The sequence below is a fragment of the Brachionichthys hirsutus genome, chromosome 22 (genome assembly GCF_040956055.1).
Source record: "Brachionichthys hirsutus isolate HB-005 chromosome 22, CSIRO-AGI_Bhir_v1, whole genome shotgun sequence".
NCBI lineage: Eukaryota > Metazoa > Chordata > Actinopteri > Lophiiformes > Brachionichthyidae > Brachionichthys > Brachionichthys hirsutus.
In genome coordinates this window covers 5,045,126-5,113,378 of record NC_090918.1, presented here as the reverse complement: position 1 = coordinate 5,113,378, position 68,253 = coordinate 5,045,126, and the positions used below count along the sequence as shown (strand labels likewise).

General features: G+C 53.0%; 5 protein-coding genes across 5 annotated transcripts in view; all 5 read left to right on the top strand.

Moving 5' to 3' along the window:
* celf2 (cugbp, Elav-like family member 2) overlaps positions 1–2,762 on the top strand; it is a 9,360-nt gene extending 6,598 nt beyond the window's left edge. Inside the window, exons 6-9 of the mRNA XM_068755400.1 lie at positions 1–2; positions 286–429; positions 933–1,109; positions 2,673–2,762. The exon at positions 1–2 is cut by the window's left edge and continues 178 nt beyond it. Of these exons, the coding sequence (XP_068611501.1) occupies positions 1–2; positions 286–429; positions 933–1,060 (274 nt within the window). The 3' untranslated portion in view covers positions 1,061–1,109; positions 2,673–2,762. The remainder of the gene's footprint in view (positions 3–285; positions 430–932; positions 1,110–2,672) is intronic.
* An 11,331-nt stretch (positions 2,763–14,093) lies between these two features.
* Positions 14,094–24,210, top strand: usp6nl (USP6 N-terminal like). Its single transcript, XM_068755201.1, is given in 15 exon segments — positions 14,094–14,163; positions 17,217–17,300; positions 17,870–17,939; positions 18,559–18,598; positions 18,929–19,009; positions 19,978–20,085; positions 20,208–20,317; positions 20,417–20,465; positions 20,562–20,682; positions 20,864–20,958; positions 21,094–21,159; positions 21,247–21,346; positions 21,419–21,585; positions 22,550–23,695; positions 23,697–24,210. Coding segments are annotated over 15 exon segments (2,625 nt in total). The 3' UTR covers positions 24,015–24,210.
* A 4,245-nt stretch (positions 24,211–28,455) lies between these two features.
* On the top strand, positions 28,456–44,756 carry abcc9 (ATP-binding cassette, sub-family C (CFTR/MRP), member 9). Its single transcript, XM_068754989.1, is given in 40 exon segments — positions 28,456–28,608; positions 28,682–28,823; positions 28,910–29,034; positions 29,219–29,385; positions 29,477–29,578; positions 29,671–29,811; positions 29,958–30,140; positions 30,379–30,543; positions 30,622–30,777; positions 30,847–30,981; positions 31,055–31,217; positions 31,319–31,359; positions 31,450–31,592; positions 31,668–31,776; positions 31,908–32,015; positions 33,355–33,427; positions 33,780–33,885; positions 36,169–36,270; positions 36,364–36,448; positions 36,526–36,606; positions 36,837–36,974; positions 37,048–37,173; positions 37,263–37,362; positions 37,447–37,517; positions 37,589–37,786; positions 37,977–38,131; positions 38,218–38,297; positions 38,362–38,518; positions 38,586–38,678; positions 38,984–39,086; positions 39,160–39,213; positions 39,216–39,260; positions 39,347–39,467; positions 40,425–40,555; positions 40,744–40,822; positions 41,752–41,860; positions 42,414–42,517; positions 42,603–42,736; positions 42,818–42,880; positions 43,566–44,756. Coding segments are annotated over 40 exon segments (4,674 nt in total). The 5' UTR covers positions 28,456–28,460; the 3' UTR covers positions 43,704–44,756.
* A 593-nt stretch (positions 44,757–45,349) lies between these two features.
* LOC137911022 (ATP-sensitive inward rectifier potassium channel 8-like) lies at positions 45,350–48,247 on the top strand. Its single transcript, XM_068755445.1, has 6 exons — positions 45,350–45,858; positions 46,173–46,321; positions 46,844–47,004; positions 47,079–47,218; positions 47,282–47,498; positions 47,627–48,247. Exons 1-6 carry the CDS (start codon positions 45,350–45,352, stop codon positions 47,879–47,881), a joined length of 1,431 nt encoding a protein of 476 aa, XP_068611546.1. The 3' UTR covers positions 47,882–48,247.
* Positions 48,248–48,601: 354 nt separating this feature from the next.
* On the top strand, positions 48,602–50,636 carry echdc3 (enoyl CoA hydratase domain containing 3). The gene is made up of 6 exons (XM_068755447.1): positions 48,602–48,768; positions 49,061–49,182; positions 49,348–49,445; positions 49,518–49,718; positions 49,867–50,045; positions 50,170–50,636. Exons 1-6 carry the CDS (start codon positions 48,626–48,628, stop codon positions 50,321–50,323), a joined length of 897 nt encoding a protein of 298 aa, XP_068611548.1. The 5' UTR covers positions 48,602–48,625; the 3' UTR covers positions 50,324–50,636.
* Positions 50,637–68,253: the final 17,617 nt, after the last annotated feature.

Genomic DNA, 68,253 nt, shown 5'->3' with positions numbered 1-68,253 from the left:
GGGTGAGCATCCCGGGAACGTCGCCGCGGGAACCGGACCCGTTTTAGTGAGACTCATCCAGGAGTTCACACAACGGCGGGGGCGTCCTCAGAGAGCGTGTTTAGATGGGGAGGGGTCTGACCCAGGACCCCCTTTAAGAGGAAGATCCTGCGGCTGAAAGAGGAAATGAATGGAACAGGAAGCCAGACTGCCCCCCCCCCGAGCTCGTCTCATGATCTGTCTCCTGCGGTTCTGCTTAATTCAATCCGATGCTGATCTAATCCCCTCTGCACCCCCCCCCCCCAGGTCCAGAAGGTGCCAACCTGTTCATCTACCACCTGCCCCAGGAGTTCGGCGACCAGGACATACTCCAGATGTTCATGCCTTTTGGAAACGTGGTCTCTGCCAAAGTCTTCATCGACAAACAGACGAACCTGAGCAAGTGCTTCGGTAGGACGGCGGGGGAGCCGGAATGTCTCCGTGGCGCTGTCCCAGTTCAGGTTGCGTCCCCCATAGGCTCCATTGGATCTCACGGTCCTGTCGGGTGGGAATTCTGTGTCCTCTTTCCTGGCCTTAACTCCGGCTGGAAGCAGGACACGGCCCCCCCGTTCCCTTCCTGATCCGAGTAGGAGCCAAAAGCATTTGGGTTTGTCTTCCACGTCAATGGAAGCCATTAAAGCAGGATCCGTCCTGAACTGGGACAGCGAGGGAACGCGTCCCTTAACGTCAGACAGGGAAGCGGGAACGGATCAGGCATTGATCGGGAGCTCGCCCGTGTGCTAGCGTCCTTCCATTTCTTCTGCTGCGTAGCATTAGCTTGATTCTAGACCTCTGATTGGTTCCTGAAGGGTGAGGACAAGCTACACGTTAGCGCTGTGTCCATGCTAATGTTAAGAAGCTCAATCCCTGTCCGGTCCTGTCCCTCGTCTGTCCCCCCCCGCCCCCCCCTGCAGGCTTCGTCAGCTACGACAACCCCGTGTCGGCGCAGGCGGCCATCCAGGCCATGAACGGCTTCCAGATCGGCATGAAGCGGCTGAAGGTGCAGCTGAAGCGCTCCAAGAACGACAGCAAACCGTACTGATCTTAGCTTAGCGCTAGGGTCTATCTGCTCCCATGTTAGCACTGCTAGGGTAAGTCCCCCCCCCCACCCACACAGCAAACAGAGCCACGACCGCCACACTGGGGCCCGGGGGGGGAGGGAGGGGAGACGACCTACAACCACCCTGGGGAGACACGCCCGGTTTCCTCTCATTTTTCCGCTTCGCCTTTCTTTCGGTTTCCTCTTTTGACACACGTGAACGCTTCCATCGCCGCCGTTACTTTGTGACCTTCGCTTTGTTCCGATGGAAGCGGCTTCGCCAAAAGGAGCCGCGATGATTTCGCTGCTTCGTTCATCGGCGAAGCTTTTTGTTTTTGTTTTTGTTTTTGGGGGGGTTTTTTTCCGACGCGCTCACAGACATGCACATTCGACCTTTGACCTCCGGTGTTGGTTGCAGGCCGCCGCCGCTTCTCCAAAGCCTGTCTCAGCCTGCTGCCCCCCCCCCGGGAGCGAAGGCTGCAAAGTATTAGTGGCCTCTTTACGTTACCGTCCACAAGAGGAAAAACACGCTCCAGCTATGTCGCATTATTTGTGTGAAAATATCAACGTTTTTTTTTATTTCTCAGAAGATGACAAAATAATTTTCTGGGTCAGATCACATTGGTCTGGAAAGGAATCTTACTGCATGTCGAATATTTTCAAAAACCACGTCCAAAATTTGCTGAAGGCGATAATAACAATTCTAGTTGGGGACAGAGTTGATGGTTTTAGGCGGTAACTGACAATACTTGATGCTTGTTGAAAGATTAAAAATAATAATTCAAAGTGCAGAAAGCCACAGGCCTGTAAATTTTATTTGTAAAAAAAGCAGTTCTATTTTTCTACAACATTTTTACTGCCTCAGATTAAAAAAAAAAGGATTTTATTTATTGCCTATCGTTAAGTTATTGGACTCCTATAAAGTACACCGCTTCGTTAAAGTAGACCCTCGTGGGTGTTTTTCATGCCATGTGAAGCCCCGCCCACTCCGCCCTCCCTGTCATTTATTCGTTCACTCACTGTGCTGTTCATCCATTCATTCTGTCACCCTCTCTCTCTCTCTCTCTCGCTCTCTCCATCCGTAGTGGGCTCGTCGACTTTCTACCTTTTATGCTCGCGTTTTTATTATTTCTTTCTTTCGTTTTGAGTATTTGTTTTCGTTTGTTCGTAGCCCCTCCTATCCCCGCCCTTCAATATTTTTTCGAAATGATTTGTATTTATTTTTTCTGAAACAAATAGCCCCGCCCCCTCCCCAATTGTATCCCAAATGACAAAATCCATCTGGGATGGATCAAGATTTGGGTGCTCTGTGTGTGTAGGTGTGTGTGTGTGTGTGTGTGTGTGTGTGCGTGCGTGCGTGCATGTGTGTGTGTACGTGTGTGATTATAACCCTATAACAAGATATCTTTAAAGAAAAAACAAGAACAAAATCAAAGCTAAAAAATAGCCAACGCCATCAGTGTTGCTGTTCTTTGCCTCGTCGTCGTCGGTGTTGTTTGTTTGTTGTTGTTGTTGTTGTTTTGCCTGATTCTTTTATAAATTGCTGTCGTGTTGTTGCTCTTGCTCTCCGTGTGTAACTCTCTCCTCTCCCTTGTTTTTTCTTTCCCTCTTTTAGAACAACCCATCTCCATCGTTAGCTCATCGTTTGCCTAGCATGTCTCCGTGGCGTCCCAAACGTAAAAAACAGAAGTGTCATCGTCCTCCTCCTCCTCCCCCCCCCCCCTCCGTCATTGTTTTTTCTGATGTCTTTTCCAAGCTCACCTGATCATAAGCTGGTCCTCCTCCTCCTCCTCCTCCTCCTCCTCCTCCTCCTCTGCCGCCACCTACTGAACCTTTGAGCTTTCTTTTCTTCGTTATTTTTGTGTTTTCTTTGTTGTTGTTGTTTTTGCATGTGACCTCATTTGGATCTGTTTTCAGGGAGGGAGGGAGGCGACAAGGGGGAGGGGGGGCTGGGTCAGACGATGAATCAATGTGAAAAAGATATAAAGCTGCATTCATATGAAAAAAGACTGAGATTTTTAAAACCTAAATGTTCTTCTTCTCTTCTTTTTCTTTGTGTTTTTGTGATTTTTCTTTTTCTTTGAGTTTTTGTTTTCCTTCTTCATTTAAAGTAAACTTGAACGTTCACCGCAGGAATTGGCGCCGTTTCGCTTCTGGCGCGGGGGGGGGGGGGGGGGGGGACAAAGCCGAGCCCGGCGGGGGGGGGGGGGTCGTGGGCCAGAAGCGGTCCGCTCCAGTTCCTCTGAGAAATAAGACTACTTCCAAACAGTTTTGAGTAGAAACTGTCTGATCAATATTAGACTCTCAGAGCTCTCAATGGTTTTTACATTTTTCAGGCAGTGTAAAGTTTTTTGATAAAGGCCATTTGAAGTGGCTCCGTTTCTCATTCAAAGTCTATATATAGAACCACTTTTTTCTAGAGTAGTAAAGGTAAAAAAAGACATTTTCCCCGTCTGGGTGGGAGCAGCGCTACCTACTTGTGTCACCTTTTTGCTGAACTGACTCACAGATAGACAATCCGTGGTTTAAATGCACATGATGATGAAATGACCTATATTTTCTACTGTTTAAAATGTATAGAGGAGAAGAACCGTCCTACGACACCTGTACCCCGCGTTAACGTCGGTGCTTCTCGTGAGCTTAGCTGTGGTTCCATCACAAGTCCAACGGTCTTAAATGTCCTCGTGTTGTTTAAGAGACGAAACAATCAGTTTACTTGAACCGGAGACGAAGCCTTTCACTGCGATGACGGTCCATTTGTTGGCTTGAGTTCTTTTTCCTTTTTATTTTAAGGAGTCCCTATTTGCTACATTTATTGTTGGTAAATTAGCTATATAAAATTCCTTAAAAATATATATAAATATAAATATATCTATATATATATATATAAAATGTCGGCTTGTGAAGCATCAATGTCATTATGATTTGGTTTCTCTGGTGGGAAACAATATTTAGATGTGTTTTGTTGTTCAGCAAAATGTCTTATAAAGAAAAAAGATGAGTGGAGTTCAGTGCCCGGTTCCGACGGTACTTCCTGCCTCGGTGTACTTCTTGTGAAATTATTTGATAACATGGGTATTTTATTATAAGTGTTTTGTATGGATCCCTCATATTTAAAATATAGATTTAAAAAAGAGTTTGTTAACTTGCTATTCTGTGGTCTTGTTGCCTGAAAATGTCACGTTTGCTTTTTTTTTTTCTTTGTAAAGATGTAAAAAAACAGAAAAAAGAAAAGTGCCCATGTGTCATATATCTCTAAACACACGCACACGCATTCTGGTGCAGACCTCACTTTACTTTATTGTTGTGCGTGGAAGCCCCCCGAGCGTGAAAACCTCCACAGCGACCGCCGGCGTGACACACACACACACACACCCGCACGCACACACACGCGCACAGACGTCAGGGTTCAGTGTGTCTTCTCTTCGTCCCCAGCGCGAGTCAAACGCCAAGCCTTATTTTGTCCAAATGCTCTTTCGTTGAAAACGTTTCAGTTGTATCCGCCGCCGCCGCCACGCCCAGACGGCGAGCATCAGACAAGCTCGCTGGCGCTCGTGATGGAAGCACGGGGCGAGACGGGCCGCCATCTTTTGAGGAATTAAAGCACACGTGTAAAAAGAGGCGGGACATTTGAGTTTCCTCCATGTGTGAGTCTCGTGGGCCAAAAATCGTGTTTAGATGCCAAAGTGCGTTCCGTGGCGTTCGCCTCGTCTCGCCGTTCACACGGAACTCGAAGCCCCTCCCCCAAAGCCACGTTTGCGCTCTGCAAAAACAAACCCGTTATTTTCTACCGGTCTCACCAGTCGCCTTAACCGGGGAGCGTTGGACCAGCAGGAGGCTGGAGGATGCTGCCGCGCCCTCAGTGGGGTCGGGTGGGTCAGAGGTCAGAGGTCAGGTCTTACCCTCCTCACAGCACTTTACATGGATGTCTGCATCCCAGAAGCTCGTCGTGATTCGCCAAAACCTCCCACGGCCTACAGCACCAAGCGTCGAACGTGGAAGCACAAGGGGGCGGGGTGGGGGCGGGGGCGGGGTTCCTGTGGGGGGGCTCACCTCGGGGGCTGCCATCGCCGATGCTCGTTGTGATCTTTCTATCTCGTCGCTGTTCACTTCTCTGTTCTCCTTTCTTAATTATCTTAAGTGCTATTTATCAAACAATGAAATCTGAAAGGAAAAAAAAAAACTTGTCGTTTCTTTGCGTTTTGGCTTCTGTCGGAGTTTTTTGAGGATAAAGATGTTTAATGTGTTCTCTCTCTCTCTCTCTCTCTCTCTCTCTCTCTGCCGTAAAACAGAAGATCTTGTCTAGAAATGATCCGGATGCCCGTTTTCTTTTTCGGTTCTCCGTGGGTTTGTGTTGAGCGAAGCCAAAGCGGATCCCGTTGGCGTGACGACACGGAATCTGTCACCGGACGGGATTTGAAAAGTACAACAAATGCAGGCGTTCCTATTTCTACAACTGATTGTACTTATGCATTTTGTACCGGTGGAGTTTTTTATACTGGAGATTAAAGGATACAACACGGACCCCCCCCCCCCCCCGGTGGTGCGGCCGAGCCGGCGGCGCCACGACTTTCATTTCCAGCTGGCATCCAGAACGGAAGCTTTTGATATCAGGTTTTCTAGGAGATCTTTGGCTTTCTTTCTTTCTTCCTTTCTTCCTTCCTTTCTTCCTCCGTCGGTTGTTTTCCCAGGATCGGAGCGTCGGGCCGTCCTTCTCTGTCGTTTCTCGGTATTTCTCGCGTTCGTCGATGCAGCAGCGCTAAGCTTCATTTGACTTCTGTATTGTGTCGTCTACACGATAAGACAATTCTAGAACAAGAAGGAATAGAAATATTTAGTCGCCTTCAGTGGATCAATGTATTAGTTTAATGACGAGATCAACGAATTAGAACCTTTTTGCTTTTCGCTGTTTAGATTTTCCGGGTTCTGTCCTTCTCTGTGAACTAACCGTGTAGCTGAAGCAGTCAGAGTTATTTTGTAAACGTATGTTCTTGTGTGATGCAGTTTTTGCTTCTGTCTCCTATATTAAACCATTTTTTCCTAATCCTCTCTCTCTCCGTGTCGTACTCTTCCACCGCTCCCTCTCTCCTCCGTCCTCTCTCGTTGCTATTGGGCTAGCTCGTTAGCTGCTACGGTAACTAGCCGGAATCTGTCCAGATGTTGATTGGCTGGTTCTTCCAGTAAAAGGGGCCAATTGATTAGGGAACAGCTGCTGATTGGCCAGTGGTGTGCTTTCTGTTGTCCTGGGCGGGGCCTGTCCATCGCGTGTCCACTTTATGTCCGATCCACTCCCGTCCTGTCTCACCGTCACAGCTGCATCCCCAGTAGAGAGAGACGGGAAACATCCCTTCGCCTCCGAGGCTCTTATTAAAATATTGATTGAGGTTCAGACACGTCAAACAATAAACTGCCCTCAGCCGGTGGAACCGATCGGTGGTCCGGCTCTATCGTCGACGTCTGGGCGCTAATTCAAGGACGTGTCTGCTGCTCAGGGTTCCATTCGTTCCTCAGACGGCTCTGTGGGTTCTATTCCCTCTTCAATAAAGACTTTAAAAGCTGGAGGAAGAGGAGACGTGATTTATTTACACACGGCAGGTAGCACCGAAAGGTCCGGGGGGTCAAGCCCGGGGTCAGATCGACCCGGCCTTCTGCACAAACACGTCAGCCACGATGTCTGGTGTGGAGTCAACGATGCAACGCCGCCATCTTGTGCAGGTGGGGGGAAGTAAAGTAAACATAATGTCTTTATGTTTTAAATGTCTCCATCGTGGGTCAGAGCCAGAACCAAACCCAGATCCAGACCCAGACCCCCCCCTCCACCTGCCCCTTCCCAGTGGAACTCCAACACATCCTCTTTGCCTGCAGAGGTCAGTGTGGACGTTCAGATCAGGTCAGCGCGCTACCTGACGGGTGACGTCAGAGCTGTGGTCACGTGATCTGTGAGCAGCGGAATGGGAATCTGGAAATAAACTAAAGATTATCGATTATCAACAGGTCATCACTTTCATTTTATCCTGTTATATGAGACCTGCAATGAAAACATATTATTTACAAAGAAATTTGCATAATTTATTCATTTATTGAATTTATTTATTTTTAAAAATAAGAATATTTCCTTAACATCACAACCAAGTTGCAATTTCTTTTAAAATGTGCAATTTCTATCCAATAACGGATCATTTATACACTTATCCATATATGATTACATTGATTTACCCGGAATTAATTAATAGATGCACGATATTATGTTTGTTCCGTGATAATCAGCACCGTAATAATGTTCCGTCTCGGTGTGATTACCGGGACACGGGCGGGGGGGGGGGTTAATGAATGAAAACGCCGTGTCCCCGCCGCCGCGTCCTGCCGGTGGGGCCGGGCCAGCCCGGCGGGCGGCGCTTTCTACCTGGACGGGATCCGGCGCGGAGTTTCAGAAGCGCTCTGGACTTCCTGGTGCGGAACCATGGACGCGTTCGGCTCCGGTTCGGTCGGGGAGCTACCTGCAGCGGCATGAGCCGGGAGGAGCCGCCGAGGTGACAGCGAGGTGAGGTTCCGTCAGTTTGTTTGATGTTTGTTTGATGTTTGTTGTGTCGCAGCAGGCCGGAACTCTGCCGGTGAGCACGGCGGCACTGCGGGCTGAATGATGGTAGCACGTTAATGGTAGCTTTTCAAAGTGAACGGAAACATGGCGCCCGCGCTTTTCGGGACTTCGTTCGGTGCCCGTGTGAAATTATTCACGCTGTTTCACGTTTCCGAAGGAAGGTACGTTGTGTTTTATCACCGTAAACTTTGTGCTTATTTGTATTCACCGAGGCCTACCTAGCCAAACCCACCAGTGTGGAGCTAGCATAACAGAGCAAGGTGGCTTCCGGTATCGGGTTACAAAATAAATACCTATTTACTTTACGAAGTCATTTAGGGACGTTGTAGCTTTCGGGCTTTTATTTTGAATTGTCAGTTTGCCTCATTTCCGGACGCATGCTAGCGTATTGGTTAAAACTTCCATGGCCGAAACCCTGAAGGCTGCCTCCCGCAAAGGAATCAATACTGCCAGGCCGCCAATCACGACCTCTCATTGGCTGTTGCCGCGAGCCTCGAGTTCCCTGATTGGCTGTTCGGGCCTGTCACTCACGTTTGTTACGTTTAAATGAATCGAGCTGTTTCCGCGGTGAAATGAGAGAATAAACCGGAAGCCGGTTCTCTGGTTGATTGATCGAGTTGATGCTTGTTTATTGTTTATGCCTCATACGGGAGTGTTACGTTCGTAGCAGCTAAACTACACCGGATGTAATACGAAGCCATTACCAAAATAAAAGCGTGAAACATGTCACTTCAGAATGTATATGCAGGAAAGCCATTTATTTAACCTTGCCATATTATTAACTCGTAGTAGAAAAGTATATAACAGTTACACCACACCTTATAAACACTAATAGTAAATTGTATATATATTTGTATGTATGTCACAGTGCTTGCATGGATTGATTCGTCAAGCCTCCAGATGCTCCAAAGTATTTAAAATATTTTATGACTTGTAAAATATCTGTGACACATATTGACTGCCACATAAAGTACGCCTACGTCGTCGTCTTTACCGAGTACAAGCGTTCCTATTTCAAATTGTTTTATTTTGAAAGTCTTGACCGACTATAATGCGTTTTAAAGTTGCTGACTTAACAGAAGTGTCTCTTCCAGCCTCCCGTCCCGTTCCCGGATCATGCGGCTTAGCACAGAGAGGCTTTGCAGGTTGAATGTGCTGCTGCAGGGCTGGCCTGGAAATGTTGGCTTCCCAGTAGCTAAAGTACCACCAAGTGGGGGAATGTATTGGATCATTCAGAGTGATTGGAAACATCTTCCCTTTCTGTACAGATATGATTGAAACATTAGCACGGCTGCTGGTTTTTCCTCGTCGAGCTGCGATGCGGAGAGCGGCGCGCCGGCATACGTCGGGATGCGTCGGGAGGAGGGTCTGCTTTATCAGCTTTCACTCGGAGCCATTGTCTCATGTCGGAATCGCTTTCCTGGGATCGGCCCTTTCCCGGCTCCGATAGGAAAGGAAGTCGTTGCAGCAGCATTTCTTGAAAGGACGGGATGTGTCACATGAAAAGCAGAACCACGCAGCAGGGGGACGTCCCTGAACGGTGGCGTTAAAGCTCTTCACGCACCAACCCACTGACTTCCCCCTGTTGATGATGTTTAACAACGAGTTTCCTCTTTTCCTTTGTTAAAGTTAGTTATACGACATTGAGACGTCACCTAAACGCCAGCGTGACCACAGCGCCGTTGAACGTTCCTTCCTCTGTGGCGCTGGCCGACGGCACATGTTGGATGCTAATCCCGCCGTGTGACGGATGTCGACGCTGCTGGATGAGAGGCGCAGTGACGGACAGGAAATGGAAACGCTCCGCAGTCTTCAGGGTCAAGCCCCCCCCCCGTTGCCTTCCTGTCTCTGATGCAGCGCCGGCAGCGGCTCGGTTTCGCGTCGATAAGTCAGCGTTTGTGTCTGAGTGCTTTCTTGTTGAAAGGACAGTTAATTTGCGGCCTTCCCACAACCAGAAGCAGGTTTTCTGTGGCTGTAACTTAGCAACAGAGGGCGCTTGTCGTTCTCGGTGTGACGCCTGCAGACAGTCTCAGCATCTTTGCTTTGTTTACTTTTATTGCGTTCGTTTTTGAGCATTGCGCGAGGCCTGCTTTTTTTTTTTTTGTGTAAAATATTTGACGGATTCTGGGAAACTCGATGGGCGGGTGGATCACGTGCCATAAAGAGGACCGGATCCACGGAGCCGTGGACCGGGAGCAGAGTGCCAAACCGAACCATGACTGCTAATACTCGGCGCCGGCTAGCATTTTATTTTCAGGAACAGAGAGCCTATGTTGATGAGCTAGGCTAGGCTAGGCTAGTTGGCTGCAGCGTTGCGTGTGCGGACATTGGATTGGCGTTTCCGTTCTATTGGCGAGGGGCGTGGGCATTAGAATGTTTCTGAACACGCAGAAATGGCCGCCGGCTCCTCACCTGGATGGAGCCGACGTCCTCTCCACGGCTGTTTGGCCTAACCGGGTTTCCGTGGTTACTCTTTAACGCTCCGTAACAGCTAACCCTAACCCCAACCCCCCCACGGCGGCCGGCCTGCTGAGTTCACGGGGAAGAACAAAAGAGGTTCTGTTCCTCCTGCAGCTCGGGTCCGCAGAAATGAAAGCTCCGTTTTTAGAGTCCAGATTGAAGCAGACAATAAAGAGGCTTCTGTACTTTGTTGTTGCTCCTGCATGGCGAGATCAGTTTTTATAGCGGGGATCATAAAGTGTGCAGTTAAACGGACGGGCCTTCTTTCACAGCTGGAAGCTAACAGCTAGCTGCTAGCTATCCTGATGATCAGAGCCTGAACCACAGACGGTTTGAGAGACATGTTGAAATTACCTGCGATGAGAACACTTCTTAATATGCTAAGATGGTTGCAGGAAACATGCTCCGCCCCCTCGCCAGCCTGATCCCCGCCCACCTTCTAGCAGCAGGTGGGCGAGCGGATCTGTTAGCGGACCTGACGGCTGGGCGGCGCTCCAGCTCAGAGCGGGGTTGAACATATGGTGTGATCTAATCCCAGGTCCAGCCTCGGAGCTAATGGGTGGTGGTGGGGGGGGGGGGGGGGGGGGGGGGGGGGGGGCTAGTCTGTGATTGGCCTTAAGAACTCACGATGACATTTCTGTTTATTCTTCTACGTTTACTGTCGTTTTTTTAACATTTACAGCATTTTTGAGAGGGGGGGTATAATTTCAACCCCCCCCCCCACCCCCCTTCCTGCTCAGCCAGCAGCATCTGCAGGGTGTTCAGACCCATTATTACCGCAGGCTGTTATTTAGTTCAATGAAGGGGCCCATTTGGTTTGATGAGCACGTGTGCTGTGACACAAACACAGCTGCCCCCCCCCCCCCGCAGATGTGGACCTCACGCTTGTCTCTTCATCCTCAGGTCATGAGTTCCTCTAAGAAAGACCCAGCGGAGAAAAACCTCGCCCGCCCGACTTGGGCCGCACCCTGCCCCCCTCCCTTGGCCTCCCACCATGAGTAAGTTTTTTCAGCCCTTTGTGAAATGTCTGTATGTTTGTCTTGGTGGGGGGGGGGGGGGGCGTTGCGGTTTACCGCTCTGTCCTCCCACCGCTTGCTTTGAGTCGGCCACCTCTCCTCTTTATACCAGGGGGCTGGGTTACCGGGGCAACCGGAGGGCGGCTGGTTAAACGGCAGCTGAAGAAGAGGAGCGTTGAGGGTTAACCTGATCCTCTTCTCTGAACACTCTCTCTCTCTGAGCGTCAGTCCTGCGTGTCGGAGTCGTTTGGAAAGCCCCCCCGGGGCGTGTTGTGTTAAACATTTACTCCCGATCCGAGCGCACACACCTGGGGCTGACGGCGCCGTGCGGCCGCGGCGTCTGGGTGTGTCGCACGATAATTTATGTCCCGTTTAAACCCTCATCTGCTGGCTAGCGCCGTTAGCTTAGCCGCAGAACACACATGCTGCCCAACACAAACACGGCTCCTGGTCGGCCGCAGAGATTCTCTGAAGGAAGCCGACGTCTGAGCTTCCAGGAAACCTCCGACGGCTTCCTTGATCCCGGCGGGAATCACGGGGGGAGGATGGACCGCTAGCCCTGCAGTCGCTCGCCGCCCGGGGCGTTTCTCCTCAGCCCACCCGGGGGGGGGGGGGGGGGGGGGGGGTGTGATTCCAACACAAATAAGAACTCCAGTATTCCGAATTGAAAGCGGTTTGACTGCAGGAATAGCATGCAGCTGTTAGCTGTTAGCTTTTAGCGGGACGAGAGTCCAGCTTCACGCTTCAGGAGCAGGGGCGTGTTTATTCTGTACTTATCTGTTCATGTATTTGGTTGTTTGTTTACCAAATGAACGGATCCTTTGATGGGACGCCGGCCTCCGGGTCACGGCCGACTCACCTGAGCCTCGGCACAAGCCGGGACACGATTCATTCTCAGCAGTCACTGAAGCGACGTTTACCTCGGCAAGGCTTAACGCCTAATTCATCGATAACCACGGAGGCGTGTCTGCTCGCCGGTAAGCCCTTAAGTGATGGTGACACGTCCGGGGGCGGGATGCGTGTCTCCAGCTATGGCTGCCGGCGGATCACTGGAGAGGCTGCTATTTGGTTTGTTCGGAGAGCACCTGAGGAAAGAGGAGCGCTTGTTTGCTCCACAGGTCGGGCAGGTTTACGGGCCCGGCCCACGTTCTCCACGGCGCCGGCGTGAAGCCGATTAAAGCTGCGTGGCACGCTGTTTCCGCCTGCGGCCTCCCGCAGGAAGGTCAGGAAGCAGGAGGTCGTCTCAACACGGTTCCCCCCAGAATGGCGCTCGGATCCTGATCCACAATGCATTTGTTCTGTTGGTTGGCGTCACGCGGAGGGGTTGAACGCTGCAAAGCTGTGCAGCGGTGCGTGTGTGTGTGTGTGTGTGTGTGTGTGTGTGTGTGTGTGTGTGTGTGTGTGTGTGTGTGTGTGTGTGTGTGTGTGTGTGTGTGTGTGTGTGTGTGTGTGCGTGTGTGTGTGTGTGTTTAGCGGTGTCCTGTGGAATGTAATTTGTGATGCGATGCCGGTTGTGTGTTGGAATGCCGTCCTGCCTCTCAGCGCTTTCTGTCCTTCCCTTGCTGTGTGTGTGTGTGCGTGTGCGTGTGTGTGTGCGTGTGTGTGTGTTGAGTTATGGGGGTGGAAAGGAGGGGTGAGGGTTACAGGAAGGAAGCCTTACTGGAACACGATTACATCTCCCGGTAAACGGGGCGTCGGCTTCTGAGAGATTTAAGAGCTAAATGTCGTGAGTCCCACCGGAGCTCGCCGTCGGGTCTCCTGAGGTGGGATGTTCACTGAAAGACCTGCGAGTGGCAGGTGGATATTCTGACATCACAGGAGGTCGGAACCTCCCGCCGTGGGAGAGGTCGGCTCCGAGGAGTCTCGCTCCACGCTGCTTCCGGGAGCGGTCGGAACGCCTCGGAGGCTGCGGCGTTTTTCCTGGATAAACACTGAAGCCCAAACGGTCCTGAAACATCCCAGTCATCTCTCCTCCTCCAGGAGGAGCGCCAGCGAGAGAAGATAAGGATGAGGGAAAACTCCGAGCCGGACCCGGGGAGGAGGGAACGTCGTCGTCGTTTGTAGAGAAGGCGAAGAGGAGCGATGAAGGAAGTCTGAACGGAAGCATCGCCGTGGCTCGCCGCTAACCTCCAACCGCGGTTTGAGTTTTACGAGCCCCGAAGGTCGCTGGAACTGTAGCTCGAGTGGGATTGGTCAGAAAGCTGCGCACTTCAAACAGGAAGTGACACGGCGCGGCCAAACAGGAAGCACGAGGCAACGTTCTACTGTGTTTTCCTTCCCGCTTGTTCCCATTCCCTCGTTCGTTGTGGCTCGTGCTAGCATTAGCATAGCCTCAAACAAGGTGAGGTAATCCTCCATGTCTTAGAGGGCGTTACCTGAGGCTGGTCCTGATGCTGCCGGTCGCTAAGCATCACACATTTACATCCCGTCTCCACAAACAAAGGTCTGTGGCGACTGAGACCGAAAGCAACACGACGAGAAGTGGCGAGGAGGAGGAGGAGGGGGAGGAGGAGGAGGGAAAGCAGAGCGAGAGAGGGAGGGAGGGAGGGAGGGAGGCAGTCATTAATACAAATGAGAGAGGAGCAGGGAGTCAGGGGAAGCGCGTCGTCACCGGTCAGCTGTGTGTGTTTCTCTCCCGCACGCCACAACAAAACGGAAGAAGAAGAAGAAGCGGCGGCGGCTGCTGCCGGCGACCGAACGCGGCGTGTGAGAGCGCTCCGGCTGAGCGCCGCATCGCACGCCACGAACTGTTGGCAAAGACTCCGCTCCTCTCAGCGGGCGAGTTCGGGCGTCGTGTCGCCGTTCAGAGCAAGCGATCGGGAGGCGTTTCAATCGACGAGGACGATCTGAAGTCCCGGCGCTCCTCTCGGGTCCGGACTCCCTGCAGGATGAGCCCCGGTGAGGTCCTGAGGGGGGAGAAGGCAGGACGGTGCCGCCCCTGCCCCGCGGCACGGAGGTGAGCATGCAGGTGCTGCAGATGGTCAAGGAGCTGGTGTCGCCGTCCAGACGCCGGGCAGCCGCCAGCCTCGGAGGTGCGTGGAGGTCGAGCGTCCGTCTTTAGAGCGGTTTAAATGTCTGATGGAGAAACTTCAGGAGAAATCAACAGGATGAAACTGGGAGGAAAGCTGCTCCTGCTGCTCCTCCTGCTGCTGCTCCTGCTGCTCCTGCTGCTGCTCCTGCTTCTCCTGCTGCTGCTTCTCCTGCTGCTGCTGCTCCTGCTGCTGCTCCTGCTTCTCCTGCTGCTGCTCCTCCTGCTGCTGCTGCTCCTCCTGCTTCTCCTGCTGCTCCTTCTGCTGCTGCTTCTCCTGCTGCTCCTGCTGCTCCTCCTGCTGCCGCTCCTGCTGCTCCGAAACGATGCCAGCTGTTCTAATCTGGTCCTTTGATCCGAGGAGCGAGTTCAAAATGCGTTAATACAAACGTACACCTCACTTCCTGTCCAGGGAACGTGGTTGAAGGGAAGTCCCGCCCCCAACAGATCCAGGCCTGTTACTTCCTCTGTGGAAATTTAAATTCTGTAGAAATGATGTCATAAATTACCGTGCTAGCCACTTAGCTTAGCAATAGCACATTTGTTCTACGGTTTGTTTGAGGATCGTCGTCGGGTGGAAAGTGAGTTCTGTCCTGTGGATGGATGGATGGATGGGGGGGGGGCTGTCATGGCTCTGCTGCTGTGGGAGGGGCTGTATCGGGGTGTGTGTGGATAATGCAGTGACCCTTCACCCTGTTATCGGGCCTAAATTCGGGCTCGTTTTTGGGTTTGTCCCGTGAAACAATCCAACGTTGCGGCTGTTGCAGCACAGGAGGACTCCGTTACCGGCGGTTACTCGGGTAGGAGGAGCCCCCTCCCTCCTGCCCGCTCCCTTTGACAGCTTTAATTCATCAACTCGCCCCACAGAGCGCTCGATTGAACCACACGAGGCGCTGACGCAGCTCGGGGATCCGTCCGGATGGAAATTGCCTTTTGATAGTCGGACGCAGTCTGGAGCTGTCTGTCTTGTTTAATGCCAGCGATCTATTGATCGGGGCCTTTAGCCTTTAGCCTTTAGCCTTTAGCGTTGCTGCGTTATTCAGCGGCGCTCTCTGATGCGCCGCGACGGACGCTTCCAACAAAGACCCGCTTCCCGTGTTCTGCAGGCTTCACGCCTGCCCGTTGTCGTGGCTGCTGGGTGGGGCTGAACTTGAAAGGGAAGCCGCATGCTGGTCGGCTGGGCGGGGCCGCCGCCCTCGGAGCGGCAGCCCGGCTAATTGCCTCCCTAAAGGCCAGAACGCCGTCGGCCTCCGCGGCGGCATGTCTGAGTCCGATCCGCAGCCGCTCAGCTTTATTTGTCTCCATCGTTCGGCAGACGCTATTGATCCCTGCTTGTCCTCGCGCCTCGTCCTATTAAAGTAACGTCTCTGTAGCCTCCGGACGCCATCGAGCCGAAGCGGAGAAGCTGGATGACGGTGTAACGGAGTCCTCTGTAGAACCGGGACGGTCCACGTCTCAGAACTCCGGGGCCTCTAAACGCATCCGTCGACTCGCCCATCCTCACAAACGGACACTTCCTGTCCCGATGAAAGCCCCGCCCTCCCTCTCGTCCCTCGTGGAACCGGTCGTCTGTTTGATAATGAAGCTTTAATGGAGGCTGTTTATCACCAGGCCGTCAGGTCCTCCCTTTGTATCGGTTCTGTGATTGATCGGGTCGATTACATCCCCGTCTGATCTGATGTCTTCGTTTCTGTGACACTTCTCACCACTTGTCCCGGGACAGGCCTGGTCTCTGTCCTGTCCCGCTGGGCTGTGCTGAATGGCGCTGGTTGTTGCGTTTGGGAGGAGAATGTTGCGAGTGGGACTTCAGCTCGGCGTTCTGGGCTTCCCTAACAAGCGGCGCCATTGTGAGCTCACTTCTCTCTTCCTGTGGGCCGGTCGGCGTGCAGCAGAGCTGGGGGGCGCTGGGACGAGGTAGTTCAGTTGGACCCGGGTGAACCGATGCGGACTAAGACTCCGACCCGCTTGGACGTCCCGCAGGATCGCTGGCGTGGAGGTAAAAGATCAGAAGATTGGTTTTAGCGTTAAAACCTGTTTTGACTCATCTGGTTTTAGTGCAGCAAATGAGGAAGATGAAGAAGAGTAACTCTTCGTTCTCTTTTCTGTGCTTTCAACAGATGATTTTTTTAATCTCTATCTGTAAATATTTATTCACTCCTCCACTATTTCTAGCAGGTGTGACAGTTTTAACTACTAATTCTGACAAATAATAAAATAAAATTCAGTTCACCTTAGCTTAGCTTAGCTTAGCTTAACTTAGCAACGGTTGTGCAGAATGAGGTCGTGGCGGTCCGGCTGGAGCGGCAGGTGATGGTTTTGGAGGCGTAGTAAAACCATAATGAGGTGCTGCTCAGAGGATGACATCATCGATGGGTCTCCTCGGGAACAAACGGAACCGTCCTCGGGTCTCCGGGACGGACGCCGCTGTGGTGGACCCGGGGAATACCAAGCGCTCTGTGAAGGGGTTCAGATTGAAAGCTAAAAGCCCGGATCTCATTTCCTCCCTGTGTCGCCATGGGAACCGCTGAGCCTCCTGGGGTGGATGTCCTGGTAGCAAACAGACCGTACTGTATTTATTTACGCGGCCCAGTCTACAAACACAGCATCGCCCGCGGCGACGCCCCTTTCCCCGACACACGCCATCCTGTCATAAAACTGCCAACCGGATCAATAAGGAATTCCCGTTGAGCCTTTCCGCGGCGACGCCCCTTTCCCCGACACACGCCATCCTGTCATAAAACTGCCAACCGGATCAATAAGGAATTCCCGTTGAGCCTTTCCTCCCGTCGAACCCCGGAGACCCCGACAGGAAGTTTAGGAATGACTGCAGCTCGACTCAGCAGGGTGAGGTCAGGCCTTGTCGTGTGTGTGTGTGTGTGTGTGTGCGCGCGGCATCACCAGCTGAGAGTTGTTACAGTTGTTCTAAATCCTATTTTTTTGGGCTTTAGCTTCTGGAAGCTCCGACTTGACGGTTGGAACCAGGAAAGCTTTCATCGCCGTTGACAGCGATGTGAATAAAGTTTTTGTTGAAGTGTTTCCTCTCCTCTCCGGTTGCAGCGTCTGACGCGGAGCAGGACGCGGGGCTGAAACTCGAGCAGGAACGGGCCAATATCGTCGCCAAATATGACAAGGTACGGGAACGTCGCTTCCTGAGCGGCATCGCGCGGCGGCGACATTCCTCCATTAACCAGAGTTATGCATAAATCACCATCTGTCCACACAGGTTGCCGTGGTGACGACGCAGATGTCGTTTAGCTCCTTAAATGAAATAGAGTTCAGACTTCTGAAGAGCGTCACAGGGACAGAACGCTTCGCGTGAAGGCGGCCAAGAGAGCCGGCAGCCATTGATTTATGGTTATCGGTTAATGACTCCCGATCGGGAACCGCGGCGCCACGGAAACGCTGAGCAGCCAGTCCTGCTCCAGGCCTCCACTCAAAGTGATTTTAAGCAAAGAGAGATGACGAAGGGTAAAACGCCAACTCTTAGCGCTCCAGAGGGTTGACTTCTGGGTGGGACGGATGCATATCTGAATAAATCGCTCTTTCTTTGTGTCCTCCCATCATTCATCGCTGCAGTTCGGTTATTCTTTACCTTTATTACCTGCTGAAAGGAGATAATGATTCATCCATCTGTCTATGAAACGAAAGATGTCATCAAACCCAAAGCCGTCATTCTACTTGTCTCGCTCTTCTGGTTCCAGGGAAAAGAGGCCGCGTGGAGCCGTGGGAGGACACCAACTTCCATCTGTACAAGTTCATCGACCGCTTCGGCTTCGTTCAGTAAGGAAAATCTCCTTTGATTATTCCCAGCCCGTCCGTGTGTCCAGGAAACCATAACAAAGCGTCAGTGGTTAGGATGGAGCAGGGGGGGGGGGGGGGGGCGTTGAGCCAAACGTAGCCGGACGTCTCTGGGACGCACTGGGAGAAGAGACAAGTCGTCTTAAAGAGGCTGAGGGGACGGAAACGGACATTAAATCAGCAGCAAGACAAACACTTCATACGATGCCTTCACTGACCGTTGGAAAACCCGTCGTCATGCGATACAAGCTACTTCCTGGGTTTCGCTTCTAAAAAAAAAAAAGTTAATGCCAGATGAAATGTTAGCTTTTAGGTGACGTAGCTGAAGGCAAAGAAAGACGTGAGGAGAACGTCTATAAACATGTTTGTCTGCAGATTGAACTCGATTAGAGTGTGTGCGTTTACACTGGAGATGAAACCGGATTAAACTCCCCACGGATCGGCTCCTGCTGGAACACACAGATAAGGCGCGGAGGAGGCCTAATGTGCTATTTCCCGTTTGCGTGACCGCCGACATGTTTGATGTCGTTTGATCTGGGACAAAATAAACCAGCGATCAAGAGATAAATGCTCCCGTTCGTTCCTTCTCTCCTCTCCTCAGTGCCAATGAGCTCCCATCTTACGACTCGATGGAGGAGAAGGTGAGTGATGTCATAACTCGTCTCAACTCGGGATTCTACAGCCTTTGCTGTTCTTTCTAATGAAGTGTTTGTTTTTTTTTACAATCTGTGACGTTTCACAGGTTTTAAAATGACATGTCGACACTTTGTACGTGTTGCATTCAAGTACCGTGGGAAACACGCCCACCCGAATTGGAAGCGTGTTGTTTAAAACTTCACGAATAAAATCAGAGAAGTTGGAAGCGACGGCTCAGAAGGTGGCGCCGTCGCTTCCACGCTGTCGTTCCTGTCGTCTGCGAAGCCGTCGACTCGAGGAAGTCGTTGACGTGTCGCTCCTTCTTTCCTCCGCAGCAAAAACACGTGGAGGTGGAGAGAACCGGCAAATGGCTGAAGATGCTGAAGAGCTGGGACAAATACAGGAACAGCGAGAAGGTGATCCCTCCACCTCCTCCTCCACAGGATGGAGGCGCAGACACAAAATCAATCTGCATCTTTTTTGACCACCGGTTTCAGCCGGTCGGTCGTCTGTCTTGGCTTCGAAACGTGCAAAAACACTCTTTGGCATCGCCTCCCGTGAGGAATATTCACACGGAGCAGGAGCCCCCCCCCCCCCCCATCGTATCAGGCCCCGCCTCTCTCCTCCAGGGATGTCACGTCTTCTCTCCGCCAGACAGGAAGCAGGTCACGCTTCATACGGGCCTGGCTTTGCTTTCTCACTTGCCAGCTGCTGCGGGAGGAAAGGGCGACAGAGCGAACTCGCCGGGAGGTCGCACGCCTCGGAATGACAGTAATAGCACGGCGGCGTGCTAACAGCCGCGCCGCCGCTCCAGTAATTGTGTGAATCCGAGCGCCTGGAAGCGCGGTGGCTGCTGACAGGCTGTTAGCCGTGGCTAGTCCGGGTAGCGGTAGCGCCGAACTTCAGCATGGCGTGAGGTTTAATAGTGCATCAGGGCTCATGCTTGAGCTTCCTGCTGTTGTTGCTGCAGGCAGGAGCGACCTTCGGTGATCCGTCCCTTTAAAGGTCATGTGACCTCACGGCGCAACATCCTCTGTGGGTGTCCAATTAAAATCACTTGACCTTTAGCGCTTCAGTGAAACCTAGCTTACAGCTAGCACAACCGGCTTAATGTGCGATGCGCTAGCTGCATGGTGAAAGTGATTAAAAGCTACGATGCTAACGCTAATAGGATCAAAGTAACCAGGCGGTCCCGGTTCCCCTTCCGGAGTTCTTTCATGCACAAAGTTTTGTGTCTGGAGCAGGAAGAGGGCAGCCGGGGGAGCCGTCCTTAGGACGAACCCGTCCCCTCTGACCCACCCTAGGACGAACCCGTCTCCTCTGACCCACCCTAGGATGAACCCGTCTCACCATGACCCATGACCTCCTGTTTGCTTGCTTCCAGCTGCTCCGGAGGATCTATAAGGGAATCCCCCTGCAGCTCCGAGGAGAGGTGTGGGGCCTGCTGCTCGACATTCCCAAAATCAAGGCGGAGAAGAAGGACCTCTATGAGGTACGGCCTCATAAGGATTCGGTTCCGGCCCTTTGCTGGTCTGATTGGACGCCAGACGTCGGGGGGGGGGGGGGCGTCTCTGAGGACGGATCCAAGCGTTCTGTTGTCTGCTTCGTCTACAGAAACTAAAAGGCCGAGCCAGAGAACTGTCCCCCGACATCCGACAGATCGACCTGGACGTGAACCGGACCTACAGGGACCACATCATGTTCAGGCACCGCTACGACGTCAAGTACGTGTGCGAGCCGTCGGCGGCGTGCCGAACAACGGCAGGAAGCGGCGTCCGGGAGCGGCGGCGAGCCGGTCTCACCGTGTTTCCCTGTGTTCCCAGGCAGCAGGCTCTCTTCCACGTCCTCGCCGCCTACTCCCTGTACAACACGGTGAGTCGCTGCTGCAGCCGCTACCTGTCGCCAGGTGAGGAGGAGTCGGCTCCTCCTCCTCCTCCTCATCGCCTCGCCCCGTGTGTGTGTCTGCAGGAGGTCGGCTACTGCCAGGGCATGAGTCAGATCACAGCCCTGCTGCTGATCTACATGAACGAGGAGGACGCCTTCTGGGCTCTGGTCCGGCTGCTGTCGGGACAGAAGCACGCCATGCACGGTAACGCCAGCCGCCGCCGCCGCCGTTTCCTGTTCCAAAATAAAAGCCTGAAATGAAATGACAAGTTCAAACAGTAGTGGAGTACAGCAGTAGCTTCTGAAAGGTTAGCTCGATGCTAACCGCTCTGTGGTTGATGATGATGATGATGATGATGATGATGAAGTCGATGCTTCCCTTTTAGGGTTTTTCATCCCTGGTTTTCCGAAGCTGATGCGTTTCCAGGAGCATCACGACCGCATCCTGAGGAAGACGATGCCCAAGCTGAAGCAGCACCTGGTGAGCGGCGCGGCGGCGGCGCTAGCATCTTTTGAACGCTCGCGCCCCGATGGCGGCGTCGGCGTGACCCCTCTCGGCTTCGGAGCGGTGATGTCACGACTGCTGACGGTTTGTCGTTTGTCCCTGCTGCTGCAGGACGGACAGGAAGTCTTCACCAGCCTCTACACCATGAAGTGGTTCTTCCAGTGCTTCCTGGACCGGGTCGGTGCCGGACCGCGGGACAAAGACGGAAACATTCCGACGCCACGGCGTCCATTGTCTCTCATCGTGACCTCCTGTTCTGTTTAGACTCCCTTCACCCTCACCCTCCGGATCTGGGACATCTACATCCTGGAGGGGGAGCGGCTGCTGCCCGCCATGTCCTACACCATCCTCAAACTACACAAGAGTAAGCCCCCCCCCCCCCCCCCGCTGCGGTCCGGCTCCGGCTGAAAGGCTCACTGGTCTCCGTGCTTCTCAGGGAACCTGATGAAGCTGTCCATGGAGGACCTGGTGGAGTTCCTGCAGGAGAAGCTGTCCAAGAACTTCCACTACGAGGACGACTCGGTCATCGAGCAGCTGCAGGCGTCCATGACGGAGCTCCGGAAGGCCAAGCTGGACGTGCCTGCACCAGGTACAGAGCGGCGGGTTCCTGAACGCATCGGATCAGGCATTCTTAGGATCCGCTAGCTGCTAGCTCTGTTAGCATCCTTTAACCTGCCCCCTCATTGATCTGCCTTCTCTCCCTCTTCTTTCAAACAATGTTAGCCAACAGCAACAAAAGCGTGGCCGTGGGCGGGGCTCACATTCCCTCCTACAACAGTAACTGGTGGGCTATCCTGACTGGTCTCTGTCCATCTGTCCGTCCTGTCTGTCCCCCGTCTGTCCAGCAGCGCTCCGGTTATTCCTCTCCCAGCTGTCCTTTGATGTTTTAACTGAGTTGAGAGTCCCGCCTCTCTTCTTCTTTCTTTTTTTTTTTTTTTACCTTTTATTCCCTTGTTTTCAAGCTGTAAGACTTCCCATCCCTTCAAGGCTCTCAGGTGACAGTGCGCCATCTGGTGGCCAGCAGCGGGTACTGCATGATGCGTGTTCAACCGATGAGTTGCTCTTATCAATATCTGTCCGTTTGCGAGGAAGACACTCTCTCCTTCCTGCTGCTGGATTATTCCGCGAAGGAAATGACGGCGTCTTCTGCCACCGGGCAGGATTCCTGACGGGACGCTCGCCAGCGGCGGAGCCCGAACGCCGGCGGTGCTTTTCAGTCCCGTCCCACGTAAAGTTTACGTCTTGATGTCCGTAGCGGGACGGAGAGAGACTCCGGTGGCGTTCAAACGGGTCCGTTAATCAGGCGCTATTTCTGAACGCCACTTTAACGAGACCCGGGGAGAAATCCTCGTTTCCCAGGCGACTTAATGGAGTGTCACTTCCTGCTTCGCCCCCCCCCGGAGCGAGCCGGTGGGGGGTGGGGGATTAATGTCGGATGGTTCCCGTGGTGTCGCATGAATCCATGTCCCTGTCGTGACTCATCACCGTGTTAAGCCGTCGCCGGTTCTGTTTCCCGACCCGGTTCTAACGGCGTTTCCACCGTTCCCGTCTCGCAGGTGAGGAGGAGTTTCCCAAGAAGCCTCTCGGACAGCTTCCGACGGCGCCGACGGCGACGGCCGCGGTGAATCGCGTGGCCAACGGCCAAAGCCACGCCGAGCCAGCCGAGGGCCACGGTCCCGTTCCAGACCGCCAGCAGGAAGGCCGGCCCCCCAGCCGGACCCGCCGGGACTCGTTGGACAGGCCGATGCGCCTCCACAAAGCTGACAGGAGGGACGCCCGCTCCAGGGGGTCGGGGGACAGCCCCCAGGAGCAGAAGCAGCAGGCGAGCAGCACCACGCCGGAGAGGAGACCAGTACCGCCCACAGGCCCCACCCCCACGCCACAGGTCGATCCCGTGGATACGAGGAAGCCTCAGAGTCACGCCGTTGACTCCAACGGCGCTCCCAGCGGCCACAGAGGCATCACGCCACGCTGGTTCAAACCCTCCGAGACCAGGCTGGAGGAGGCGAAGGCGGCGGCCGCCCAGGAGCTGCGGTTGGGCCGGGGGGCGGCGCCGGCGGCGTGCGACCCAGAAGAACCCGCTGCAGCCCAACGCCGGCCGGCCTCCAAGGTTCCCGGATCAGATCGAGGCTCCAACGCCTCCCAGTACGATAACGTTCCGGGGCTGGCCGAGCCGGACGTGGAGGTCCCGGAGCTGGACAGACCCCCGTCCAGAATGAGGACCCGCCGCAGCGACACGCCCCCCCATCAGAGACAGGTCGGGGAGGTGGCGTCCGTCACATCAGGGCCCAGGATGGCCAAACACCCCCATCCCCACAACGACCCCACAGGGGTCCAGATCAGATACCCCGGCCCCCAGAACCAGTACCTCAGCCCGGGAAGAACCGCCACAGAGGTGCCCGTCTTCCATCCCGCCTACAATGTGAGCCTGAACCACGAGGGAGGAGAGGACAGACTTTATGCCCCGCCCTCCCGGTATGCCCCGCCCTCCGTGGCGTACAGAGAACGGGCATACGCCACCACTCAGAAGCCCAAGAGCCAGTCCCCAGAGAAGGCGCTGATGAGCAACTCCTACGCCACCTACCGCAGACAGCCCCCACCCGACTCCGCCCACAAGCCACGCAACACCCGCCCCCTGCAGGGAAGCTCCACCCCCATCTACCTGCAGCAGTTTACCTCCGCCACACAGGCGTACGCTCCGGCGGACTTCAGGCAGGTTTGAGGGACATCGCAGAGGTGAGGCGAACCCACACCACCTACCAGGGGGCGGAGCTCCCCCGCCCGTGGGCGGGACCCCCTGGGTGCCAGAGGATGACCTGCCGCCACAATCCCCAGGTGGGATGCCCCGGTCGCCCAGCTTCCAGCAAGCCCAAAGGTCTCCGATTCAGGAGTTCACTGTCCCAGTCCAGCAGGACAACCTGTCCCCCTACAGGACTCAGTTCCAGGAGCAGCAGCTCCCCCAGCTGTTCGGAGGACCGCACTACAGGCACGCACAGGAGGCGTTCGCCATGCAGGAGTCCATGCTGCTGTGACCACGAGTTCACGTTTAGTCGCCGACACTGTGGCGAGGACGAGCAGCGCTCCGGGTCCTGGTTCTGTTCGGAACCGGGTTCTGTGTCCGCTCCGTTCTTCGTTTGTGAAGCACTGACCGGCGCGCCAGCTCCTGTTCTACTGACTGAAGACGCTGCTTTGTTGTTAACCGGGACTGGAAGCCGGGGCAGCGGGGGGGGGGGGGGGGGAGAGACATCCTCCCCGAGAGTGTTTTGGGTTAGGGACAGGGGGGGGGGGGGGGGTCCTCCCTGATTTTATGCTAATTAGAGGTCAGTTTAACTCTTTATGCTCGTGAATGTTAATTTTCAAACAGGTGAAATAATAATAGAATAAGAGAGAGCAATGACGAGTGGCTGCAGGGACCCCCCCCCCCCGGTAACCGCCCACACCTATCAGAGGACAGTGTCCTGCTCACAGACGCTAGAAGTAGCGGGCTCAGAGTATATCTTGCTGTACTTGTCTCCTGATTTTCGGCGTAACCGTCGGTAACCTGTTTGACCTGCAGCCGCGCCTTCGCTTCATCCTCAGCACTGCTGTGAGAACTACTGCTCAGCTGTCGCCCCTTTCCCCGGCGTCGGTCTCCCGGGACAACGCGGCGTGGCGCCGCTAACGCTAACACTCGGCTGTTTGCCGTCTTTGTTTGCGGTTAAACCTTCTGATACTTTGCTTAATAAAATGCGGTGAAAAGGAAACGCCCTTTGGCTCGGTCTCCGATTTGTTGTCGTCATTCTGTTGTTTCCGGTATCGTCTTCTATTTGTCACCTGAGTGGTCGCCATAGCAACGCTACCTTTTTCAGCGTCTTCGTCTCCTCCACTCTATACGAATGATTTTCTCCTTTCTTTTATTTGCGTAAATCTTGGTGGATCAGAACTGAATATTGACTGACCTGTTTAACACAATCTCGCCACCTTGTGGTCATTCAGGAGAACTGCAAGCAGGGTTTTTTTCTTAAAATAATAAAAACAACCTGATTTAAACATTTACCTGCATGTCTAATCCCCGGTCCAGTGGAGCAACAATCTTTTTGGCCTGTTTAATAAATATTAGCATCAATTTTTAACCGTTTAAAAACAATTTGAGAAGTGAGAGAGTGAAAGTGGAAGACGTCTCGGATCTAGAGAGAGATCCCCGTTACATTCTGCAGAATGGAACGCTCCGCACTTCCTTTCCTGGGCTGCATGCGGTCAAACTCAACCCTGGGGGGGGGGGCGGGGGGGGGGGCGTTCTCACGCTGCAGAGGAAACAAACATCTCATGGATGCAGAAAAACACACTTTTGGACACAAAGGTTAAAACATCATGATTTCGTATGAACCAATCAGAGCCCGGCACCGATCCGAACCGGGGCTTTGACCAGGCGCCGTTCTGTCGTCTCGTCCTCTGACGACAGGCCACATGAGTCTCCCTCTTCATAGGGGTCAAAGGTCAAAGTTAACAGCTGTCTGTTTAGTCTCTGCTTTACGTGTTCACATAAAAACAGATGGGGGTTCTGGTCTGACCCGGGGGGGGGGGCACATAGACTGTGTGTGTGTGGGGGGGGGGGGGGGTCAAGCTCCTTCCTTTCTTGGGAAACACTGCTGGATGGGAATCTCACACGGTCCTATATAGGAGGGTGGGGGATATATAGTATATACCCCCCCCCCACACACACACACACACACACACACACACACCATAACAGATCACCTCATTATCACGTTGAATCGCGTCGTGTCACACCGTGATGTAAACAATAACTTTGACATTTCAAATAAGAAACAATAGAATCTGTGAGGAGAGGAAGCGGTTCTCCCCTGATCCCTCCCGGAAGTCCTGAACGTGGTTTTCTTCTCTCGCTCTTTATTTCATGAATATTATTCATAGAGTTATAATTTAATATTATCAATAATATTATATAATATTTGCTTCTCACCTCGTTTACCGACCGCCTCTTCCTGTCATGTCAAAATAAAAGGCCGCACAGGTGAACAGAAACGTTTACAATACATTTACAAATGTATTTATTAGATCACATTTAAATCTGTTGATTTCCTCCATAGTGTAAAGCCATAATCATCGATCTTGTATCGGCTCTATGTCCGACGCGGCGCGCTGGATCAGATGAAAGGCAGCTCCTCCTGACCCACATTTGATCTCATGCATTCTGAGGAATGCCAGCGGTAGAAGCGCAGCCGCCGCGTCAGCCGCCATAACAGCGAATCTGGAGCGGACGCGGTGAAGGGACGTCCTGTCTTCTCGGTTCGGGTCCGCATTAGCGCAAGACAACCGCAAAATCCGGGCAGGAATCCCGTGACCCGGGTCAGAACCCGCAAACCTGCGTCAGAGGCCGGGTAAGTGTCCTTCAGTCTTTCGCAGCCAGGCGTCGCATCCCCAGCGCTCATTAGCGCGTTCTTTCCAGCGTTCACCAGACTCCATTTAAATAAGATAGAATTTAAGCCTCTGCCGCTTCTCGGCAAAGATCAGTGACTTGAAATAATGTTAAATACAACATTTGAATAGAAAGAAGGGAACTCTTGATTTCGGCTACCATGTAATTCTCCATTTAGATACATATGAGCTAAATTTGGGTTTAATTCACCAGACTGTTCGCCGTGGATTCTGGGTTCCTTTATAGGAATAACGCGCGGAGCCGTTCAAAAGATGACGATTTTGATGAAGACATAATTTTCCTTCTTTTTTTGTTGATGCCGAATATAAGTGTGGAAAAGTCTGAGGAAGAGGAACGCGTTAAATCACATTTTATATTAGTGTCATCGTGTAGACGCGTAAAAACTCAAAATTGGTTTATTTCTAAATGCAGTGATGCTCATCCCGGGAAAGGACGCATGAAAGACGCCGGCTTTGTGTTCCTCTGCCCCATTTCTAGTTGCGTGGCGTTTTTGTGCGTGTTCTGCTCCCGCAGGGCAGCATTCGGTCATTTGCATTCATCCAACTCTGTCTCTTAGATTATGCATGCTTTTAGACTGTTTACTCTGTTTACGGTTTGAGGCTTTAAATCACGATAAACATTTCAACAATGTGCATTTCTGGTAGCCGTTCGATTGAAATGTGTCATTTAATTTTAATTTCTATTAACAGGGGATTAAAATGTGTTATTTGTTGGTTTTCTCGTGTTGCAGCTGATTTATTTGAGTTCATAGGTGATAAAATGATCTCAGAGGGGAGTGTGATCCTTTTTCCGCAGGTGTTTGTGGCACGCAGGTCAGTTTGCTGCTGATGAAGCCCATAATAAACCCGCAAGTCACCTCTAAACTCGTTCAAGTTCGGAAACGTGATAAGGAAGGAAAGGCTAATCAAGGTCGCGGAAGTCAAGGACAGGTTTACCGGAAGCTACGAGTTATCTACCTCCAAAATAAAGCGAGCCAGAGCTCCAAGGTTGAATTCGCGCGCTGATGCTTTATTTTGTAGGGTAACACCGGAAGCGGCGTGTCGTGTTCGGTGTAACTTGACACCTTCGCCTGTGAAGGCAGCAGTAAGCGGGCAGCTGATGCTCTCCGGGCTAAAAATAATCAACATTTTGCGCCTCGACTCTGACCGTGTTTTATTTCTCTTCTTCTTTTCTCTCTCTCCTTTTCTCTCTCCTTTCTTTCCTTCTTTCTTTTAAAGAGTTCCGACCCTCGGAATGAAGCAGCGTCAGTGAAGATTATTGCTTTTCGCTGAGGTAAGAAACTCTGAGATATTTATGTCCTCTTTCTCATTAAGCTAGCTTAAAAGTTGACTTACATTAGCTGCTAAATTATTTTTCTGTCATTTAACAATTTATTATAATTAGTTTTTATAATAAAGTTGTATGTAAAGCGCTCCTTGCTTTGTTACTGAGCCCGAGAATAAGAACAAGGCAAAGTAAAATCCCAAAGAACACATAAATACATTTTTACTGAATAAAGTATTCATCTCTCTGTCTTTACATATAACGCGTGTATATTTATACTGATTCTGGATACAAGTGTAGAATTTCGTCATTGTGGAAACTAAAATTTGACATTAATGTTGATATTCAGATTTAATATTTTACCATAGTAATTAAACGTTTAGCAGAAATAGCAATCCTTCATTTGTGGGGTTGTGAGCCCGGGAGAACCAGCAGGCCCAGAAAGGTGACCTCTTGACCCAAATCAAGACAACGACCCGACCGCCAGCTCGGCGGCCATCTTTGTTTTCAGAAAGAAACCGTGTGTGTGTGTGTGTGTTGTGTGTGTGTGTGTGTGTGTGTGTGGTGCGCGCGCTGGCCTGTACGTTCCTGTGTGTCGAGTGTTAGCACTTGAACGTGCACGAGGTCAGTCTGCCAATGACGCAGGCGGCTAACGCTAACGCTAACGTTTACCCGGCTCCTTTCATGATGAAGTGCGTTCTCTGATCTTTCTTCTTCTTCTGTTTGTCACAGAGTGACTCGAGGCTTGCGTGGAGCGGGGGGGGGGGGGGGGGGCATGGCCCCGTCGTTCTGCGGCGACGACAATGACACCAACGCCTACGGCGTGGGAGACGGCGTGCTGAACAACGGCTGCTTCGTGGACGCACTCAACCTGGTTCCCCATGTCTTCCTGCTCTTCATCACCTTCCCCATCCTCTTCATCGGTACGTGGTGGAAGTCGCCGCCCTCTATCTCGGGATCGGACCCCCCGCTGAGACGCGTGTGTTCTCCTGTCAGGGTGGGGCAGCCAGAGCTCCAAGGTCCAGATCCACCACAACACCTGGCTCCATTTCCCCGGACACAACCTGCGCTGGATCCTCACCTTCTCGCTGCTCTTCGTCCACGTGTGCGAGCTGGCCGAGGGCGTCGTCTCCAACGAGTCAGAACTCCGCGTCGTGCTTCACCTCTTCGTCGTCGCGAGGGAGACTCTGATTGATCCCGTGTCCTCTTCCTCTCTCGCTGCAGGACGATGAGGACGACCAACCACCTCCATCTCTTCATGCCGGCCTTCATGGGCTTCGTCGCCGCGACGACCTCCGTGGTTTACTACCACAACATCGAGACGTCCAACTTCCCCAAGCTGCTGCTCGGTAAGCCTCCACTCCGGCGGGTCCGGGTCCGGGTTCCGAGGTGTTCTGAAGCCGACGGAGGGGAGAGGCGGAGCTGACAGGCGTCGCTACATTAGCATAGACTGATGTTTAGAATCAGTGGATGTCCTGCACCAGCGGGGCGATTAGCATTAGCGTGCTAACCGTGTCTTTGCTCTCCGCCCAGTCCTGTTTATCTACTGGGTTTTGGCGTTCGTCACGAAGTCCATCAAGCTGTGGAAGTTTCTGGAGCACGACGTCGGGCTGCAGCAGCTGAGGTTCTGCATCACGGCGCTGCTGGTGGTTCTGTACGGACTGCTGATGGCCGTGGAGGTGAACGTCATCAGGGTCAGGGTGAGGACTGCGTTCTCCGTGTTCCACGGGTTCCTCTTCGGTACGTTCTAATGACGGGTTCTTCTCTTTTGTCCCTTTTCTCTCCCCGTAGAAGTACGTGTTCTTCTCCAACCCTCAGAAGGTGAAGCCGCCGGAGGACCTGCAGGACTTGGGGGTTCGCTTTCTGCAGCCGTTTGTGAACCTGCTGTCGAAGGTAGCGTCCTGGACCAGTAGAAACATCCCAGTGGGACGGTAAACACGGCGTCGCCATGGCGGCAGTAAACGGAACCAACGTGTGAGTTTCAGGCGACGTACTGGTGGATGAATCCTCTCATCATGGGGGCCCACAAACGCCCCATCGAGCTGAAGAAGATCGGCAAGCTGCCCATCGCCATGAGAGCCCTCACCAACTACCTGCGGCTCAAAGACGCCTACGAGGACCAGCGGGTGAGTCCACTCGCCACCGGGCTGGGGTTCCTCCAGCGGGTGAGTCCACTCGCCACCGGGCCGGGGTTCCTCCAGCGGGTGAGTCCACTCGGCACCGCTCTGGGGTTCCTTCACCATTCTCCTGTCGCTCCGCGCAGACCGTGGAGAACCCGGACCGGGCCCCGTCCATCTGGCGCTCCGTGTACCGAGCGTTCGGGCGCCCCATCCTGCTCAGCAGCACCTTCCGCTACCTGGCCGACCTGCTGGGCTTCGCCGGGCCGCTCTGCATCTTCGGCATCGTCAAGTACCTGAATAAAGAGGGCGGCGTTGCCCCGACGGAGAGAACCAAGGTGGGTGTGTCTGGGAGCTCTCAGGAGACCGGCGGCGCCGACGCTTTCGTGAGGACGGAGTATTTCCGGCCACAACCGTTGATTATAGATCAGACAGTGTCCAATAAACAGCTACACTGCTGGCGGCGGCGGCCGATGACGCTGCAGGGACGGACGAAGTGGAGGAAAGTCGGTAAAACCTGACAGTGATGATGATGATGATGATGAAGGCTGTGTCTGCTCGTGTATTCGTTCCTAGCACCCGTATTTCGGCGTGTACTTCATGTCCTCCGCCGACCTGCTGCAGAACGCGGCCGTCCTGGCGGTCCTCCTCTTCCTGGCTTTAGTGCTGCAGAGGACGTTCCTGCAGGCCTCGTACTACGTCACCATAGAGACGGGCATCAACCTGAGAGGAGCGCTGCTGGTGCGTTGGACGCCATGGGTATTTAGCGAATTGTCTCTGTGACATCATCGAGTTGAAGGCGTGTCCGTTCGTCGCCAGGCCATGATTTACAACAAGATCCTGCGTCTGTCCACGTCCAACATGTCTATGGGGGAGATGACGCTGGGCCAGATCAACAACCTGGTTGCTATAGAGACCAATCAGCTGATGTGGTTCCTCTTCCTGTGCCCCAACCTGTGGGCCATGCCCGTGCAGGTACGGGACGCCCCTGCCTTTGCTCCCGGAGGCATTCCTCTCCCTCACTGTCTCATTGCGCCGCTGCAGATCGTGATGGGCGTCGTCTTGCTCTACTACTTGTTGAGCTGGAGCGCCTTGGTGGGGGCGTCCGTTATCGTTCTGCTGGCCCCCGTCCAGTACCTCATAGCGACTAAGCTGGCAGACGCGCAGAAGAGCTCCCTGGTGAGTCGCCGGCGGCCTCTGATTGTTCCGACGCTGTGAATGCCGACCCCCGATTGGCCCGCGTCTCTTCCAGGAACACTCGACGGAGCGCCTGAAGAAGACCTCCGAGATCCTGAAGGGCATAAAGCTGCTGAAGCTGTACGCCTGGGAGAACATCTTCTGTGACAGCGTGGAGGAGACCAGAGGCAAGGAGCTCACCAGCCTCAAGACCTTCGCTTTCTACACCTCCATGTCCAGTAAGAGGATGTCCGTGTGTGTCGGCAGGAAGTGGCCGCCGTTCATGGGAAGCTCGAGCCCCCGTTAGCACGCTGCTAACCTGTCTCCTCTCCTTGTGCAGTTTTCATGAACGCTGCTATTCCCATCGCCGCCGTTCTCGCAGTAAGACGACTTTACCATGAAACGTTCTCCCACAATGTGGTTGCCGAGCCTCCAAAGGGGGATGACGTGTTTTAAAATGGCCTCCTTTAGACGTTTGTGACGCATCACTTCCTGGAAGAAGAAGGCCCGCGCCCATCGGAAGCCTTCGCGGCGCTGGCTTTGTTCAACATCCTGGTCACGCCTCTCTTCCTGCTCTCCACCGTCGTCAGGTTTGCCGTCAAAGCTCTGGTCAGGTGAGCGTCGGCGACGTCGTGCGGAACAAGAGATGAAGGGATGCGAACCTAAACGACAACACTTTGTGTTTTCAGCGTCCAGAAGCTCGGCGAGTTCCTCCAGAGCGATGAAATCGGAGATGACTGCTGGAGAAACGGGGACACGCCCATTTCATTTGAGCCTGGGAAGAAGCACACGGGGATGGTGAGTCCTGCTGAATCCACCCCCCCCCTCCCTCCCGCGACCAATCCTCATTTAGAGGATCCGTGTCCCGGGAGTGTCGGGTGTCGCTGACGTTCCACCTTCAGACGTCTCTCTTTTGACATCCCCTCCAGACGAAAGTCATCAACAGGAAGCAGCCGATGCGCTACCAGATGGACAACTACGAGCAGCCATCCAGGCGACAGCTGAGACCCACGGAGACGGAGGACGTTGCCGTAAAGGTCGGGTCAAAGTTCACGAGCTCCAACGTCTTGCATCACTCATTCGCATGAATGAACGAGATGATTAGCGTGGGGACGTTACCCGCGGCGCCGTTGTTTATTCCATCGACATCCTGTTCCTGTTTGTGTGTGTGTGTGTGCGTGCCGAGTCACGCACGTGACTCGTGTTCGTCTGTGAACTGCATGTCCTTCTCAGGAAGTGTAAGGTTCACACGAGAACCGGTTGCCCCTTAAAGGCCTCCCCAACGCGTCTGACCTTTTCTCAGCCGCTCTGGAAAGGCTGCTCTTCCGGCCTCGTCCCTCTGGAATGACCTGAAGGTGGTCCGCGGGGGGGGGGGGGGGTCAGAACTCGTCTTAGACTCTGCTCAAACAGCCAATCAGCTCAGAGGGGCTAGTTAAAATGAAATGAGAACAAAAAGCAATGCATTTTCCTTTGATCCTCTTAAAACAAACACGTTGAAGTTGTGCCGCGTTTGCTGCCGAGGGAACAAAGATCTTTTGGGTTCTGTGTCGCGGGTCTCGAGCAGAGTGTGGAAAGCCTGCGGGGTCGTTGAGATAAAATAAACACCAAATAAACAATAGCGCAGCAGATGGGAGGAACGTAAACAGTCCTAGCAGGAAGCAGGGCGATGGATCACTGGACGGGCCCGGGACATGTTGGACAGCGGTCCCACTTCGTCTTCAGGATGGTTCAGGCTACCGGCTCAGGCTGAGGAGTCTCTCTCCTTTGCAGCTGGAAAGCTGAGCAACCTTTTTACACGTATCTTAACGTGTCGGTTTAGTTTAGTTTAAAACATAAACCCGGGTGTCATCTGCGTAAGATGTACATTTACATCCAGGTCTCCTCCTGTCTCGCCGTTTTGGATTTCAGATTGAACACAGTGATTTGAAATTCTTGGATTTGTCGTTCAATAAAAACGAATAATTTTTCTCCCACACAAACTATAGCTATACAAACATTAATGTCGTTTGTATAGCTTTTACGGTATTTGGAGCGTAAGAATCTCGTTTCCTGGACTTGATTTGACATCATTTTATCCGGCCGTCCCACGGGTACAGAAGTAAATGTGGACTCGAGTGAACTTCCCAGAATTCCCATGCTGATCTTCATCCTCAGCGCTGCACAGTTTGATCACAGCGTGTGTCCTTTGTTGTGTAATGCTGAAGTTGTGAGTTCTTAACCTCTGGGTCAGAACGCAGCGTGCGGTTCTCCCTGGTGGGTCTGCATGAGAAAACGGCTAGTCGTGTGTTTCCTCATCACTTAAAGCGAGAAACAAATCCCCAGGACGAGATGTCTTCGTAGTTTAACGTTGAATTCCTCTCGTCGTTCTCCGTCCAGGTGAGCGACGGATGCTTCACCTGGGGAAGCAACCTGTCCACGCTGTCCGACATCAACATCCGCGTCCCCACAGGTAGGAGAAGCCGTCCCGTCGGACCGGATGGTTCACCCAAACCTTCAGTTCGGCTTCAGGTGGTTTCTAGGCAGGGTTAGCCAAGCAGTTAGCGCTGATGCTAAAATACGCACGGCAGCTGTAGGAGCTTTAAAGGAATGCTGGAGCGACGCCGCCGAAAGATCGAGTGACAGGAAGCCAGGTCATGTTCAGAAGAACCGAGCAGTAACACACACGCGCGCACACACACACACACACACACATGTGCCTCTTCCCATGGGAAGTGACTCCTCTGCTATCCCAGTTCCTCCAGCACACGAGGCTACTGTTAGCTTCTCCTGCTAGGACCCCCTGAACGTTTCCATGTGTTCAGGTCAGCTGACCATGATCGTGGGTCAGGTGGGTTGTGGGAAATCCTCGCTGCTGCTGGCGATGCTTGGGGAGATGCAGACCATCGAGGGAGGAGTCCACTGGAGCAAGTAAGACGCTGAAGAACCCATTTGACCCACGACCCAAAGCGGTTCCTCTCCGGCCGTCCTCTGATGATATTTAGATTGTTATTATTTATTATTAAAGTTGTGTGTCCGCTGGGGTCCAGGGTCCTGCTCTGATGGTTCTAGGTGTTTTTTAGAGGATAAATAATTCAATCGTTATTTGAAGTCATTTCAAAGGAATTAGTTCTCCGCTGCCGTTCACGACCTGAGATGTGGAAATATTGAATCACTCGTATTGTAGTTGTGGTAATTCTTTCTCTCGTTCATTTATTGACATATGGAGGTTAAAAAGTTAGTTTTACGGCTCCTTTTATTGGACGGGCATCTAGAGGTCAGCTAAAACAGCCAAATGTGATTGTTTGTGATGTCATGCTTGTGTTCAGTGTGTCTAGCTTCTGCATCGGGATCCGAGGCCTGCAGGCGTGTGTGTTTGTGTGTGTGTGTGTGTGTGTGTGTCTCTCTGTGTGTGTGTCTGTGTGTGTGTGTGTGTGTGTTTCTAACTCTGCGTCTCTGTGTGTGTCTCTGTGTGTGTGTGTGTGTGTGTGTGTGTGTGTGTCTGTGTGTGTGTGTGTGTGTGTGTGTGTGTCTGTGTGTGTGTGTGTGTGTCTGTGTGTGTGTGTGTGTGTGTGTGTTTCTAACTCTGCGTCTCTGTGTGTGTGTGTGTGTTTCTGTCTCTTCACTTCCTGCCTTCTTGCCACATCAGGCTGCCTGATTGTGAGCCGGCCCACGAAGGGAGCATCAGGTATCTCCACCGCCTCTTCCTCCTGAATCATCATCATCATCATTATCACACACCATTACCAGTCACATGTCCTTTAAACGCGGAACCAGCAGTCTAACCAGCCCAGGCGCTGGCGGTGGCGGTGGCGGATGAGTCCGCTGAGTCATCCTGTTTCCTTTCTGGTCACATTCTATTCCTGAAGCGGCTTCGTCCCCGGCGACGGTTCTCACAGCGACGCCCTCGTTCCCGTGGAACAGGAGACGTGGTCTCAGACAGACGCCGATGCTATCACTTAGCAACCTCCTCCTTTGTGGGTGTGACCATGATTCCACCAGCAGTTGCCGTGGGGGGGGGGGGGGGGGAGTCTGGAATGTAAAACGTGTGTCTCCCATTTCTTGTGGTCTCTTCTGTCCTTCCTGCTCTCTCTCTCTCCCTCTCTCTCCCTCTCTCTCTCCCTCTCTCTCTCTCCCTCTCCCTCTCCCCCTCTCTCCCTCTCCCCCTCTCTCTCTCTCTCCCCCTCTCTCTCTCTCTCTCTCTTTCTCTCTCTCTCTGTTGCTCCTCATGACTACACACTAACACAAACGCACACGTATCTGGCGGCGGTGGGCTCGTTCTAACGATGACGTGACTTTGACAGTTGGTCAGGGACGGAGGAGTCTGAGGAAGACATCAGGAGGTACGCGCTCGTCTTCGTCCTCCTCCTCCTGGTCTCATTTCATTTTGCATCTTTCCTCTCGGGATGAAGGTTCCTGCCGCATCCTGAACTTCAGCTGCTGTATCATTATAGATTATAGATTATAGATTATAGAGTTTTACACATTTTACACATTTATAAACGTCCCTTTCACACAACGCTACTCTAATTCCTCGATGCTTCTGTTCATCTACTGACTTTCTTTGTGCTATTATTTATGTGACGTGCGTGTTAATGTGTGTGTGTGTGTGTGTGTGTGTTCAGGGACGCCGCACCCCTTCCCGTTTGCTTGTGTGTCTCTGGTTTGTGCGTTTCATGCTGGGAGTCACACATGTTCTGCTCATGCCCGTGTGTGTGTGTGTGTCGGTGGTGTTTGCGTGTTGTCCTTCACGTGCACGGCCCCGTCCTCCTCTTCCTCGCCGGTGTCGGTTGCGTTACGTTTGTGTTGCCGTTGATCATTTCCATCATTGATCTCTCTCTCGCTCACATCTGAAGTCTTTTCCTGTTGCGGTGGAGTTTGACAGCTTCCAATCATAACCCCGCCCCCCCCCCGCCCCCCTTAACGTTGTGGCCTTCATAAAGCTGCTTGGAGCAGGAATACTGGTCGTCGTCCCCCCCCCCCCCCCCCCCCGGATCACTGTGTAGACAGCAAACACACAAGATCTCGGTGCCGTTGGCGTAAACATCCTTCATGCAGAGGTGTCGCCGACTCCCTCTCCCCATTCGGCGTGCAGCTCGCTCGCCCGTCGCTTTGAGCCAGCGCTGAACTGGGATCAGTTTTCCTGCTCTCTCAGGCTTTATGAACGCCGGACTCGTTCTCATCCGTCTCCCTTTGCTTCTCCTGTCCACCCAGCAAGAACCGGTACTCCGTGGCCTACGCCGCCCAGAAGTCCTGGTTGCTCAACGCCACGGTGGAGGAGAACATCACCTTCGGAAGCCCCTTCAACAAGCAGCGGTGCGGCCGGCGGCGCGACCGGCGGCGCTTCGTTTAGCCATTCATCTGCACCGACCCCGCGTCACGGCTGCGCTGTGATCGCTGTGCTTCCAGGTACAAGGCGGTGATCGACGCCTGCTCCCTGCAGCCGGACGTCGACCTGCTGCCGTTCGGAGACCAGACCGAGATCGGAGAGAGGGTGCGGTTTCAGGTTCCTCGCCGGATGCTGCTGATTTCTGGTGTTTCAGAGCGACGCTTTGATTTCTGCTCCTCCAGGGCATCAACCTGAGCGGAGGTCAGAGGCAGAGGATCTGTGTGGCCAGAGCGCTGTACCAGAACACCAACATCGTGTTCCTGGTGAGGCGGTGGAAAGATTACGGGGAAGCATCAGTTACAACACAGACACAGGATGTAAAGGTTCAGGACTGATCGCCATGGAAACGAGTGATGTCAGTGATTGCTGGGAGGAAGAATAGGAAAAGATATTCCAGAATGTTCCTACATTTATCGTCCTAGTTTTCTGATTACTTCCTGGACTCTGACGTCTTAGCTTCGTCCTCCGTGACGGTCGTCTTTTTGTCTTGTAGGACGACCCGTTCTCGGCGCTGGACATCCACCTCAGCGATCACCTGATGCAGGAGGGAATCCTCAAGTTTCTGCAGGACGATAAACGAACCGTCGCCCTGGTTACGCACAAACTGCAGTACCTGATTCACGCAGACTGGGTATGAACACGCAGGAGCTGCACCCCCCCGACGTAAATGCTGTCCGCTCACACGCACGCATCAAACCGTCCAGATCATCGCCATGAAGGACGGCTCTGTGCTGAGGGAAGGGACCCTGAAGGACATCCAGACGCACGACGTGGAGCTCTACGACCACTGGAAGACCCTGATGAACCGGCAGGACCAGGAGCTGGAGAAGGTAGCGAGGCCCGGCTTCGGCCCGGCTTCGGCCCGGCTTCGGCCCGGACCCGCCGCCTCACATCCGTGTGTTTGCGTCTCCAAACCAAGGACATCCAGCAGGACAGTCAGACGACGCTGGAGAGGAAGACGCTGAGGAGGGCCTTCTACTCCAGAGAGGCCAAGAACCAGATGGACGATGAAGACGAAGGTGAGGGCTTTGCCGCAGGCTTCTGCGTCTGCCTCTGTAGTTCCGGGGAGTTCGCTGAGAGGATTGTTGTCTCTCCAACAGAAGAAGAGGAGGAGGAGGAAGATGACGACAACATGTCCACCACCACCAACAGACGGTCCAAGATTCCCTGGAAGGTAGGGATCTCTGCAGCGGCGCTTCTGTCACAGATCCGGATCCAGCTCCAGCTCTGAGCGCTTCCCTTCAGGTGTGCTGGTGTTACCTGTCCTCCGGGGGCTTCCTCGTCGTCTTCATGATGGTGGCCTGCAAGCTTCTCAAGCACTCGGTCATTGTTGCCATTGATTACTGGCTGGCCGTCTGGACTTCCTTTAAAACCGGTGAGACGACGGGAGCAGGAGGCGGCCTGAACGGGACCGGCGCCGCAGCCGGGGCAGCGGCGGACCAGGTAAAGCCCCCGACCCGGTTTGAAACTGGCAAGGAGAGTTCAGCCGCTCCCCTTGCATGTCATTAAGTAGAATTATTTGTAAACCTATCAAATAAACGATCCCTCTCCCTTCCCGATCCCTCTCCCTTCCCGATCCCTCTTCCTTCCCGACCCCTCTCCCTTCCCGGTCCCTCTTCCGTCTGACCCGCAGGACGACTCCTTCTACCTGCTGGTGTTCATCGTTCTGTGTGCAGCAGGGATCACCTTGTGTCTCGTCACTTCGCTCACCGTGGAGTTCCTGGGTCTCTCTGCCGCCACCAACCTGCACCACAACCTGCTGAACAAGATCATCCACGCCCCCATCAGGTGCCACAGACGCCACCTATTTGCGCTTTCCTCTAAATTGAACATCGTTCCAGGTTTAAGCGTTGCTTTGATCTCCTCTTCCTCAGGTTCTTCGACGTCACGCCGCTGGGCCAGATCCTCAACAGGTTCTCTGCTGACACTAACGTCATCGACCAGGTGAGACCTTGTGCTTATAACGCCCGTAGACGTCCTGGTTTCACCCTTCCCTTCGTGGTTTCTGTTCCTCCAAGCACATTCCCCCACGCTGGAGTCGCTGACCAGATCCACGCTGCTCTGTCTGTCCGCCATCGGGGTCATTTCCTTCATCACGCCGGCGTTCCTCGTCGCATTGTTTCCCCTGGGCGTCGCCTTCTACTTCATCCAGAAGTACTTCCGGGTGGCGTCCAAGTGAGTTGTTGCTCGTAGACGGCGTTCAGCGCCGCGTGCAGACGGGGGCTGAATTGTCCTCTCTCAGGGACCTCCAGGATCTCGACGACTCCACGCAGCTCCCTCTGCTCTGCCACTTCTCCGAGACCGCCGAAGGCCTCACCACCATAAGGGCGTTCAGGTAATCGCTTTGATTGATCACCACTGACCGTCCATGTTGCTCTGCGATAAACGAATATCCGTTAATGGGCGTGTGTTGAGGCTAGCGCTGCGTTTTAGCGTCGGCCGAGTTTCTTCTGGTATTTCTCTCTTCAGCCTTTTTCCCATCGTCGGTAAATCCAACACTAAACAGCTCTCAGGCTTTTTCCTCCCGTCGCCCCTCAGGACTTCCTCTTCCGCGCACACACACACACACACAGACGTACTCTTATCCCTGGACGGTTCCCGTTTTGGAGGCTAGCGTCTCACCATCTCTGCGTGTTTCAGGCAAGAGGCTCGCTTCAAGCAGCGGATGCTGGAGCTGACGGACACCAATAACACCGCCTACCTGTTCCTGTCTGCCGCGAACCGCTGGCTGGAGGTCCGAACGGTGAGGAGAACCGGCCACAGAACCGGGACTCTGTTCCAGTTCAGTGCTTCGTGTTAAGATGGTCCCTCCCCAGGACTACCTGGGGGCGGTGATTGTGCTGGCGGCGGCAGGAGCCTCCATTTGGAATCTTCCCTCCGGGGCCAGGTGGGCCTGGGCCTCACGTACGCCCTCACTGTGAGTGCTCCGCTTTAGGGTTCCAACAAGCGGGGACGGAACCCTGTCCAGTGACAGACGCGGTATCTCTGTGGGTCGTCCTGCAGGTCACCAACTACCTGAACTGGGTGGTGAGGAGCCTGGCCGACCTGGAGGTCCAGATGGCCGCCGTGAAGAAGGTCAACGGCTTCCTCAGCACGGAGTCGGAGAACTACGAGGGGTCCATGGGTAACGGAGTTCCCGTCACGGAGCCGACACACGCCGCCATCTCACAACCCGCACACGCACGATGAGGAGAACCGATTAGAACCGAGTCTTGGTGCTTGATTTCATGGCCCAGATAGGAGGGGGGGGGGGGGTTGGGTGCTGTCGACAGGAATCAGCAGGCCATAAGGTCAATAACAAAACTGTTGGTTCCGTGTTGCAGTTCCAGGGAACACTTTGCACACAGTTGGATCTAAGATGACACAAATAAAACGCGCCACATCCAAACGGGATTTTATTTCCGAAGACGGAGACGCTTGGACGGCCGCTGACCTGTAGAGAGGAACAGAACGAGCCCATCTAATGATTAAGCAGACCCTCGGCGGTGTTTTGAGTTTGTGGGACGTTGCTATGATGAACTTTTATTTAGGCTGGGTTTCTGAAACCCAACAAAACCAAATCTAGAGCGAGTGTTAGTGGAAACCAACGAGGGCAGTTCCTCACATCGAAATGTCAGCGAGAGAAAAAGTTCTTTGTTTTTAGATTGTATGAAGATATTGGGAACTAAAGAACTGAGGACAGGGTCACCCCGTAGACCAGAACACAGCGTTCCTTCTCTGTGACATCATTCACAAATACTTACTTAGTGCCTTAATGTGCTAAACCGGACTCTCTGGACTGCTTAGTTAGCAAAAGTCTAAACGTAGATGAGACCCAATCCGCAGCCTTCTCAGGAGTTTCTGTTTAGTACTGTCGATGCTAGCTATTAGCATAGCAACAGTTCAAACGGCACTAACAGGGTCGCATCTGAAAGTACGTGAATAAAAACCCTTTCTAGCTTTTTATTATTTAAGTCTAAATGGTTTAATGGTCCAGCTGTGATGTCATCGGGGAACTCGGCCAGGCAGTCTGTCTCCGGTGTTATGGCGGCCAGGACCTCCCGTAACTCCTCCCCCTGTGCCCCCCCCCCCCCCCCTCCAGACACCTCTCAGGTACCTGAGAACTGGCCCGAGAACGGCGAGATAAAGATCCAGGACCTGTGTGTGCGCTACGACCCCATGCTCAAGCCGGTGCTGAAACACGTCAACGCCTACGTGGAACCCGGACAGAAGGTAATAAACACGGAGGGGCGGGGCTAATGAGATGGGAGGTACCTGCTGTTCTGTACAGCATCCTTAGGTGGCCCTTAGTCCACATGTTGTTGCTAGGAAACAAAGACCTTGCATCGCACGGGGGGTCCGAACCCGTCCCGCCTGTCGTCACTCGGGCGTCTCAACGGCGTCTCTCTCCTTCCTGCTAGGTGGGAATCTGCGGCCGCACCGGCAGCGGGAAGTCCTCGCTGTCGTTGGCCTTCTTCAACATGGTGGATATTTTTGAAGGTGGGTCTGTCTCCTTTCGGGGGGGGGGGGGGGGGGAAGCTTATCTCCAGATGAGGCGTGTTCACCTGTGTTTAGTCTCACCTCGGCGTGAAGAATCAACGTTTATTCCAGTGTGACGTAAACGGCGTTTCGGCCGCCGTTCACGTCACAACAAACAGTCCTGGAGCTAAACGGGGCGCGTGTGTATTCCTGCTGGAGGACATGTTTAGCTAACGTAGCTGCTTTCATGTTATCTATCTAAACACTCCCAGAGAGAACCCGAAGGTCTCTTTGTTCTAAAGGAGGCCCTGCAGGCATTAAAGTACGGCTGCTTCTTCAAGGAATAAACAATCGGTCTCTAAATAGTCTCGCTACGTTTTAAAAGCAAGACGTGGCGGCGGCGTTCTGCTGTCTGTCGTTATTCTGGGTGAAGATGGAGACGGATTATTGGGTGAAGAGATTACACACTGTTTCCAGAGCAGATGCTGCTTTTAACAGTAAATTAAGGGGGGTGGGGGGGGGGGGTGTCCTCCGCAACAGTTCCTTATAAAGCAATGAGACAGAAGCTGAGCCCTGCTGGTCGCCTCCTCCAGAGCGTCCTTTATTTTATGAGTCTTCAGCCAAGCGGAACTGAGACGTCCGGTTTCTAACGGGATGAATTTTGTCTTTTGTCTTCCTGTTTGTTTCCGCTGAGCCGGAATAAACCGTAAACGACTAACAAACCCACACCGTCTGGGCGGGGGGTCATGGTGACCGACGACCCCTGCAGCCAATGAGCAACAGTAAACGTTGTAGCCCTTGAGGCTAACGTGCGCTAGCATACCGCCCCGTGAAGCGCTTCCTTGGTTTACGTCTGCTCCCTCGTGAGGTCATGTGACGGCGTCTCGTTTTAGCGAGGGTGACGTTTTCTCCACGCTTCCCGTTATTTATTCCCGTTTCTTTCCCTGCAGGGAAGATCATCATCGACGGGATCGACATCTGCAAGCTCCCTCTGCAGACGCTGCGGTCGCGGCTCTCCATCATCCTCCAGGATCCCGTGTTGTTCAGCGGATCAATCAGGTAGGAGGACCGGAGCGGCTAGCGGGCTAGCAGGCTAGCAGTAAAGCTACACTGAGGGTTTGGTGACCTGACAGATGTGTGTCCCTCGATGGGACCCGTCCCAGCTGCGGGGTTCCTGCTCGCCCTGGGGGGGGCCGAGGAGGTCTGGTTTGTGTTAGCGCCGGGCTCGGCCGCTCTGTGTTTGTTCTAGAAGACAAAGAGCGTGAGCTGTTTGTTTGGACAGACGGCGCTCCAGATAGCGGCGTGAGTTAAAGAGGGGGAGGCGGCTTTCCACCGGCTCGTGTTTACGCCAGCCTCGAGCAAACGCTCGCCGTCATCCTAAAGCGCTTGGACCCCTCTGAGGGATTGATGATAATCACGCACCAACAACCCGCGCCCGGTCGTATCCAAAGCTACTCCTCGGTTCTCTCTCGCCACAGTCGCCATGGTAACCTCCTCACGTCAGGCGCTGCGTTCGTGGTCCCCTCGGTCAGTGAAAGTGAGACGAAGACGCTCCTCGGAGACAGAATGGGGGGTTGATGCTCGCCGTGTGAACGCAGTCCCGCTGTTCCAGGTTCAATCTGGATCCGGCGAGGACGTGCTCCGATGATCGACTCTGGGAGGCGCTGGAGATCGCTCAGCTGAAGAACATGGTGAAGGCGCTGCCTGGGGGACTCGGTAGCTAACCCCGCCCCCGCCGCCGCCCCCGCCGCCCTGGGTAATAGATTACTGGAGTAACTAGCTGAGGGCTGTTGGTGTCCAGACGCCGTGGTGACGGAAGGAGGGGAGAACTTCAGCGTGGGTCAGCGGCAGCTCTTCTGTCTGGCCCGAGCCTTCGTCAGGAAGAGCAGCATCTTCATCATGGACGAGGCCACGGCGTCCATCGACATGGCAACGGTGACATCATCAACGAAGCGAACCCAAATATCAACCGAACCGCCGCTAACCTCCAGAACCGGTTTCTGTTCCTCCTCGCAGGAGAACATCTTACAGAAGGTGGTCATGATGGCGTTTGCCGACCGGACGGTGGTGACCATCGCCGTAAGTCGGTCCCGTTTTCTGTCCTCCTGCAGCTTGTCCCGTGTCCCAGCCTGCGTTACCACGGTAACGTTATCTGTATCCTAACGGCCATCGCCTGCACCTCTTCTGTCTTTGTTCTCTCTACATCCTTAATTCCTCTGTTTTTCTGTGTGGCTCTGTCCTCCTCCGTCCTCTGTCCTCTGTCCCCCTCCGTCCCTCCACCAGCACCGCGTGTCCTCCATCTTGGACGCCGAGCAGGTGTTGGTGTTCTCCTCGGGGATCTTGGTGGAAAGCGCCTCGGGTCCCAGCCTGCTAGCGCAGCAGGAGAGCCTCTTCAGTGTGTTAGTGAGGACCCACAAGTAGACCCGGATCAGCACGGGCCGCCCCAGCTCGCCGTCCTCCTCCTCCTCCTCCTCCTCTTCCTCCTCCTCTTCCTCCACCTGTTTCCGTTTCCGTTCTGCTTCCCCTGCTGACTCTGGGTCTGCTGCAGCCTTACCGCCACCGGTTGGTATTCTGCTGCATGCTGGTCCTGATTCAGCCGTTTGGAATCGCATCGATCACGACGGCGAAACCTCTAGTATCTGTTAATATTGATCAGCATCGTCTGCAAAGAAAGTCCTGTCCCGCGCTCCTGATCCGGACAGACGTGACGTGGAGCCGCCGTTTTAATTTGCTGCCGTTTATTCCGTTGTCTCCGTGTTCCCAGCACCGCGTCCACACCATCCTCACGGCCGATCTGGTCATCGTGATGAAGCGAGGGAACATCCTGGAGTACGACAAACCCGAGACTCTCCTGGAGCAGGAGGACGGGATGTTTGCCTCCTTCGTCAAAGCGGACATGTAGAGGCGGTTCCTGTGGGAGTGAAGACCGCTGTTACGCCTCTACCGTTTGTGTTCGTGCTCCAGTAGCAACACTGGAGGGCGTCGGCCCGAAGCCGTCGACCCCGCTGTCTGTCTGCAGTCGTGCGTTGCTGATCCTGTTATCTTCTTTGACCAATCAGGAGCTCCCGTGAGCTCCAGAGATGTTTAGTTTGTGGCCTGATAGCGATTTTCCAGATGCTGAAGAGCTCTAGAGGAATGTGGGTCGATCCAGAGGCGACTGGTCGTCGGGCTCACGCCACCGCCAGGCCCCGCCTCCTCGTGAAGATGTCATACTTAACTCGCAAAATGTGTTCCTGGTTTGAAATGTTCCACTCAAACATTTTATTATGGCTGCTGGCTGAGGGTGAAGAACAATATTTATAGCAGGAGGAACAGCTGCTTAGTTTAGCTTAGCTTAGCTTAGCTTAGCTTAGCTTAGCACAAAGGCGGCATCCTCTGAAGGCGAGTAAACCAGGATGCCACGCGAGATCTCTGTCAGACCGGCCACGCCCAAAGTCCCAGGTGTCATTTAGTGTCAGAATAAAATCTGGATAAATCCAACACAGATTAATTCCTCAGGTTAGTCATGACTCAGCATTTTGTCTGTGCGACTGGTTGATTATTTTTAAAATGGCTTGAAGCCACACAGACTCTGAGTATTGTCCTCACGGATGTTTCACCCTTCTGTGATCTATTGCCCCAGCAGGGCAGATAAATCCACAACTAGAGCAGCATTAGTTCTTTTTTCTACCTGTTCGTTTCACATTTGTCTGTTTTTAACTCCGTCTCCGTCTCAGATTTGGGGAACAAACACAAATCAACACGGACAGACTTTTAAAACACTTTCTAGACATTTATTTAATATCAAGAATCAACTTTGATACCAAATATGAGTTCCACAAGAGCAGATGTTCACATGCTAAATGTATGAAATGTATATTCTGTATATCCAGCGGGTTTTAAACGTGTATAACAACGTTTTAAAATGTGTGCCAGTTTGTTTTTTAATAGCTACAATTATAATAAAATGGTTTTGAGTGAATTTTCTCTGCCGCTGATGAGCATCGATTTATTGCTGAATGGCGCCGCCTGCCGGCCAGACCTCAGCACTGCAGTTTAAAGTTTAAAAACGACACTGGTTAAAGTTACAAGAAGAAATTGTTATTATAATTTATGGTTAATGCGTCCAACTCTGTTTAATGTTGGATTTATTTAATTCCCTTTCTGATCTTATTGATCATTAATGATCAGAGACGGCAGAAGAGGAGAGGAAAACAGATTAAAGTCTGTTTTTCATCTGCACATTCAGAAAAATTAAAGGTTTTGGGTGTATTTGAACTTATTTAAGTCTCACAATACACAGAAAATCTGAAAGGAATAACTATTAGAAGAATAAAACACGTAAAATAGTCATTTTAACGGATTCAAGCGCCGCCGACTGTTTGTGAATTCTGACTGAGGAACAATTTAGACCATAAATCCACCTAAAGTCGACATTTCTGAGGATGGTGTGTAAAATAACTGATCATTTAACCGTTTAATGAACTCGGGAGACTTTGTTCCAGGTGCGTGTTTTCCGACGGTCCCTGAACGCAGCAGCGTCCTGGTCTGAGCGGGTCTGGACTCTGGATGCTGGACTACGTCAGCAGGACAGGGGAGACCGTCCCAGCCCTCGGAGGAGCGGAGCGGAGCGGAGGCGGCGCGCAGCTCCCCAATTTCCACAGACCAGCTCGCGCGCCTTTCCCTCCACTCTCCGTGCGTAAAGACGCACGACACCATCAACGGCAGAAGATGCTTCCCAGGAAAAGCATCATCCCGGAGGAGTTCGGCCTGCCGGGGCTCGCCTCCCGGTTGCCCCGCAAGCCCGTCTTCAGGGACCGCGTGAACAAAGCGCGCTTCATCGCCAAGAACGGCGCGTGCAACTTGGCGCACAAGAACATCCGCGAGCAGGGCCGCTTCCTGCAGGACGTGTTCACCACGCTGGTGGACCTGAAGTGGCGCTTCACGCTGGTCATCTTCACCACCACGTTCGTGAGCAGTTGGCTGCTGTTCGCCATGAGCTGGTGGCTGGTGGCCTTTGCGCACGGAGACCTGGACCCGGAGCGGCAGAACAGGACGCACTGCGTCACGCACGTCAAGTAAGAAGGGCGCGCCAAACTTAACGCGTAAACTTAACTGGAAGGGTTCAGCACGTCAACGTGTGTTTGGTGAGACTTTAGATTCTGTCTCTGTCCTCCTCCTCCATTTGTAAAGTAGTTGAAGAGGAGGAAGAGGAGGAGGAGGAGGAGGAGGAGGGAGAGGAAGATAAAGTATGGCAGAAATCAGGGAAGTTTTCCACATCTCCTTATTGTGGCTCACAACCTTTCCTTCCTTCCTTCCTTTAATCTGGAGGACTAGTCTTTCCTCCTCTTCCTCATTTTAATCTGGACCTGAACCATCGTCCCTCCTGCAGGTCGTTCACCTCGGCCTTCCTGTTCTCCATCGAGGTCCAGGTGACCATCGGCTTCGGGGGGCGGATGATAACGGAACAGTGTCCCACAGCGATCACCGTCCTCATCATGCAGAACATCGTGGGTCTCATCATCAACGCCGTCATGCTGGGTGAGACCCGGTCCGGTCCGGTCCCAGTCCGGTCCCAGACCGGTTCCAGGCCGGTTCCGGTCCGGTTCCAGTCCGGTCGCAGTCCGGTCCCAGTCCGGTTCCAGTCCGGTCCCAGACCGGTCCCAGTACGGTTCCAGTCCGGTCCCAGACCAGTTCCAGACCAGTCCCATACCGGTCCCAGGCCGGTTCCGGTCCGGTTCAAGACCGGTCCCGGTCCGGTTCCAGCCCGTTTCCAGGCCGGTCGCAGTCCGGTTCCAGGCCGGTTCCAGTCCGGTTCCAGACTGGGAGCCAAAGTGATGACCTTTTTGGACCGTTTTTTTAAAATGAAGGTTTTATTGTTGCCCCTCACATCAAACATTTTTTTTTGTTTAACTTAAAAAATAAAATATATCAAAGGTAGAAATACAATTGAATTAAAAGCAAATCAGGACCATCCCATTTCTGGTTCCGATCCTGACAGCTGGGGTTTGTAGTTCTTTTCCGAGATGGGCCTGACCCGGGTCCGGTTGTCTCCTGTCCCAGGTTGTATCTTCATGAAGACGGCCCAGTCCAACCGGCGGGCCGAGACGCTGATCTTCAGCCGCCACGCCGTGATCGCCATCAGAAACAACAACCTGTGTTTCATGATCCGCATCGGGGATCTGAGGAAGAGCATGATCATCGGCGCCACGGTCCGGCTCCAGGTCTGGTCCCGGGTCTCGTTGTAGGGGGAGGAGTTTCACGCAGCCGGTGGATGATTGCTCCACATCATCGACAGGTGGTGAAGAAGACGACCACGCCCGAGGGGGAGGTGATCCCCATCCATCAGATCGACGTCCAGACCGAGAGCGCCGTGGCCAGCAACAGCCTCTTCCTCCTCGCCCCCCTCATCATCAGCCACGTCATCGACAAGAGCAGGTATAGCAACGATCTGGCGGCGGGCCACGCCCACACGGCGTGGTAAAGACGCGTGCCTTTCAGCCCGCTGTACGACCTGTCGGCCATGGAGCTGCAGTGCAGCGACCTGGAGGTCATCGTCATCCTGGAGGGGGTCGTGGAGACGACCGGCATCACCACGCAGGCCCGCACCTCCTACGTCGCCGAGGAGATCCAGTGGGGCCATCGCTTCGTTCCCATAGTAACGGAGGAGGAGGGCGTGTACTCCGTGGACTACTCCAAGTTTGGGAACACGGTGAAGGTTCGTATGAACTCATGAATATTATTAATCATTGCTCCGCCCACGTTCTGTAAAGGCCTTTGGTTTTGTCCTCCTGATCTTTGACTGGAGAACAGACCGTTCTGTGCCGAACCTTGCGCCCCCTGCAGGTTGCCACGCCGCGCTGCAGCGCCAGGGAGCTGGACGAGAAGCCGTCCATCTTGATCCAGACGCTCCAGAAGAGCGAGCTGTCCCACCAGAACTCGCTGAGGAAGCGCAACTCCACGCGGCGCAACAACTCCATGCGTAAAGGCGCGGCGGGTGGGGGCGGGAACCTGCGCCGGAACAACTCGGGGCTCGTCGCCCCCAAAGTCCAGTTCTTCACCCCGAGCGACGGGAGCCAGACCCTGAACGCCGTCACCTGACATGAGGCCTGCCCCCCGCTGGCCGCCCTGCTGCTCCTGGGGGGCCGGAGGGTCGCCGCCATTGGCCTGGCTCCCGCGCTGATGGGACTGTTTCTGGTTCCTGCCTTGTCTCGATTTATCTCCCAACACGTTACCCCACGTTTACATTCTTAGAGTTATATAGCTCATATTTTAATTAGTCCCAGAGAAGATTTAATTATGGGTCCACCACAAACCAAGAGAAAGAGACTTTGTAAAGTGTTTCCAGTGTTTATTTTATTCATTAGAATCACAGGTGAACTATTAGAGATTGTAACTCGTGGAAGTCGATCTCTGCACAATGTTTCACTTTATTCATGTTGTTTGTGAATAAATGCACTCACTTCATGTGTTCATTCAATAGTTAAAGCAAACAAACACATCAGTGACAAAAGGATTTTAAAAAGCATGAAAATGAAGAAATATTTTGCCGGAAACAAATGTAAATATCTGTTTTGATAAACATGATCAGATGTAGATAAAGGTTAAAGGTTAGATTCCAACCCACACACACAGAGGAACGCGTGATAACTGATATATCTAATAATAATCGATTTGAACATATTTAAATATAATGTCACGATATTTAAAACAATTTCAGAGTAAAAAAAAGAAAATTCATGTAGAAGAATCGCTCCGTTTTGATTGGCTCTGGGGGCACCGCGTGCCTTTGACGTACCCGGAAGTGGCAGGCAGGAAGTGTAAGGCGAAGGGACGAAGGTAAACATGGCGCTTAGCTCTCTGTGCAGAGCCGTCCGGGTGTTTCGAGCCAGCGGGGCTGCAGGTCGCCTGGCAGGGGCTCGGTTCTACTCCCAACCCGAACCGGAACCGGAGCCGCTGACGGTGACTCAGCAGAACGGCGGAATCAGGTGCAGCCATGAAATATGTCCGTCATCTCGGAAATGTTTGCAGAACAGAACAGAACAGAACTTAAAGATAAAGGTTAAAGCCTAAATATAAAGTCGGCTCACATTCCGCGGCTCCGTTTGTCCGGTATAACGTTAACGTCAGTGTCGTTACCGAAATAATCTACGGAGCCTCGGAGGCGTCAGGGGCGAACCGCGATTTAGTAAAAGTGTTGACTCGTCAAAAGACAACTGGGCGATGCTTCCTGGTTTACGCTCAGAACTAGTGACGTCACGGAGGTGCTTCCTCCTCCAGGAGAATCATCCTGAACGATCCCAGGAAGAGGAACGCTCTGTCTCTGTCCCTGCTGGAGTCCCTCAGGGACAGCATCCGGGCTGGGGGGGACAGCGACGACCTCAGAGTCATCATCATCTCAGGTGGGGGGGGTGTGCGTGTGCGTGTGCGTGTGTGTGTGTGACAGGGACATGACAATAAACCTGTGTGTGCGCGCGTGTGTGTGTGTGTGTGTGCGTGTGTGCGTGCGTGCGTGTGTGTGTGCGTGCGTGCGTGTGTGTGTGTGTGCATGTGTGTGTGTGCGTCAGCCAAAGGGCCGGTGTTTTCCTCCGGACACGACCTGAAGGAGCTGACGTCGACTCGGGGCCGAGATCATCACACCAAGGTGTTTCTCACCTGCGCTGAGGTGGGTTTCAGGTTACAAGCTCCTCCCACTTATTAAGAAGTGGGAGGAGCTATGATGAAACGGGACCCACAGGTTATGACCCTGATACAAGACATTCCCGTCCCTGTGATCGCCATGGTGAACGGCGTTGCCACGGCGGCCGGTTGCCAGCTGGTTGCGAGCTGTGATGTCGCGGTAGCGTCGGATAAATCCACCTTCGCCACTCCGGGGGTCAACGTGGGTCTGTTCTGCTCCACGCCGGCGGTGGCCATCGGCAGAGCCGTGCCGAGGAAGGTGAGGGCGCCAGGTTCCCGTTTAGGAACTTCAGCAAATCAAGATTTAAAATAATAGTTTAACATAATAGTTTGCTCATTTATTATTGAACAAATTAAAACATTTAGTTTCAAAGGACTGCTCATACAGAAGTCCTGCTCGCGTCCAGGTTGCCATGGAGATGCTGTTCACTGGAAGTCCCATCTCCGCCCACGACGCTCTGCTGCACGGTCTGGTCAGTAAGGTGGTGCCGGAGGGGCGGCTGGAGGAGGAGACGCTAGCCATCGCCCAGCGGGTGTGTCGGGCCAGCCGGCCCGTCGTCGCCCTGGGAAAGGCCACGTTCCAAAGGTCAGGATGAACGTTTGACCTCTCGCTTGTGGTTGTTTGTGTGTGGCACAATCCAGATCTCTATAATGAACTTAACTACGCATTCCTTTCACACGCGTCGTCCCATCTCTCGTTTCCTCCAAAGACAAATGGCTCAAGGTCGGGACGCAGCATACGCCACCGCCACCAAGGTGATGGTCGACAACCTGGCCCTCAGAGACGGGCAGGAGGGGATCCGGGCCTTCATAGAGAAACGCCCCCCGGTGTGGAGCCATAAAGCGGAAAAAGCCCACGACTGATGGCCTGCTGAGAGGCCTTCATTACGATGATGATGATGATGCTACCTTTAAACCGTGGATGTGGAATAATTATTTCCACAGTGAGTAAGACTCGGAAGAAGCGGTGACTGAAGATGATGACTCAGCAGATTCCTGTAACAATGTTTGTGTAGAAAATGATAAATGCTGCAAGTCATAAACATCAGGGCTGCTGATGTTTAAGTTATTTTATTCATGAATGGACAAAGATTATTTATAAAAATGTAAAAAATGCAATCTTGATTTCCAGCTCTGATTTGTTCCTTTCACGCAATAAAAAAAACCTCAGAACTTTCTGGTTGTGCAGAAACGCTTCAATATGGTGATGCCCCTGTTGGTCAGTCGCCGCAACTACAAGAAGAGGCCTGGCAGACGGAGCCAGACCCCGATCCTCGACCCTTGCGTGAAAGGAGCGCCCCCTGGAGGTGCGAGGAGCCGTTTGAGGAACTATCGTTCATGAGAAGAACCCCGGGTCGGGTCTGGGCTTTATCAGCAGGACCCGTGACGTCAAAGGTCCCGGTTAACAACACGGTTCGGGTCGAGACATCTCAGAACATTTGGACCGGGACGTCTGGAAATAGAATTTCTGACACATTAATGGACAAAAAAAAATAAGGCGGCGTTTGTAATGTCTTCGCATACGTTACAGCGTTATTAATTTAGAATTTAAATGTTTTTAATTGGAGTAAGTTTCGACACAAACGTTGTTGGATGCGGCCCAAACGGTGGTGAGTGTTGTTTATTGGCTTTATTTGTTTATTAATCTGTTTTTACTATTTATTTTTTGTCCTTTTGAGATCGAATGTCAGTGACGTTTACTGGCTCTGTTGAGCTAGCTAAGCTAAGCTAAGCTAGGCTAGGCTAAGTCACTTGCGTCGCCTTCATTTTTAGCAGGCCGCCGTTCTGAAGTTATTTTGTTTTGTTAGCTAGCATGTGTGCTACATGATGCTAGCAGCTCTGCTTAGCATTCTTTGCTAAATAATAACGAGTTAATCTTGAAAGCCAAATGTAAATGTTTCTAATCACATTTTTATTGTGTCTCGGTCGTTAGTGGCCAAGGTTGGCCACTAGGGGGAGTCCTCGGCTAGCTTTTACTTTCCTGGGGTTTGATTGAATAATAACTGTAGACTTTTATTTAAAAACGTGAAATGCGTCACGTGATGAGGATTTAAAGCAGGACAAGTGGAAGCAAAAATAACCTCCCAATATAAAACAGGAACATTTGATTGATATCCAGCATAATTCCTTTAGATCATTGGCAGCATCTTCCGCGTCATTTAGGTTTTATTATATAACATACAACTTAAGCATGTGTTTGGGAAGCGCCCAAAAGCTTGCTGGCTTTTTTTTTAAATGTACATTTTTATTGCGGTAGCGTCAAGCTCAGAGGATTTTAATAATTGTTTTAACCAACCGTAAAATACTCTGATGGTTTTTCTGCAGCTTTCTTTTGATTTTTTTCGGCGGTGCCTAATCGGAGTCGCTCAAAGGGCAGGTCACGGACGAACGCAGCATCCGCACGCTTTATAAAACGCCATATGTACATTTATTTATCTCTTCTGAGCAGCGCTGAGCAGGTTTCTGGTGCCTCCAGCCTCGGGCAGCAGGAGGAGTCACACAGAAGGTTGATCAGGGATGGGGGAGAAATAAAACGGGTTAAAAACGGAGAGCCAGATCTCAGAGGCAGTGCTGGGACCTTGAACGCACCCTGAACCAAAGCGGACCCTCGCTCTGAGGAAGTTAGATCGCATGTGACCATATTTGGCTGAGAGGGTTGCGCCTGTGCAGGGAGTGTCTGGTTAGCACTGAGGAGGGGCACACCCTGGACGTGTCGCCAGCGCGTTGCATGGCCACGCAGAACCCAGAACCTTCTGGCTGTGAGGTGATGGCGCTACCCACTGCTCCACCGTGCAGACTGTTATTACTTTTCAAATCAAGGTGAATAAAGCGAACGCACCCGTCACACAGCTGGTTAAATATGGACGAGGAGAGCGCTGGAGGACCTTGGGCCGGATATTATGGGATGTCTGCAGAATACTGGATGAGGATTATGAGCGTGTGAACAGGAAGGTGCAGGAGGTGGATTAGCATGTAAACAACCCAGATCCACCAGAACCGGTCCCTGCAGAACGGTCCGAAGGCAGGAGCACGTGCACGCACGCACACGCACACGCGCACACGCACACGCACACGCACACGCACACACACACACCTGCTGGCAGTAATCAGACAGCGGTGTGTGTTTCTCAGAGGCGTAATTCATCATCATGGCGGCTGCCTCTGATTCGCAGTCAGCCAGGGCTTCTCAGCCAATCAATCATCAATCTACCTGCTCACCGGAGCCGTGTTCCCACGCACACGCGTCGACACGCCCCGACCGCGGTCCGGGTCAGAGGTCGTCTGCAGCCGTCGGGTTAGATGAAGGCGATAAAGTTTTGTGGGTTCAACGTCTTTAAAGGAGTAAATATTACGCTGATAAATGATTCATGGACTTTTCTCTCTTTATTATTCTCTCCGTTTGTTCAGACCTGCAGCTTTTTATTCACGAATGCCGACGGAACCGAATCGATCCCGGCTCCCGCGTTAAAATCTAATCGAGTCTTCGATAAACCGCGATCGATAACAACTTCTGGTTTCTCGTACACAAAGCGATACTCGGCCGTGGGAGTTGATCCTCCTCCATTAATCCGGGCCGCGACGGCAACAAGGCCAATATTGATGAGGATGAGATTTTCTGTTTGTTCCCTCATGGACTTGAGAAATCGCTCAATTTGTTTCTTCCATAATTGCAGAGAAGACGAACCGATCTGTATGACCCCCCCCCCGATCAATACCCACTTCCCAACCCTGCTTCCTGTCGGCAGGCCGGATGGAGCGGGGCCCCCGGCTCCCGGGTCCCGGGTCCTCGTTTGAATGCAGCTTGGGTCCGGTTCAGCTCCTGTAAGGTAAACACTTCATTTAGACGATGACAGCTTTTATTGGCTGAGGAACACGGCTAATGTTTACTGCTCATCAGAAACGGACAATAGATGGGCAGCGCCGAGAACACTGTGTGTGTGTGTGTGCGTGTGTGTGCGTGCGTGCGTGTGTGTGCGTGTGGATACACTTTTGCTCTTCACTGTCCTTCAGCAATCTCATTTGAATACTCATAAATCATTCACAGTTGACAGATCTCTCCTAGACTCACACACACACACGCGCACACACACACACACACACTCACACACACACACACACACACACACTCCGTGGGTATTAATAATGAGGTGCTTGAATACCTGTATAAACTCAGACAGAAATATCCCACATATCCACGGATGGATGGATGGATGGATGGATGGACGGACGGACGGATGGATGGGCGGATGGATGACGGATGGATGGATGGATGGACGGACGGATGGATGGACGGATTGTTCTGACTGATCATATCAGAAATATGTCAGCTTTCCTGCTAGCGCATGCTAACAGGAAGTTAGCCAGGTATGCTTCAAAATTCATGACATAATTGTGGAGGTGAAGATCCTGTTAGCCGCGAAGCTACGAGCGTTAGCAAACGCTGGAGAAGCGTCTGACTTTTAGGGTCGATTAAATAAATGAAACTCCGCCCACGTGTAACGATGCATTTAAAGACCTCACGGAGAATCCTCGATCATCGCTGCCTTTACGAGGTCCCACGCGACTTCCTCTGCTGACCATGGCCGTATCAGCAGCAGAACGTTTGACTCTTTGCTGACCCCTTGTGGAAGCATCGATGCCAACGGGTCGAATGGATGAGCAGCGGAACCGGAGGAGAGGAAATAGAACCCACAGCGACAATCAGAAACAAACCCTGTCGGAAAAACGTTTGTGAGTGGAGTCTAATCCGTCAGCCGGCGGCGGCGGCGGCGGCGGCGGGGGGGGGGGGGGGGGGCGTGTAAACGTCTGCTGACAAAACAAACAGCAACTCTGGGCTACGGGGCAAAAGCACGCCGCTCCCCCCGTCCACAGCAGCGTGCGGAATAGGATCGCTTTAATATTTATATTTAATGGCCTCCCTAAAAACAACCCCCCCCCCCCCCCCCCCTTCTCGATGTCGGCACAAATAAAAAACGAGGCGAAGGTTGTGATGTTCGGATGATCTTCCAAAGAAAAGGAGATCTATGCAGAGAAGAATGGAAGTAAAAACCTCGGCCCGTTGGCAGGAGCGTTTTTTCCTCCAGATGAGCAGCCAGGCATTCTGGAATGGGGTCAAAGGTCAAGGGTCAAGGTCGGGCTTCGATCCAGGGCTGAAATGTGATGTTAAAACTACAGGAAACGGTTTGTCCCCCTGCGTGTGGCCCCGTGCTGGGCTGGCGACGTGTCCGGGGGGTGCCCCGCCTCTCGCCGTTGGTCAGCTGGGACCCGTGACCCGGAAGGAGGCCGACACGGCTGAAGACCTGGCGTCTGATGAATCGTATATCCCTCCCTCCTGCCGTCGTGACCTTTGACCCTTTCACGCCGCGGTCCTCCGCTCGGCTTCCCTCCACGCTCCAGACCCGTTCCAGTCGGACCAGGTGACTCACACCCCAAGTTGTGCCGGAGCGGGTTGCAGGAGGCGGGGCCTGCCGGCGGCCCGGATTTCTCCCTCAGATGAATTCTCCAACAACAACGTCTCCATTGTGCCCCGCCGGGCCCTCGGGTTGGGGGGGGGGGGGGCGGCTGCACGCCGAACCGGGCCTGACGGCGCCGCCACTCTGCAGAAGTACTCAGATTACTCTGGTTCAACGGAAACGTGAAGCTAACAGACATCTGGTGTTAATCTGACGGATTATTTAACGCGGCAGCGGTTTGTCTTTGAATGGGCGTGGCCTTCACGCCGATCGCTCCGTCCCTCCGAACTGAAGAGCCGATCATTTTATTGATCTTTCTTTTAAACGTAGTTGCTTTTCTTTCGTGGCTTTCACTTTAAACCCAACTTTAATCTGCCACCGTCAGATCAGGAACAATAGAGAACAGGACTTCCTGTTGGACCTTTCAAAGTAAAAGGCCTGTTCATCCACCCCTCGGACTGGAGTTCGTGATCGAGCGTGTCCAGATTCTCGCTTCCGTTGCTCTGATTCGTGCTTCAGGTCAGAGTTCTAAATAGAACGTGATTTTACGTTCCCCCCTCAGGAGGGAATAAACCAGGAAGGAGAACCAATTCAACACGTTTGTTTACCCTCAAATATAAATTCAGTGTGTGTTAGCGGGATGGTCCAACAACGACTTGGAGACCCGCGGGGGGGTTGGTCATATAACGGGAAGCAGCTGCGTCAAATCTTTCATTAAAGTTCTCGGGTGGAAAATAGATATGGAGAAGGGGGCGGAGCCTGAAAGCGGGCATTTTCATGACAAACACTGTCAGAAGATGATTCAACTTTAATTTTGCTGTTGAATGATAAATGTTTGACCCTGAAGGCATCACGAGAGCCCGCCCACTGGGAGTGCCCCCCCCTCGTCTTTCCTGCCCCCATCCCTCAGACAGTCTGTGAACGCCACTGCAGCACGAACCTTCTCTCTGGTCCGTCGCCATGGAGTAAAATCAGAATCCATTGATTGATTGATCCCAGAGGGAAATGATCGGAACCAGCAGAGTTATATACGCAAAGCCGCAAAGTGACGCAAAAGCGTTTACTTTGAAAGGGGAGCCGCCCCACTTCCGGGTCCCTCCAGGTCGCTTGACGCACTGAGTGAACCTACATCGGTAGGGAGGAGGAGGAGGAAGAATCCCGAATCCCGATCCTCTCCTGCCTCGCCGCGTATCGCACCGGCTGGACGTCTCCGCTGGATCACGGCGCTTCTGACGTGGATCACACCTGAGCCGAGCGCGCGCCGAACCGGTTCGTGGGCGTGGGAGAGCCGCGAGCCTGCGGGTTTCTCCGTGGGAATACTGTTGAAGTAAACTTCAGCAGCTGCGCGGACGTTCCGTTCGGCTCCGGTTCGGCTTCGGTTCGGCTTCGGTTCGGCTCGACGAGTCCGGTTCCCTCCGACCAGGATGTAAATCTGGGAACTTTTCTGACAAGTTTTATTCCATAACTTTTTGTCCGGAATGGCGACATAAACGGAGCCTGCACCGAGGGGAGGACCCGAAGGTAAGGCCCCCCCCCCCCGACAGACGGTTTTTACGCATTAGTTTCGCCCCGGCGACTCTCTATCTACGCGTTTCCCCTTTCCCGTCACACCGAACTCCGCTTGTAAAACCTCACATTTAAATGTGAACTGATGTCTGACTAAATACAAATTATAAATTCAACGGAACTTCAGGTGTTTTACAACTTAAATGAAGTTCTTGGCTGTTCGGCGTGTTTGGGCTCCGCCGGTCTGCGCGTTGTTCTGAGAAAACGACGTGAAATCAGGCGTCAGCGTGACGAGCTGCAGTCGGTGTAGCGGAGACTGGGGGCGTCAGGTGAGAACAATTACCTGGGTCGCGGCCCGGGGCGTGTTTATTCAGCTTTGAGTAGTGAGCCGAAATCACCCTTTGGTTGCGTTGAATCGATCCAGCTATTGGATCTGCTATGTGGTCACGGATATTTGCTGCGGGAGTGCGTTTCAATAAATCCGGGGATTTCCAAATGGAGTCCGGCACACGGGAAGACAACGGAATGTGTTGGGAGGGCTCCAAGCGCAACATCTGGAGCCCCAGCGAGTGGGCTGATCCAGCAGGGCCTTCCGTAATGACTTCTGCTGCGTGAACTCCAGACCGCCATCAGTTGTTTTATTGATTCAGGACAAGTTGGAGCCCGTCTGGGAACATCGAGCCCGTCTGGGAACACGTGCTGTAACGGACGTATTGATCAGATTCATAACCGCAGCAGCCAGATAACGATTGTTTCTCAAAGGTCAGTAAAACACGGGAGCCCACGTCGAGAACGTTCCTCAGGAAGGGAACCGGGTACTAGGTGGTTCCATCAGGAGGGAACCGGCCTCGAACGTTCCTCAGGAAGTGAACCGGCCTCGAACGTTCCTCAGGAAGGGAACCGGCCTCGAACGTTCCTCAGGAAGGGAACCGGGTACTAGGTGGTTCCATCGGGAGGGAACCGGGTACGAAGTGGTTCCATCGGGAGGGAACCGGGTACTAGGTGGTTCCATCAGGAGGGAACCGGCCTCGAACGTTCCTCAGGAAGTGAACCGGCCTCGAACGTTCCTCAGGAAGGGAACCGGCCTCGAACGTTCCTCAGGAAGGGAACCGGCCTCGAACGTTCCTCAGGAAGGGAACCGGGTACTAGGTGGTTCCATCGGGAGGGAACCGGGTACGAAGTGGTTCCATCGGGAGGGAACCGGGTACTAGGTGGTTCCATCAGGAGGGAACCGGCCTCGAACGTTCCTCAGGAAGGGAACCGGCCTCGAACGTTCCTCAGGAAGGGAACCGGGTACTAGGTGGTTCCATCGGGAGGGAACCAGGTACTACCGTTCCTCAGGAAGGGAACCGGCCTCGAACGTTCCTCAGGAAGGGAACCGGATATGAGGTGGTTCCATCGGGAGGGAACCGGGTACTAACGTTCCTCAGGAAGGGAACCAGGAAGCCATCCGTCACATCGTCTTTGAGAAGTGGTGTGAAATTCTTTGAAGTTTATACAACTGCTTCCACGGCGTCGAGCTGCGTTATCGGACACATCTAGCCGCTGACTCGCGACTTCATGGGTTGCAAAAGGGCGACTTGCAGGAAGTGGAATTAAATGGTAATGACCTGTTTTTGTTTGTGTGTTCGTGACATTAGGAGCGCTCTGGGATTCTTTATCGGCGTTTCTCCGTTGTCTATTTGCTTTTAGCCGGACTTTACTCTCCGATCTGGAGGCCTGCTGTGATTGACTTTGGCAGGAAGCTTGTTAGCATCTGTAGCCAGCAAACTTCAATTCAGGTACTGAGCTGTTTTCCCAGCCTGTGGGCTGATATTATTCTGAACAGGAACACCTCAACATAAAGAATATGAAGCTTTAGCACGAGCCGTTAGCTTAACTGCGCTTAGCATATCCACTGGAGGTAGTGGGAGTAAAGCTAGCATGGTTCTAATCAAATGCGAGTTTGGCATTTTCATGTGAGGCTAACTTGTGCTAGCATGTTCTTGGCTTGCTAATGCGCAGCTATTAGCCCGTAGCAGTCGTTGCTGCATGTGTTATTTGACCTGGTATTTTCTTAGGTAAACAAAGATATGCAACGTTAGCGCTCAGAGCTTCATGTTCACCTGTGAGTTTATTGGAGCTAGCTAGCTAGCTGCTAGCTTGAAGCTGCGGCTCAGAGGTGTTGCTAGCGGTAAACAAGGCTCAGGGGAATGTGTTGTTGTGTTGCGTTGCATTAATGGAGGCTGCTCAGGTATCAGAAACCAGTTTGAGAGGAATGCAGGCCGGTTGCTGTCACGCAGGAAGTCGTGCTGCTCGACGCGAGAAGGGAAATGAATGCTTCCATGAGAACCACGTGGAAAATTCCCACGCAGGGCCGAGACGTGCGTTTCACCTGCTTATTCATAGCATTAGTTATCAGGCTAACTTGTGTGGACATGCCCGGCCTTTCATTCATGATAATTGGTGTTTGGTTTATTTAAAATCTTCTCACTGGGACCTAGGAGGAAGCAAAAGTACCTTTTATCTGTACTTTTCTGTGTGTTGTTTTTTTTACTCCAAAAAATGTGAATTCAGCTGTAAAAGAAAATGACAAAGAATGTCGAACATCTTGCATCTCGGGAAAGTCTGCGGTATTTAACGTTCAGTTCACTGGGAAGACGTAAAAAGCCATGAATGAAACGCGTGTTTGAGTTCTCTGAGCTGGGCGTTCTCGCGGCTCGATAAGATAGCATTAGCCGCGTCTAATCTGCGATCAAAGACTGTGCTGATTGGAAACTGGTCGCCGGAGATGACGCTCCGGACAGATGGACGCCACGCTTTCGCCGCTGACCGTCTGTCGGCGGACTTGGCTCAGGGTGGGCAGCATGTGTTGAGAAAAAAAAGAACAGCCCTTATATAGACGGAGCTTTTTCTCATCATCGGCTTCTGGATCTGTCTGATTTGTGTTCAGTTTTATTTTGCACAAATTTAATTTTAATTAAGAACACGTTATCCTGCCCCGAAAATCCTTCCTGCAACGTTCCTCAACTCGGTGAAGACTGAGAGAAGAGCTTTTGGCTTGAGACAGGAAGAGGCCGCCGGCCCCCAAAGGTCAGAAGGTCGCACAGGCGCTCTCTGGCGGTCGCATGCTGTTTACAGTCTTTAGCGGGAGATGCTATTTCCGGCTCTGCTTGTTTACATGCGTGTGTGTCATGTTGTCCAGAAATGAGACGGAGACAAATGTCACTGGCTTTTAATCTCAAACATATTATTAGATTGTTTTTATTAGAGGAAATGATTAAATACAGGCGTATTAACGATAGTTTGTTCGTGTTTTTATAGCGTCGTTCCAGTGGCACAGTTCTGAAGTTATTTTAATCTTTTGATCCATTTGTCGGATCACAGTTTTCTGATTCCTGTTGTTACTGAAAAATGGCAAATCCTCAAATCTGAGAAGAGGAAAGGAAGGGAAATAAACAAAATCAGTAATAACCGCTACGGATTCATCATACATCTGTCAATTACTCAACTCTTCAGTTCGGGTCCGTCAAATGTTTTTATCTCTGTCGGTTCTTCCTCTAATTTTCTGCTTCATAAAGGAAAAAAAAATAGTGAATGAAACTATTCAAAGTGAAAAAAGGAATATTTCATTACTGGGATTGACCCTGAAACGTGAAGCGATTGTTATCTGTGTTTGTTACTGTGCTTGTCGAATCGACCAATGGCAGGGCAAGGTGACATTCCAGTCCTGAGGGAGCTCTCCTCCGATTGGCCGGTCCCAGCCGAGGGGGAGGGCCCCGTTAATCACAGCGGGGGGGGGGGGGTGTAAACACAGGGCAGGAAGTGCTTCACTCGTCTCCTGCTGACGTTTGCTGGACGAGCTCGTGTTTGCATTTCCACCAGATTTAAAGCCTCGTAAAATCAAACCGTCCCTCCTCCCCGGGCCGACCAATCAATCACTGGCACCACAAATCAGATTAATAAAGTTTAGTGAAGTGTTTCAGGGCGTAGTCACAGAACACAAGCGTTAAAACTCGTGTTGGTGTAATCTCCACCGCGTGACCGCCACGTTTGTCTTTTCTCTTGAGAAGCGCCGGCGTGTGATGATTTGTCATTTCAGTGTGAAATCAATAGTTTGAACCGTTTCTAACAGTTTTCCTGCGGCCTTGGAGACGGGCCTGTTTGGGTTGTTTAGGGACAGATTCTCTAAACGGACTCTTTCAATGATGAAATCAATAAAATAAATAAGCGGCCACACTTTCTGATCATTCTTCAGTTACTTTCTGAGCAGAGAAAACGCGTTTTGCTTTTTCTAGCTCCTTTAAATTCCAAAAGTAATTTGCGATGATCTGTCGTCACAGAAACCTGGGGGCAGAATTGATTCTTGATCACATTTCCGTTGTCTGCCTTCCGGCTGTAACGAGGACGCTAATCCACCAGCAACGGAACCGCAGCGAATAAAGATAAAAGCTCCCAGAAACAAAAAGGAGTCGCCTCCTTTGTGCTGCGGCACTTTTTATTCAGCCGTGTGAGTGTAGGCGTTCACGCCGGCAAATGCCGAGGCGCTCCCGAATGAGATCCGGTCATTAATGTGGAGTATTAAACCCTCAGAACCGACTGGGAGGAGCTCAGCTCGCCTGGCAGCCGTTACTGTGAATCCTGTATAATAATAACTCCTTAATGCTCTTAAAAAGCTCATTATCTGCGTTTTCTCCTCGAGGCAGCGTTAGGAAGGTCTTCAGAGTGTCTGGATTTAATAAAAGCATCAGGACAGCTTGGTTAAACCGGATCAATCACATGATCAACACCAGATGGATCCATAACTTCATATTGGCTGTAGAGGTTTCCTCGCTGTTGCTGCGTTCAGCTGTCGGGCCGAGGGTACGATGTCCGAACAGTGCCTCACGAGTTAGCGATTAGCTGTTAGCATTCAGCTGATTTCTCCCAAAATGGCTGAGGAACGCTCTCAAATGATTAAGCTCCGCCCACAAAGATTCAGCAAGAGGCGCTAACGCTGACCGCCGTGCTGCTGACCTGCTTCCAGGGGGCGCTGTGGGGGAAATGTCCTTAAATGACCTCGGGACAAGAATCAGCTATTCCCATTTCTTTTGTTTTAAAGTAAAAAAAAAAAAAAAATCAATTTCCAGGCCAATGTCTGGCGGGACATTTTGCCGAGATGACGACGCAGACGTTCTGCAAATTGTTCCTGTCGTTCCGCGGGGGGGGGGGGGGGGGGCTGACGGCGAGGAGAGCCACATCGAGTCAGATTACATCGTCTCGTTGATGGGGCCATTTGTAAGTCAGTTCTGTCAGCATCACGCTCTCACGCAACTCCCAGGAGCGCCGAGCCGGCACGCCGCCGAACGGGCACGCCGCCGAGCGGGCACGCCGCCGGGCCCCTTTTATTTTACCCCAGATGCCCTTTAACGTTATCGCCCCGGCCGCCGATGCACTCGCCGATGCTATCTGTCTCTCACGCGCGCCGCCGGCGTCCGATGATGGATATCTCTCTGAAGCCTGGTTCCCGCCGGCGCTCGCCGTCTTCGTCTTTTAATTCCGGGTCGCGTCAGTCGGCGCGTTCGGAGACGTGAGAGCCGCCGCTCTCCAAAAGACAGACGAGTCGTTAAGAGGATGAAAGGCTGCTGCGAGCGCTAAAGAACAAAGCGCACGGAGAGAGCGTCGGCGAGCGGCGAGGCCATGGGAGGAGCCAACGCCTCCGTCTCACCGTCCCGTTTCCATTTAGATTCCTGCCAGGCCTTTAATTACTCGCCGCTCTCGCTCTATTGTCTGGCGCCGTTGGCGGCAGCTCTTCAGACGGAGGAGGTGAACCTGCAGGAGCAGGAGGAGCGTTGTTGCTCCTCCTGCTCCTCCTCCCTCCTCGCCTCGCCGCTGTGTTTGAACTTCCCACTGGTGTCAGGTGTGTAACTGAAACGCAACGCCTTGTCGGGGCGTGTCAGGTGTTCCTCCTGGGTGGTTCCGACCTGATCCGGTTTGGGTCGGGACGGAACCAGAGACCCGAACGGCGCTGCAAAGAAGACCTTTAGCCTCCGATTCCCTCCGATGGTTGTTCTGATTGGACGGTTGGGATCGAGCGCCAACCTGATGCGTGTTTGTCCGTTAGCAGCAGAGCAGGTGTGTTACCTGTGGCGAGGCTTCCAGGGTCCAAAGGTCGTGTTTGCTGTAGAACCAGAAGCTGAGTGTGTGTTTGTTCAGGCAGGTGAAGCGGATACAGGTGATCCTCTGAAGCGTCCTGCCCTTCTGACTTTCACTTTGGACTGAGGTTGTGGAAAAAGTCCCGACCCGATCCGGTTCGGCGTCCGACGCCATCAATAACGGACAAACCTGATCGGAATCAATGGCTGTCTTTTGGCATCCTGGTTGAGTTTTAGATGGTAGCATTAGCATTAGCGCTACTTTGTCCTTTCCTCCGTCTCTCCCGTCCCGTCCTCGTGTCCCGTCTCTCCCGTCCTCGTGTCCCGTCTCTCCCGTCCTTGTGTCCCGTCTCTCCTGTCCTCGTGTCCCGTCTCTCCCGTCCTCGTGTCCCGTCTCTCCCATCCTCGTGTCCCGTCTGTGGTGAAGCATTCGTCTTCGTTATCGCTCCTTCTTCTCGCTTTGTTCTCCGTCCGGGTTTGTTATTCCCGTCGGCGTCTGACTCACCGGCTGTCAGATCCTTCACGCCGCCTCGGCTCCAACAGCGACTCCGCGTTGGAGGAACGACTTCCTGCCGCATGTCAGCGGACTGAACGGTGTGTTTGACGTGGAGATGTGGGTTTAAGCGTCTCTGCTGTCTGGGATTTAAATTCATCCTCCGGGGGTCAGGAAAGGTCGTGTTTGTCCGCCGCTGTGCTGATCGGTTCCACGTCGTCCTGGCGATGACGCGACTCGTCTCTATGTGGACTGTGATTAGAACCGGACCCGTGTTTGTGTTCACACCAGTTAGATCCGGATTTTTATTCAGGATCCGCACCAAACTGTGAACGCCGTCCCGGTTCTGGGCGGTTCTGTCTCGCCGCGGACGTGATCTCCTCTTCAGGCGGTTTTAGCGCATCGCTACGGGCGCTAGCTGTTAGCGGAGGTGTGACAGTGAACGCTGAGTGGGGGTGAGGTCCACCTGAGTGGGGGTGTGAAGTACGTGTGTGTTCTCCTGGCTGCAGCTGGACTTCCTGTCTCCCCAACAGGAACCCCCAGATCCGCCTTCCTCTCCTCCTCCATTTTCTTTTCTTGCTTTCCCACGTCGGTTCTCTCCGTCTTTGCCTTCTTGTCGTTTTCCCGCCCTGCAGAACCGCCTCGGCGTGATTTCACCTCGGCCCACAAGCATTAGTGCTACTTGTCATCGCTATCGTTCAATCAACATGCCGCGGTTCACGTGGCGACGTAATCACGGACGCAGACGCGCGGCTCTGATTGCGGTCGAGGCGTGCGTTTAAAGCGGCAATCAGGAAGTTCCATACGTTTCGTTTTCATCGTCGGTGAACGCCGGATTGCTGCTGTGGAGCGTTGGGATGCGATGGAAGTGGGTTCGGGATCGCTGTCGGGGGCATTAGCTTAGCACAATAAGCTGGTTCCAGCATTAGCATCCTTTGATCCTACTGGTAGCGGGGATCGCGGCCTCTCCTTCGCCGTTTCCGTCCCGCTGCTTGTCGTGTGTTTGTTGGATCACGGCTGTGATTATTGGCAGGACAGAACCGGACTCGGAGGCTGGAGGGCGGCCGGGATGTTTTCCTGGGTTCTATTTGTGTTTGCTTATTTATTTTATCTCTGTCTCAGGATATTAAGCTGAATGTATTTGATATATAAACCCGTTCTGGAGAGCGAGCGGTCGGCGTTCCTCGTCGGATGTTCTATTCCTGAATGCGCGTCGTGCTTCCTGGGACCGGCGGGTAATTCCTGGAGGTGCGGCGCTCCCGTCTCTCTGCGTCCTCGCCTTCCTCTCTGCGCCGCCGTGGTTTCTCTGGCTCCGGGTTCGAGGAGGTTCTTCATGTGGGATCAGTTTATTCTGCCGGTAATGGAAACGGAGGAACGCCCTGCTCTCTTTCTCCCCCAGGTTTTAGCCCCCATTCTTTCTCTCTTTAATTTCCTCCCGGCTCCTTTTTCAGCCTCCCTTTTGCTCTCCTTTTATTGCACTCGTTCCTCCTCCTTTCATTCTTCCTCCAGTCGTTCGCCCTCGCAGCCTCTTGCTTTTTTTTATATTTCCTTCCCTCCGGAGTTTTCCGGCCTTCAGCCTCCGTCCTCTCACCTTTACATCCTGCTTTCCTTGAGCAATTAAAGGTGACCTTAAAAATGGCGCCTGCTCCTCGTGATGATGTCATTGTCCTTGAGACGCAGACGAAGTTGAAACTGAAGGGACGCTCAGATATTTGTCATCCAGCAGCGGAACGATAAAATGGCTGATTGGCACAAGTTAATATTTGGGCCATCTGGAATCCCTCATCGATCCAACAACGATGCAGGGAGGCGGGGCTTGGCTAGCGAGCGTGCCGGGGAAGGTTCTGTGAATGTGACCGGCTCAGAGATGGAAATGAGGACGAGTGATCGACGGCGCTGGAGGGACGTGGGTGGGAGCGCGCACGGGGGGGGGGCGGGTATGGATCCTACGGCGTCTAAAAGCAAGCATGCAGGTAAAGGTGTGTCGTTGGGTTGCCTCCCGGCGCCTCAGCTCACAGGAAACGGAGGAGACGGAGGACGTGAAGTTCTGCAGAGAGATCGAGAGAAATCGTTTTGTTTGTGTTCGGCAGACGAGGAATGTGAGCGAGGTCGCCCGGTGCATTGTGGGTAAAGAGCTGCTTCTTCTTCCTGCGCCTCCTCCTCCTCCTCCCTTGGGTGCAGTCCGGCTGTTTGGACTCCAGCTTCCTGCGACACACCTCCGACGGAGCGATCCGCTACTCCCGCCAGGAAATTGGAGCCTCAACAGTCTGTCTGTGAAATGAAATTCCTTTTGTAAGGCCCAGACGACACACACGCACGCACACGCACGCACGCACACGCACACACACGGGCGTCTGTGGAAGCTTAAACCGTAGTTTTATTTGCGGAGCTGCTATGTGAGGTTTAAAGATGGAGCCGTGGAGGCGGAGCTAAGGCTCGCTCTCTCGTCTTTCTGTGCTGCTGACAGATAAGACACAGGTGAATTATCAGGTGTGTCAATCGGAGACGGAGACAGGAGGCGGGAGACGGCACCGATTACTGAAGGGCCTCCCTCCCCAGCCTCCTGTCTCTGAATGCCGCCTCCCCCTTCGGCGTCCTGGCCCCTGCGTGGGGAAAGGGAACGCCCCCGTGGCGTCGGAGGAATACCGCGTGGCTCTGGAATGACGACGGATAGTTAATGAGTCCAGCGTGTGTTTCTGCGGCTCCTCCTCCGGACCTGGGGGAGGGTTCCGCCGGTACGCTGAGCAGCTGCAGGGCTTTGTCGATTCGCAGCTTCAACGCTACGACATTAAAGATGCAGAAGAAGATCTCGCGGCGCCGCAGAGACGAAACAAGCCTCCAGAAGACTGACTCCGGATTTTCCCACATCGGAGTCTATTTTTAGCCTCAGCTGATCGGGGGCGCGTGACGGGAACACCCACGCTCTCTTCCCTGCGGCCTGTCGGGATCGTGAATTCTGCAGCTCGTGATTCATCGTCAAACAGATGATCGGGATTAAAGACGGATCGTCGGCTCTCCGCCTTCTCGTGGTTCCGATGCTGCGTTCCAGCCGCCGGTTATCGGTTTCTCATTTCTGACATTTGGCGTCAACCTGAAATCTTCTGTGGCGTTTGGCCGCTAAATGATCCGGGATGTGAAGGGAGCCGGTTTAGATGGAGACGGAGGCAGGACCAGAGGTCAGACCAGAGGTCAGACCAGGGGTCAGACCAGAGGTCAGACTTTATCGCTGCTGCGCCTGGGTTCTCGTCCGGAAGCATCCTGGATGAAACTACCCGAATCCGTTTGATCCGACTCCGTTTCCTCTTTTCTCTCTGACCATCGGAGCGTCTAACCAATAGAGGCTCCTGGAAACTTTTCATCGGGGGGGGGGGATGTAACTACACGAGCCTTCCTGCCCCCTCGCGCCGATGGTCCTCGGTTCTCAGAACCGCCGTTCCAGTCGACTTCATCATCCGAAGTATTTCAGACTTTGAAACAGAACTTTGTGCCCCCGTGGTACTTCATGAGTTTTGGCTGTTGCCATGGTTACAGGTTGAATGGGATTCATCTCGGGTGTAACTCCAAACCAGTTCAGTATTCTCTAAATCCACGGCTCTCAGACGCTGGTACGTTACGCTCCGCAGAACCTTTGGTACCTTCGTGGGCGGAACCCAACTGGGTTTGCTGGTTCTGCGTCCTCCGCTAGCGTAAGTCCAATGGTTGTTACGCTGCCACCTCCTGGCCTGGCAGGCGTTTTCAGTCCGGTTCGCTGAGCCGGGCTGAGCCGCCGCGCGTCGAGATCTTCAAAGGCTTCATAAAACCTCTGGATCTCCACCGGATGTTCTTCAGACTCCACTTTGTAGTTACGCCCCTCCCACGGAGGAAGATGCGTGTCAGTGGGGGGGGGGGGCTGGTCTTTGTGTACGGCTGCGTGTTGGATCACGCTAGCGCCGTGTGTGTGTGTGTGTGTGTGTGTGATGGAAGGAAAGCAGGTTTGAGGAGAAATAAAAACGGGCAGATTTACCGGACGGCCGTGAAGAGGAGCAGCGACCAGCAGAGGTGTTTTTGTTTGCAGGCGATGAAGGCTTCGGTTTCTCCTCATCCTCCCGCTGTGGCATTCTTCTTCACGCCACCCCCCCCCCCCCCCCCCCCCCTCTCTCCCGGTGCTAGTCATTGGGACGCCTCGACGTTCCAGGGGAGCGGAATTCCAGGAATTCTCTCCTTAACTCCACGTCTCCGATTTCCAGCCGCCAGCGGTGCGAGAGGATCAGGACGGAGTAACCGAACACCGATCCCCAGAATGCATCGCTCCAGCATCCGTGTCGGAATCTGGTTAGCTTTGGGCTGCATGATGCCATGCCCCCTTTCCACAGAGATACATCTGATTGGTGATGAAGAGGGTTTCATTGGTGCACCTGCAGTACCTCCGGTGAACACTAGAGGCGGCAGCGTTCAGCCCATAAAACCTCGTTTCCCGAGGTCGTTGGCCCCACCTTTACCTGAGAGGAGAGCAGCCAATCGCAGCAGCACGCTAAAGATGCCAGCGCTCGGGTAACGGAAGTACCGTTACCGTGGTAACGTCGTTCATCTTAATGTTTGAAGTTCACATGATTAATTGATTAGCGGTGAAAACAATGGCCAGGTGAAGGAGGCGGAGCTTCACAGGTTGTTTTTTATATTCATGACGTGATAGAATAAATGATTGATGTCTTTAAGATGATTATTGTCAGAATAATTTAAAAGGGAGGAGTTTGTAGATTCTGTTTGCCCCCCCCCCCCCCCCCCCCCCCCGTGGGAGGCTTTCAGGGAAGCTCCGGCTTGTTCAGTGTGTTTGCGTCTTTATTTCAGCGTGGGTGTTTGTGTGTCTCTGGGGGAGCTGCAGCTGTGAAGGATGGCTTAGAAATGTCACGCACACACACACACACACACACACACGTGCACGCACACACTAGAATAGACAGCGGCTGTCAGTTCTGCTGTCAACAACTCTGCTCCAGAAAAGTCTTCTTTCTTCTCAGACTCAAATCGAGTCTCTGGGCTTCCTGTCGGATGCAGGAAGAACGGATTCTGCTTTAGATCGGCGTTCAGTCAACAGAAACTAAAGATGGAGGCCTGTGACTGAAGAGGGCGGAGCCAGAGGAGACTCTGGAGTCCCTCAGGGGCCTCTGCTCGGACCGATCCGGTGGTCTGATAGGAGTGCCAAAATAACTCTAGAATAGATGTAAAATGCTAATAGCGTTAGCCGCAGCG

What these genes read in the sequence shown, in the direction of transcription:
- LOC137911022 (XM_068755445.1), top strand. Translation starts at nt 45,350, where the DNA reads ATGCTGGACTACGTCAGCAGGACAGGGGAGACCGTCCCAGCCCTCGGA. An exon ending in GCGCCACGGTCCGGCTCCAG is followed by an intron (nt 47,005 to 47,078) that starts GTCTGGTCCCGG and finishes CATCATCGACAG; the next exon opens with GTGGTGAAGAAGACGACCAC. An exon ending in AGTTTGGGAACACGGTGAAG is followed by an intron (nt 47,499 to 47,626) that starts GTTCGTATGAAC and finishes CGCCCCCTGCAG; the next exon opens with GTTGCCACGCCGCGCTGCAG.
- echdc3 (XM_068755447.1), top strand. Translation starts at nt 48,626, where the DNA reads ATGGCGCTTAGCTCTCTGTGCAGAGCCGTCCGGGTGTTTCGAGCCAGC. An exon ending in CAGAGTCATCATCATCTCAG is followed by an intron (nt 49,183 to 49,347) that starts GTGGGGGGGGTG and finishes TGTGTGCGTCAG; the next exon opens with CCAAAGGGCCGGTGTTTTCC. An exon ending in GGAAAGGCCACGTTCCAAAG is followed by an intron (nt 50,046 to 50,169) that starts GTCAGGATGAAC and finishes TTTCCTCCAAAG; the next exon opens with ACAAATGGCTCAAGGTCGGG.